This window comes from Electrophorus electricus, chromosome 5, assembly GCF_041902795.1.
Source record: "Electrophorus electricus isolate QZ-2024a chromosome 5, ASM4190279v1, whole genome shotgun sequence".
Classification (NCBI taxonomy): domain Eukaryota; kingdom Metazoa; phylum Chordata; class Actinopteri; order Gymnotiformes; family Gymnotidae; genus Electrophorus; species Electrophorus electricus.
Genome location: NC_137501.1, coordinates 15,944,560 through 16,016,648, shown reverse-complemented (window position 1 = coordinate 16,016,648; position 72,089 = coordinate 15,944,560). Strand labels below are relative to the sequence as shown.

At 39.3% G+C, this 72,089-nt stretch overlaps 1 protein-coding gene across 1 annotated transcript; it reads right to left on the bottom strand.

The window, feature by feature from the left end:
• Positions 1 to 33,190: 33,190 nt before the first annotated feature.
• On the bottom strand, positions 33,191 to 68,354 carry LOC145657958 (eukaryotic translation initiation factor 4 gamma 3-like). The gene is made up of 12 exons (XM_081714838.1): positions 68,295 to 68,354; positions 68,044 to 68,094; positions 67,843 to 67,926; positions 57,167 to 57,263; positions 36,740 to 36,864; positions 36,527 to 36,646; positions 36,249 to 36,401; positions 35,219 to 35,416; positions 34,889 to 35,035; positions 34,494 to 34,730; positions 33,466 to 33,570; positions 33,191 to 33,373 (listed from the first exon to the last, which is right to left on the bottom strand). Exons 1-12 carry the CDS (start codon positions 68,352 to 68,354, stop codon positions 33,191 to 33,193), a joined length of 1,560 nt encoding a protein of 519 aa, XP_081570964.1.
• Positions 68,355 to 72,089: the final 3,735 nt, after the last annotated feature.

Genomic DNA, 72,089 nt, shown 5'->3' with positions numbered 1-72,089 from the left:
CTCTAAGGTCATCTTAAATGGAGTGTAGTGGGCTTAAATGGTTTCAAAGCGACTAATGGTGAAAAAAGACAATGTGTTCATTTTTAAATAAAAGATATATTTACATGCATGGAGCCTAAATATTACGTGGACTAAGAATCATATTATTATTTTGCCCACATACAGAAATATTAATTTATTCTAATTCAAGGATTGCTTGTTGCCTATGGTTGGCATGCTTTTTGTAGTGCTGTATCATTTAAACCCACCTTTTAAAGAATCAAATTTTTGAAAATATTCAGATGTCCAGAAACTAGATGTCTGCTTATTTGTTAATATGTTAATGTAATTAGAAAACTGTGTACATACGTGGTAATGTTTAAATATAGGTGTATCTGCCAGTGAAGTTTATGCTTTGACCTTTAGATTAGCTGTAATGCTGAGACAGGCAGGGCAAGACACAAGCGTGTTGTCGAACTTTGTTTATTAGGAGGAGCAGAAACATTATCCAAGAGCAGGTTACCAGAATACATGATAAACAAAAAACAAAGTGAGGCTAACCAGGAAGAAGAAAACATAGAGGTAAAAGTAAGATAACACAGATATTAAGAACACGGGAACGGAGAACAATATGGAAAACGAACAGGCAGAGAAAGAATACATATGGTAGAACTCCAGTGTAGTGATGGGATGTTAGATACTGAGGCATCAAAGCTCACTATTGCAAAGCACATTGATTCAACACTGTATTGAAGATTGTATCAAAGTTACTATTAGCATATGACTAATGAGGTCTAAGCATCAAACGTCGTCTAAACACTGGATGAAGTGGCACTGTTTCACAGGTCTGGCACTGTCCTATAACTTGCAGGCTATAAGAGACTGTAAAATCTCCAGACATCTTTTTCCCACAAAATTTGAAATATGGAAAATATGGAAGCAAATCTTTCCATATGAGGATAAATAACATAAATTGATCAAGTACCATTTCTTAATACACAAAAATTAAAGCATTAAAATCTCATTTGACATAATATAAATGCAGTTACCAAAAAGTGGCTGAAAATAAGCAGGAAACTGGGCGTGTTATAAAAACTTATATACATTTACATACACTTATATATTCATTTATGTGTGTTTTGGAAAGTTTCCAAGATGTCATTTTGTGCCAGCATTGTTTAGGTTTTATTGAGACTCCTGTGTCAGGTAATCAACATATTACAGTCCATGGTAATTGGTAAATTCGGGTGAAATATTTATATTAATCTGAAATTAACTGCCCTGCCACTGTGTGTGTGTTTGTGTGTGTGTGTGTGTGTGTGTGTGTGTGTGTGTGTGTGTGTGTGTGTTTTGTTTTCTCAGTGTTGACAGGCTGCTGCTGAGGCTGCTCCACTGCTACAGTGTCTCTGACCTCCAGCAGGGGGCAGCAGCAGCAGATCTGCTCTCTGCTCTGCAGCACACTGGACTTCTCCTGCAGCTCTGCTCTGGACCTGACAGCAAACACACAGACACACACTCTGACTCTGAGCACCGAGGACTGCACAGTCGTCTCCATGGTCATCCAGAGAGCTCACACATACATACCTACATACACACACACACACACACACACACACACACACACACACACACACACACAGCTCACTCTGCATGACTGTGAGATAGAGGAGGCTGGAGTGGAGTTACTCTTCCCCATTTTACACACAGTCACCCTGCAGTAAGCCACTGACAAACAATTTAACACAATATCCAGCATGTGACTGAATGTAGAAGCTGTGTGTGTTCATTGGAAAGCATTGTATGTTCTTTGAAAGGCTCTATATAAATGTAACTTTGCTCATTCAGTCATATCTTGTGTTCTGTCAAGGACATTTTTTTGAAAAAAAAACAGCAAAAAGCCTGACTTTCTTGGTGATTTTATTTCTCTTACTGGCTGCCTGGTTCACTGATCACTGCCTGTCCTTGGCAGGATGGATATTGTGTGTCTCTGAAAATGTATTAATATTATTAGTATGTGCCTAACGCTCCTCTCTATTCCAAAGCTGACCCGATTTCCATAATTCTCGTATTGCATAAGACCACTGACCACCCTCCTAGCGTTCATGTCTCCACGGTTTCCCTGTCTAGTGTCTTTATTTTGATTTACTCCCTTGTTGTGGTTCCATTCCTTCGTTTCGTTTTCTGCACCCCTCATAATTTGCACTTGTGTCTGGTTTAATGCTCATGTGACCATGTTTTTAAGCCCTGTTTTAGTTTAGTCTTGTTGCTATTTATTGTTAAGTCCAGCTGCTGTTTGTTAATCGAGGCTTCCGTGCATGTGAATATAAGCCTGAATGTTTATCCTCGCCCCAATGTTATAGCCTGCATCCCTGGTTTGTCTTCGTGCACTTTTCTTTACTTTAGTTTATCATGAATTCTCGGACTTTCCATGTTAATAATTTGACCCTGGACTTTGGATTTGCCCCTAATAAATCTCACTCTTTTCCACACAATGCGTCCGCCTCCTTACCGCTCATCGTTACACTTCCCCAACCTGCTATATTTACATTAAAACTCCGTCAACAGCAGTCTTTAGCGTTGAGGTTTTTTTTAATCTGCGTAAAATTACATAATTTCTGCTGTTTCAGAAGTGAAGGATTTGCGTGCTCTAAATTTTCATCATGCCAATGCACAGAGGTTTTGGTATGGAGATTTTATCCCGATCTATAGGAGCAGGTGTGATGGACTATAAAGTTGACGAGAAAGAAACCATCCGTTTCGCCGCCGTTCATGTCCATAGATGCTGCTATTACCAAAACTAGTACTGCGCTGATTCTTAGAGGACAGTTGATTTGACCGGATGTCGCAGCAGTACGGCCGACTACTCCTGATCATAACGTATTCATGACAACTCAGCCCTTTTTACGACTGAGGTGCTCACACGACAACGCGTGATCTTGCACCTTTTATGTGTTTTAAGAAAAACGCTCAGTGTTTTAAAGTGCAGCAGCGAATTTTCCTCTAACGCGTTACTAAGCTCTGTGAGCAGAGTAATTTCTCCCATTGTGTTGAAATGAACAGGTGTCTGTTAAACTCATTCATGAGCGTATTTTAACGCGCGTTCAATATCGTCCGAGCTGTAATCTTTTGAATTCTGTAACCATGCGGCGTCATACGTATAACATTCTAGTCGCGTGGTGTGATAGCAACTGCTAGTCAGAATAAACAAGACAAACAGTAGTAGAAACATTTAAAAAAAGATACGATTACAAAAGTGAGATGCATTTTTGGCAGAACAGCGTTCATCCTTTTGAAGTTAGTTGCAGCAATTCTCCCACTTTAGAGCCGACCTACATTGTAAGACATCCTCCTGTTGAGCTGGATATCAGTGTGTTAAGCAGGTTTCTGTTTTGTAGGAGGACGGTAAGCAGCTGGAAGATTCCACCGTGTCAGCGCATCGTAGAGTGAGTTATCAACACAGCTGGCGACTGTTACAACTAACACACCACTTTAAATTTTGATATGAGCCCTTTTTAGATAGAGATTGCCTTTTAGGGATTAGAATGAGGCTCTGCAACATCTCAGATTGAAAAAGAAAGAAAGAACGCAGAGAAGAACAGAATAGCTATAACTATATATATATATATATATATATATATATATATATATATATATATATATATATATATATATATATATATATATATAATCTTTGTCGGCTGAAGATCTCTAGGGACCGAATACACATTGCTGGGTCATATGTCTCTGTATGTTCCAAATGGGAATCCATAAGGTGGAGGAGGAGTTGAGCAAAGAGACCCTGGGTGAATGTCGGAGAAAGACATTGGAGGACAACCGACGGAAGGCTGCACGTGTAGGGCGGTGTCTTGGAGGTCTAGACCTCGAGCTAGCAGTGCGAGAACTGCAGAGGGAGAATGTGGAGATCAAAGCTGAACTGAGAAGGCTGAGAGCACAGCTTGAGAAAGTAGGAAAAGAGAAACACTTAGTTACACTGCAGTGCACATCCAATGAAGCAATGTTCTGCTATACACAGCAGATGGTTTTAGATTGAAATAAGCAACTATAATTAAAGTCCAGGTAAATAGTGAGCATAAATGTGTTAGGGCATATCAACAAATGGATTGCCTATGGCACTACAATATCACTTACATTATATTTTTGATAGTATATCAAAGTGTGTGCACATGCATGTATTTAATAGTGATGCTAAATTAAATGCTTTTTCACAGTTGGAAAGCCCAAGGCCCAGTTTCCCCCTGGAGTCTCCCAAACCACGAGACAACAGGTTTCCCTCACTCTCCCTCAGACAGCCTACCAGATTTGCACCTGGTGAGCCCCACTGGTTCCAAGAAGCCCCATCATCCAGACCCTACAGGCCTTGCCGTCCACTACTGCCTCACTCAGATGTGAGGCCAGCACCAAATGCACAGGAGAAACAGTTCAAGGAGAAAAAGACACATGGGAAGAAGAAACTGAAACGTCATCAAAAAGACATAGAGCAGACATCGAAAGAAGCGAATGGAGCCTCGGAAGCAAGAACATGTGAGAAGAAGAGATTTCGAATTAGGATTGTATGGAAAGGATTTAAAGGAATTAAGTCTTTCTTTCAAAAATAGCTGTATGGTATAGAATTTCATGTCCTTTCCATATTAACATAACTTTACTCCTTTACTGCATGCAATAAGCCTGCCAAAATAATTTTCCAGGCATTTTTCATAGATATTTAATTGATTTATAATATGAATGTCTAACTTCTCATTTCAAAATGTGCTTATTAGTTCATGTCTGTTTTATAATGTAAATAAAGATATTTTCTTAAATAGGTGCAAAGTCTGGCATCATCTTAATAGGTACAGTTGCATCATTTAAGTCCATTTAAGTTCCAAGTAAGATCATGTCATGATTTATTGACAAAATATTAAAAATGTATAGTTTTGGAAGGATTAACAGCTCAACATTTATTCAGTAAGAGGTTCAGGAGTAGAAAAAATGTTAAGAAGCCCCCTAGTCCCCCAGTCCCAGAGTCACATGCGAGGTTTAACCATCAAATATTAAAACCCTGAGAAATGTTCAGTCTGAGATCTGAGTGAATAGTTTAAGGAAGATATTTGTCCAACCGTCCATGTTCTGTCACAAAAATGGGGTTGCGGTCTGGACCTCCTTGACACCAAGAATCGTACAACCGTTTCCCTTTGTAGATGATGAATCTGCCCAACAACATTCCCAGTGATGTGGACGGTTATCTGTTCCCTCCCAATTCCACCTGTAGTCTGCTACATAATCTTACAGGATTTGTCATGGAACAGTGACAAATCCTGTCTCATCTACATTGTAGATATTCTGGGGTTTTGTTGTGAAATCTGTGAGATAAGCATATCAAAGCAGTGGGTGAATATTCCAGTATCAGCTGAGGTCCTCACTGTAGCCACAGGAAACTGTTCTGATTTGTGAATGGTCTGCTCAGGATGATCTCACATAAAACAATAAAATCATTTTCTCCCATTGGGGAAAGGGCTCTCAATTCCACTAGCCAGATTATAATCCAGAACAAGATGTAAAACATCTGTTTCAGTAAAGCTCCAACCCCAGTCACACATGACCTGCCAGGATTGTAAGAACACATGGACACATTAGCCTAAGCCATTTTATGATCACATCGTAACTTCATATTTGTCATTCATTTATTCCATCAAACAGCATTTATTTTGCATATCATAATTTCTTACTTGCAGCCAGTACAGTGAAAACTGATGCAAGTTTGTACTTGAAGGAACTCCTCATTAAAACACTCTAAGGTCATCTTAAATGGAGTGTAGTGGGCTTAAATGGTTTCAAAGCGACTAATGGTGAAAAAAGACAATGTGTTCATTTTTAAATAAAAGATATATTTACATGCATGGAGCCTAAATATTACGTGGACTAAGAATCATATTATTATTTTGCCCACATACAGAAATATTAATTTATTCTAATTCAAGGATTGCTTGTTGCCTATGGTTGGCATGCTTTTTGTAGTGCTGTATCATTTAAACCCACCTTTTAAAGAATCAAATTTTTGAAAATATTCAGATGTCCAGAAACTAGATGTCTGCTTATTTGTTAATATGTTAATGTAATTAGAAAACTGTGTACATACGTGGTAATGTTTAAATATAGGTGTATCTGCCAGTGAAGTTTATGCTTTGACCTTTAGATTAGCTGTAATGCTGAGACAGGCAGGGCAAGACACAAGCGTGTTGTCGAACTTTGTTTATTAGGAGGAGCAGAAACATTATCCAAGAGCAGGTTACCAGAATACATGATAAACAAAAAACAAAGTGAGGCTAACCAGGAAGAAGAAAACATAGAGGTAAAAGTAAGATAACACAGATATTAAGAACACGGGAACGGAGAACAATATGGAAAACGAACAGGCAGAGAAAGAATACATATGGTAGAACTCCAGTGTAGTGATGGGATGTTAGATACTGAGGCATCAAAGCTCACTATTGCAAAGCACATTGATTCAACACTGTATTGAAGATTGTATCAAAGTTACTATTAGCATATGACTAATGAGGTCTAAGCATCAAACGTCGTCTAAACACTGGATGAAGTGGCACTGTTTCACAGGTCTGGCACTGTCCTATAACTTGCAGGCTATAAGAGACTGTAAAATCTCCAGACATCTTTTTCCCACAAAATTTGAAATATGGAAAATATGGAAGCAAATCTTTCCATATGAGGATAAATAACATAAATTGATCAAGTACCATTTCTTAATACACAAAAATTAAAGCATTAAAATCTCATTTGACATAATATAAATGCAGTTACCAAAAAGTGGCTGAAAATAAGCAGGAAACTGGGCGTGTTATAAAAACTTATATACATTTACATACACTTATATATTCATTTATGTGTGTTTTGGAAAGTTTCCAAGATGTCATTTTGTGCCAGCATTGTTTAGGTTTTATTGAGACTCCTGTGTCAGGTAATCAACATATTACAGTCCATGGTAATTGGTAAATTCGGGTGAAATATTTATATTAATCTGAAATTAACTGCCCTGCCACTGTGTGTGTGTTTGTGTGTGTGTGTGTGTGTGTGTGTGTGTGTGTGTGTGTGTGTGTGTGTTTTGTTTTCTCAGTGTTGACAGGCTGCTGCTGAGGCTGCTCCACTGCTACAGTGTCTCTGACCTCCAGCAGGGGGCAGCAGCAGCAGATCTGCTCTCTGCTCTGCAGCACACTGGACTTCTCCTGCAGCTCTGCTCTGGACCTGACAGCAAACACACAGACACACACTCTGACTCTGAGCACCGAGGACTGCACAGTCGTCTCCATGGTCATCCAGAGAGCTCACACATACATACCTACATACACACACACACACACACACACACACACACACACACACACACACACACACACACAGCTCACTCTGCATGACTGTGAGATAGAGGAGGCTGGAGTGGAGTTACTCTTCCCCATTTTACACACAGTCACCCTGCAGTAAGCCACTGACAAACAATTTAACACAATATCCAGCATGTGACTGAATGTAGAAGCTGTGTGTGTTCATTGGAAAGCATTGTATGTTCTTTGAAAGGCTCTATATAAATGTAACTTTGCTCATTCAGTCATATCTTGTGTTCTGTCAAGGACATTTTTTTGAAAAAAAAACAGCAAAAAGCCTGACTTTCTTGGTGATTTTATTTCTCTTACTGGCTGCCTGGTTCACTGATCACTGCCTGTCCTTGGCAGGATGGATATTGTGTGTCTCTGAAAATGTATTAATATTATTAGTATGTGCCTAACGCTCCTCTCTATTCCAAAGCTGACCCGATTTCCATAATTCTCGTATTGCATAAGACCACTGACCACCCTCCTAGCGTTCATGTCTCCACGGTTTCCCTGTCTAGTGTCTTTATTTTGATTTACTCCCTTGTTGTGGTTCCATTCCTTCGTTTCGTTTTCTGCACCCCTCATAATTTGCACTTGTGTCTGGTTTAATGCTCATGTGACCATGTTTTTAAGCCCTGTTTTAGTTTAGTCTTGTTGCTATTTATTGTAAGTCCAGCTGCTGTTTGTTAATCGAGGCTTCCGTGCATGTGAATATAAGCCTGAATGTTTATCCTCGCCCCAATGTTATAGCCTGCATCCCTGGTTTGTCTTCGTGCACTTTTCTTTACTTTAGTTTATCATGAATTCTCGGACTTTCCATGTTAATAATTTGACCCTGGACTTTGGATTTGCCCCTAATAAATCTCACTCTTTTCCACACAATGCGTCCGCCTCCTTACCGCTCATCGTTACACTTCCCCAACCTGCTATATTTACATTAAAACTCCGTCAACAGCAGTCTTTAGCGTTGAGGTTTTTTTTAATCTGCGTAAAATTACATAATTTCTGCTGTTTCAGAAGTGAAGGATTTGCGTGCTCTAAATTTTCATCATGCCAATGCACAGAGGTTTTGGTATGGAGATTTTATCCCGATCTATAGGAGCAGGTGTGATGGACTATAAAGTTGACGAGAAAGAAACCATCCGTTTCGCCGCCGTTCATGTCCATAGATGCTGCTATTACCAAAACTAGTACTGCGCTGATTCTTAGAGGACAGTTGATTTGACCGGATGTCGCAGCAGTACGGCCGACTACTCCTGATCATAACGTATTCATGACAACTCAGCCCTTTTTACGACTGAGGTGCTCACACGACAACGCGTGATCTTGCACCTTTTATGTGTTTTAAGAAAAACGCTCAGTGTTTTAAAGTGCAGCAGCGAATTTTCCTCTAACGCGTTACTAAGCTCTGTGAGCAGAGTAATTTCTCCCATTGTGTTGAAATGAACAGGTGTCTGTTAAACTCATTCATGAGCGTATTTTAACGCGCGTTCAATATCGTCCGAGCTGTAATCTTTTGAATTCTGTAACCATGCGGCGTCATACGTATAACATTCTAGTCGCGTGGTGTGATAGCAACTGCTAGTCAAAATAAACAAGACAAACAGTAGTAGAAACATTTAAAAAAAGATACGATTACAAAAGTGAGATGCATTTTTGGCAGAACAGCGTTCATCCTTTTGAAGTTAGTTGCAGCAATTCTCCCACTTTAGAGCCGACCTACATTGTAAGACATCCTCCTGTTGAGCTGGATATCAGTGTGTTAAGCAGGTTTCTGTTTTGTAGGAGGACGGTAAGCAGCTGGAAGATTCCACCGTGTCAGCGCATCGTAGAGTGAGTTATCAACACAGCTGGCGACTGTTACAACTAACACACCACTTTAAATTTTGATATGAGCCCTTTTTAGATAGAGATTGCCTTTTAGGGATTAGAATGAGGCTCTGCAACATCTCAGATTGAAAAAGAAAGAAAGAACGCAGAGAAGAACAGAATAACTATAACTATATATATATATATATATATATATATATATATATATATATATATATATATATATATATATATATATATATATATATAATCTTTGTCGGCTGAAGATCTCTAGGGACCGAATACACATTGCTGGGTCATATGTCTCTGTATGTTCCAAATGGGAATCCATAAGGTGGAGGAGGAGTTGAGCAAAGAGACCCTGGGTGAATGTCGGAGAAAGACATTGGAGGACAACCGACGGAAGGCTGCACGTGTAGGGCGGTGTCTTGGAGGTCTAGACCTCGAGCTAGCAGTGCGAGAACTGCAGAGGGAGAATGTGGAGATCAAAGCTGAACTGAGAAGGCTGAGAGCACAGCTTGAGAAAGTAGGAAAAGAGAAACACTTAGTTACACTGCAGTGCACATCCAATGAAGCAATGTTCTGCTATACACAGCAGATGGTTTTAGATTGAAATAAGCAACTATAATTAAAGTCCAGGTAAATAGTGAGCATAAATGTGTTAGGGCATATCAACAAATGGATTGCCTATGGCACTACAATATCACTTACATTATATTTTTGATAGTATATCAAAGTGTGTGCACATGCATGTATTTAATAGTGATGCTAAATTAAATGCTTTTTCACAGTTGGAAAGCCCAAGGCCCAGTTTCCCCCTGGAGTCTCCCAAACCACGAGACAACAGGTTTCCCTCACTCTCCCTCAGACAGCCTACCAGATTTGCACCTGGTGAGCCCCACTGGTTCCAAGAAGCCCCATCATCCAGACCCTACAGGCCTTGCCGTCCACTACTGCCTCACTCAGATGTGAGGCCAGCACCAAATGCACAGGAGAAACAGTTCAAGGAGAAAAAGACACATGGGAAGAAGAAACTGAAACGTCATCAAAAAGACATAGAGCAGACATCGAAAGAAGCGAATGGAGCCTCGGAAGCAAGAACATGTGAGAAGAAGAGATTTCGAATTAGGATTGTATGGAAAGGATTTAAAGGAATTAAGTCTTTCTTTCAAAAATAGCTGTATGGTATAGAATTTCATGTCCTTTCCATATTAACATAACTTTACTCCTTTACTGCATGCAATAAGCCTGCCAAAATAATTTTCCAGGCATTTTTCATAGATATTTAATTGATTTATAATATGAATGTCTAACTTCTCATTTCAAAATGTGCTTATTAGTTCATGTCTGTTTTATAATGTAAATAAAGATATTTTCTTAAATAGGTGCAAAGTCTGGCATCATCTTAATAGGTACAGTTGCATCATTTAAGTCCATTTAAGTTCCAAGTAAGATCATGTCATGATTTATTGACAAAATATTAAAAATGTATAGTTTTGGAAGGATTAACAGCTCAACATTTATTCAGTAAGAGGTTCAGGAGTAGAAAAAATGTTAAGAAGCCCCCTAGTCCCCCAGTCCCAGAGTCACATGCGAGGTTTAACCATCAAATATTAAAACCCTGAGAAATGTTCAGTCTGAGATCTGAGTGAATAGTTTAAGGAAGATATTTGTCCAACCGTCCATGTTCTGTCACAAAAATGGGGTTGCGGTCTGGACCTCCTTGACACCAAGAATCGTACAACCGTTTCCCTTTGTAGATGATGAATCTGCCCAACAACATTCCCAGTGATGTGGACGGTTATCTGTTCCCTCCCAATTCCACCTGTAGTCTGCTACATAATCTTACAGGATTTGTCATGGAACAGTGACAAATCCTGTCTCATCTACATTGTAGATATTCTGGGGTTTTGTTGTGAAATCTGTGAGATAAGCATATCAAAGCAGTGGGTGAATATTCCAGTATCAGCTGAGGTCCTCACTGTAGCCACAGGAAACTGTTCTGATTTGTGAATGGTCTGCTCAGGATGATCTCACATAAAACAATAAAATCATTTTCTCCCATTGGGGAAAGGGCTCTCAATTCCACTAGCCAGATTATAATCCAGAACAAGATGTAAAACATCTGTTTCAGTAAAGCTCCAACCCCAGTCACACATGACCTGCCAGGATTGTAAGAACACATGGACACATTAGCCTAAGCCATTTTATGATCACATCGTAACTTCATATTTGTCATTCATTTATTCCATCAAACAGCATTTATTTTGCATATCATAATTTCTTACTTGCAGCCAGTACAGTGAAAACTGATGCAAGTTTGTACTTGAAGGAACTCCTCATTAAAACACTCTAAGGTCATCTTAAATGGAGTGTAGTGGGCTTAAATGGTTTCAAAGCGACTAATGGTGAAAAAAGACAATGTGTTCATTTTTAAATAAAAGATATATTTACATGCATGGAGCCTAAATATTACGTGGACTAAGAATCATATTATTATTTTGCCCACATACAGAAATATTAATTTATTCTAATTCAAGGATTGCTTGTTGCCTATGGTTGGCATGCTTTTTGTAGTGCTGTATCATTTAAACCCACCTTTTAAAGAATCAAATTTTTGAAAATATTCAGATGTCCAGAAACTAGATGTCTGCTTATTTGTTAATATGTTAATGTAATTAGAAAACTGTGTACATACGTGGTAATGTTTAAATATAGGTGTATCTGCCAGTGAAGTTTATGCTTTGACCTTTAGATTAGCTGTAATGCTGAGACAGGCAGGGCAAGACACAAGCGTGTTGTCGAACTTTGTTTATTAGGAGGAGCAGAAACATTATCCAAGAGCAGGTTACCAGAATACATGATAAACAAAAAACAAAGTGAGGCTAACCAGGAAGAAGAAAACATAGAGGTAAAAGTAAGATAACACAGATATTAAGAACACGGGAACGGAGAACAATATGGAAAACGAACAGGCAGAGAAAGAATACATATGGTAGAACTCCAGTGTAGTGATGGGATGTTAGATACTGAGGCATCAAAGCTCACTATTGCAAAGCACATTGATTCAACACTGTATTGAAGATTGTATCAAAGTTACTATTAGCATATGACTAATGAGGTCTAAGCATCAAACGTCGTCTAAACACTGGATGAAGTGGCACTGTTTCACAGGTCTGGCACTGTCCTATAACTTGCAGGCTATAAGAGACTGTAAAATCTCCAGACATCTTTTTCCCACAAAATTTGAAATATGGAAAATATGGAAGCAAATCTTTCCATATGAGGATAAATAACATAAATTGATCAAGTACCATTTCTTAATACACAAAAATTAAAGCATTAAAATCTCATTTGACATAATATAAATGCAGTTACCAAAAAGTGGCTGAAAATAAGCAGGAAACTGGGCGTGTTATAAAAACTTATATACATTTACATACACTTATATATTCATTTATGTGTGTTTTGGAAAGTTTCCAAGATGTCATTTTGTGCCAGCATTGTTTAGGTTTTATTGAGACTCCTGTGTCAGGTAATCAACATATTACAGTCCATGGTAATTGGTAAATTCGGGTGAAATATTTATATTAATCTGAAATTAACTGCCCTGCCACTGTGTGTGTGTTTGTGTGTGTGTGTGTGTGTGTGTGTGTGTGTGTGTGTGTGTGTGTGTGTGTGTGTTTTGTTTTCTCAGTGTTGACAGGCTGCTGCTGAGGCTGCTCCACTGCTACAGTGTCTCTGACCTCCAGCAGGGGGCAGCAGCAGCAGATCTGCTCTCTGCTCTGCAGCACACTGGACTTCTCCTGCAGCTCTGCTCTGGACCTGACAGCAAACACACAGACACACACTCTGACTCTGAGCACCGAGGACTGCACAGTCGTCTCCATGGTCATCCAGAGAGCTCACACATACATACCTACACACACACACACACACACACACACACACACACACACACACACACACACACAGCTCACTCTGCATGACTGTGAGATAGAGGAGGCTGGAGTGGAGTTACTCTTCCCCATTTTACACACAGTCACCCTGCAGTAAGCCACTGACAAACAATTTAACACAATATCCAGCATGTGACTGAATGTAGAAGCTGTGTGTGTTCATTGGAAAGCATTGTATGTTCTTTGAAAGGCTCTATATAAATGTAACTTTGCTCATTCAGTCATATCTTGTGTTCTGTCAAGGACATTTTTTTGAAAAAAAACAGCAAAAAGCCTGACTTTCTTGGTGATTTTATTTCTCTTACTGGCTGCCTGGTTCACTGATCACTGCCTGTCCTTGGCAGGATGGATATTGTGTGTCTCTGAAAATGTATTAATATTATTAGTATGTGCCTAACGCTCCTCTCTGTTCCAAAGCTGACCCGATTTCCATAATTCTCGTATTGCATAAGACCACTGACCACCCTCCTAGCGTTCATGTCTCCACGGTTTCCCTGTCTAGTGTCTTTATTTTGATTTACTCCCTTGTTGTGGTTCCATTCCTTCGTTTCGTTTTCTGCACCCCTCATAATTTGCACTTGTGTCTGGTTTAATGCTCATGTGACCATGTTTTTAAGCCCTGTTTTAGTTTAGTCTTGTTGCTATTTATTGTAAGTCCAGCTGCTGTTTGTTAATCGAGGCTTCCGTGCATGTGAATATAAGCCTGAATGTTTATCCTCGCCCCAATGTTATAGCCTGCATCCCTGGTTTGTCTTCGTGCACTTTTCTTTACTTTAGTTTATCATGAATTCTCGGACTTTCCATGTTAATAATTTGACCCTGGACTTTGGATTTGCCCCTAATAAATCTCACTCTTTTCCACACAATGCGTCCGCCTCCTTACCGCTCATCGTTACACTTCCCCAACCTGCTATATTTACATTAAAACTCCGTCAACAGCAGTCTTTAGCGTTGAGGTTTTTTTTAATCTGCGTAAAATTACATAATTTCTGCTGTTTCAGAAGTGAAGGATTTGCGTGCTCTAAATTTTCATCATGCCAATGCACAGAGGTTTTGGTATGGAGATTTTATCCCGATCTATAGGAGCAGGTGTGATGGACTATAAAGTTGACGAGAAAGAAACCATCCGTTTCGCCGCCGTTCATGTCCATAGATGCTGCTATTACCAAAACTAGTACTGCGCTGATTCTTAGAGGACAGTTGATTTGACCGGATGTCGCAGCAGTACGGCCGACTACTCCTGATCATAACGTATTCATGACAACTCAGCCCTTTTTACGACTGAGGTGCTCACACGACAACGCGTGATCTTGCACCTTTTATGTGTTTTAAGAAAAACGCTCAGTGTTTTAAAGTGCAGCAGCGAATTTTCCTCTAACGCGTTACTAAGCTCTGTGAGCAGAGTAATTTCTCCCATTGTGTTGAAATGAACAGGTGTCTGTTAAACTCATTCATGAGCGTATTTTAACGCGCGTTCAATATCGTCCGAGCTGTAATCTTTTGAATTCTGTAACCATGCGGCGTCATACGTATAACATTCTAGTCGCGTGGTGTGATAGCAACTGCTAGTCAGAATAAACAAGACAAACAGTAGTAGATACATTTAAAAAAAGATACGATTACAAAAGTGAGATGCATTTTTGGCAGAACAGCGTTCATCCTTTTGAAGTTAGTTGCAGCAATTCTCCCACTTTAGAGCCGACCTACATTGTAAGACATCCTCCTGTTGAGCTGGATATCAGTGTGTTAAGCAGGTTTCTGTTTTGTAGGAGGACGGTAAGCAGCTGGAAGATTCCACCGTGTCAGCGCATCGTAGAGTGAGTTATCAACACAGCTGGCGACTGTTACAACTAACACACCACTTTAAATTTTGATATGAGCCCTTTTTAGATAGAGATTGCCTTTTAGGGATTAGAATGAGGCTCTGCAACATCTCAGATTGAAAAAGAAAGAAAGAACGCAGAGAAGAACAGAATAACTATAACTATATATATATATATATATATATATATATATATATATATATATATATATATATATATATATATATATATATAATCTTTGTCGGCTGAAGATCTCTAGGGACCGAATACACATTGCTGGGTCATATGTCTCTGTATGTTCCAAATGGGAATCCATAAGGTGGAGGAGGAGTTGAGCAAAGAGACCCTGGGTGAATGTCGGAGAAAGACATTGGAGGACAACCGACGGAAGGCTGCACGTGTAGGGCGGTGTCTTGGAGGTCTAGACCTCGAGCTAGCAGTGCGAGAACTGCAGAGGGAGAATGTGGAGATCAAAGCTGAACTGAGAAGGCTGAGAGCACAGCTTGAGAAAGTAGGAAAAGAGAAACACTTAGTTACACTGCAGTGCACATCCAATGAAGCAATGTTCTGCTATACACAGCAGATGGTTTTAGATTGAAATAAGCAACTATAATTAAAGTCCAGGTAAATAGTGAGCATAAATGTGTTAGGGCATATCAACAAATGGATTGCCTATGGCACTACAATATCACTTACATTATATTTTTGATAGTATATCAAAGTGTGTGCACATGCATGTATTTAATAGTGATGCTAAATTAAATGCTTTTTCACAGTTGGAAAGCCCAAGGCCCAGTTTCCCCCTGGAGTCTCCCAAACCACGAGACAACAGGTTTCCCTCACTCTCCCTCAGACAGCCTACCAGATTTGCACCTGGTGAGCCCCACTGGTTCCAAGAAGCCCCATCATCCAGACCCTACAGGCCTTGCCGTCCACTACTGCCTCACTCAGATGTGAGGCCAGCACCAAATGCACAGGAGAAACAGTTCAAGGAGAAAAAGACACATGGGAAGAAGAAACTGAAACGTCATCAAAAAGACATAGAGCAGACATCGAAAGAAGCGAATGGAGCCTCGGAAGCAAGAACATGTGAGAAGAAGAGATTTCGAATTAGGATTGTATGGAAAGGATTTAAAGGAATTAAGTCTTTCTTTCAAAAATAGCTGTATGGTATAGAATTTCATGTCCTTTCCATATTAACATAACTTTACTCCTTTACTGCATGCAATAAGCCTGCCAAAATAATTTTCCAGGCATTTTTCATAGATATTTAATTGATTTATAATATGAATGTCTAACTTCTCATTTCAAAATGTGCTTATTAGTTCATGTCTGTTTTATAATGTAAATAAAGATATTTTCTTAAATAGGTGCAAAGTCTGGCATCATCTTAATAGGTACAGTTGCATCATTTAAGTCCATTTAAGTTCCAAGTAAGATCATGTCATGATTTATTGACAAAATATTAAAAATGTATAGTTTTGGAAGGATTAACAGCTCAACATTTATTCAGTAAGAGGTTCAGGAGTAGAAAAAATGTTAAGAAGCCCCCTAGTCCCCCAGTCCCAGAGTCACATGCGAGGTTTAACCATCAAATATTAAAACCCTGAGAAATGTTCAGTCTGAGATCTGAGTGAATAGTTTAAGGAAGATATTTGTCCAACCGTCCATGTTCTGTCACAAAAATGGGGTTGCGGTCTGGACCTCCTTGACACCAAGAATCGTACAACCGTTTCCCTTTGTAGATGATGAATCTGCCCAACAACATTCCCAGTGATGTGGACGGTTATCTGTTCCCTCCCAATTCCACCTGTAGTCTGCTACATAATCTTACAGGATTTGTCATGGAACAGTGACAAATCCTGTCTCATCTACATTGTAGATATTCTGGGGTTTTGTTGTGAAATCTGTGAGATAAGCATATCAAAGCAGTGGGTGAATATTCCAGTATCAGCTGAGGTCCTCACTGTAGCCACAGGAAACTGTTCTGATTTGTGAATGGTCTGCTCAGGATGATCTCACATAAAACAATAAAATCATTTTCTCCCATTGGGGAAAGGGCTCTCAATTCCACTAGCCAGATTATAATCCAGAACAAGATGTAAAACATCTGTTTCAGTAAAGCTCCAACCCCAGTCACACATGACCTGCCAGGATTGTAAGAACACATGGACACATTAGCCTAAGCCATTTTATGATCACATCGTAACTTCATATTTGTCATTCATTTATTCCATCAAACAGCATTTATTTTGCATATCATAATTTCTTACTTGCAGCCAGTACAGTGAAAACTGATGCAAGTTTGTACTTGAAGGAACTCCTCATTAAAACACTCTAAGGTCATCTTAAATGGAGTGTAGTGGGCTTAAATGGTTTCAAAGCGACTAATGGTGAAAAAAGACAATGTGTTCATTTTTAAATAAAAGATATATTTACATGCATGGAGCCTAAATATTACGTGGACTAAGAATCATATTATTATTTTGCCCACATACAGAAATATTAATTTATTCTAATTCAAGGATTGCTTGTTGCCTATGGTTGGCATGCTTTTTGTAGTGCTGTATCATTTAAACCCACCTTTTAAAGAATCAAATTTTTGAAAATATTCAGATGTCCAGAAACTAGATGTCTGCTTATTTGTTAATATGTTAATGTAATTAGAAAACTGTGTACATACGTGGTAATGTTTAAATATAGGTGTATCTGCCAGTGAAGTTTATGCTTTGACCTTTAGATTAGCTGTAATGCTGAGACAGGCAGGGCAAGACACAAGCGTGTTGTCGAACTTTGTTTATTAGGAGGAGCAGAAACATTATCCAAGAGCAGGTTACCAGAATACATGATAAACAAAAAACAAAGTGAGGCTAACCAGGAAGAAGAAAACATAGAGGTAAAAGTAAGATAACACAGATATTAAGAACACGGGAACGGAGAACAATATGGAAAACGAACAGGCAGAGAAAGAATACATATGGTAGAACTCCAGTGTAGTGATGGGATGTTAGATACTGAGGCATCAAAGCTCACTATTGCAAAGCACATTGATTCAACACTGTATTGAAGATTGTATCAAAGTTACTATTAGCATATGACTAATGAGGTCTAAGCATCAAACGTCGTCTAAACACTGGATGAAGTGGCACTGTTTCACAGGTCTGGCACTGTCCTATAACTTGCAGGCTATAAGAGACTGTAAAATCTCCAGACATCTTTTTCCCACAAAATTTGAAATATGGAAAATATGGAAGCAAATCTTTCCATATGAGGATAAATAACATAAATTGATCAAGTACCATTTCTTAATACACAAAAATTAAAGCATTAAAATCGCATTTGACATAATATAAATGCAGTTACCAAAAAGTGGCTGAAAATAAGCAGGAAACTGGGCGTGTTATAAAAACTTATATACATTTACATACACTTATATATTCATTTATGTGTGTTTTGGAAAGTTTCCAAGATGTCATTTTGTGCCAGCATTGTTTAGGTTTTATTGAGACTCCTGTGTCAGGTAATCAACATATTACAGTCCATGGTAATTGGTAAATTCGGGTGAAATATTTATATTAATCTGAAATTAACTGCCCTGCCACTGTGTGTGTGTTTGTGTGTGTGTGTGTGTGTGTGTGTGTGTGTGTGTGTGTGTGTGTGTGTGTGTGTGTGTGTTTTGTTTTCTCAGTGTTGACAGGCTGCTGCTGAGGCTGCTCCACTGCTACAGTGTCTCTGACCTCCAGCAGGGGGCAGCAGCAGCAGATCTGCTCTCTGCTCTGCAGCACACTGGACTTCTCCTGCAGCTCTGCTCTGGACCTGACAGCAAACACACAGACACACACTCTGACTCTGAGCACCGAGGACTGCACAGTCGTCTCCATGGTCATCCAGAGAGCTCACACATACATACCTACACACACACACACACACACACACACACACACACACACACACACACAGCTCACTCTGCATGACTGTGAGATAGAGGAGGCTGGAGTGGAGTTACTCTTCCCCATTTTACACACAGTCACCCTGCAGTAAGCCACTGACAAACAATTTAACACAATATCCAGCATGTGACTGAATGTAGAAGCTGTGTGTGTTCATTGGAAAGCATTGTATGTTCTTTGAAAGGCTCTATATAAATGTAACTTTGCTCATTCAGTCATATCTTGTGTTCTGTCAAGGACATTTTTTTGAAAAAAAACAGCAAAAAGCCTGACTTTCTTGGTGATTTTATTTCTCTTACTGGCTGCCTGGTTCACTGATCACTGCCTGTCCTTGGCAGGATGGATATTGTGTGTCTCTGAAAATGTATTAATATTATTAGTATGTGCCTAACGCTCCTCTCTATTCCAAAGCTGACCCGATTTCCATAATTCTCGTATTGCATAAGACCACTGACCACCCTCCTAGCGTTCATGTCTCCACGGTTTCCCTGTCTAGTGTCTTTATTTTGATTTACTCCCTTGTTGTGGTTCCATTTCTTCGTTTCGTTTTCTGCACCCCTCATAATTTGCACTTGTGTCTGGTTTAATGCTCATGTGACCATGTTTTTAAGCCCTGTTTTAGTTTAGTCTTGTTGCTATTTATTGTAAGTCCAGCTGCTGTTTGTTAATCGAGGCTTCCGTGCATGTGAATATAAGCCTGAATGTTTATCCTCGCCCCAATGTTATAGCCTGCATCCCTGGTTTGTCTTCGTGCACTTTTCTTTACTTTAGTTTATCATGAATTCTCGGACTTTCCATGTTAATAATTTGACCCTGGACTTTGGATTTGCCCCTAATAAATCTCACTCTTTTCCACACAATGCGTCCGCCTCCTTACCGCTCATCGTTACACTTCCCCAACCTGCTATATTTACATTAAAACTCCGTCAACAGCAGTCTTTAGCGTTGAGGTTTTTTTTAATCTGCGTAAAATTACATAATTTCTGCTGTTTCAGAAGTGAAGGATTTGCGTGCTCTAAATTTTCATCATGCCAATGCACAGAGGTTTTGGTATGGAGATTTTATCCCGATCTATAGGAGCAGGTGTGATGGACTATAAAGTTGACGAGAAAGAAACCATCCGTTTCGCCGCCGTTCATGTCCATAGATGCTGCTATTACCAAAACTAGTACTGCGCTGATTCTTAGAGGACAGTTGATTTGACCGGATGTCGCAGCAGTACGGCCGACTACTCCTGATCATAACGTATTCATGACAACTCAGCCCTTTTTACGACTGAGGTGCTCACACGACAACGCGTGATCTTGCACCTTTTATGTGTTTTAAGAAAAACGCTCAGTGTTTTAAAGTGCAGCAGCGAATTTTCCTCTAACGCGTTACTAAGCTCTGTGAGCAGAGTAATTTCTCCCATTGTGTTGAAATGAACAGGTGTCTGTTAAACTCATTCATGAGCGTATTTTAACGCGCGTTCAATATCGTCCGAGCTGTAATCTTTTGAATTCTGTAACCATGCGGCGTCATACGTATAACATTCTAGTCGCGTGGTGTGATAGCAACTGCTAGTCAGAATAAACAAGACAAACAGTAGTAGATACATTTAAAAAAAGATACGATTACAAAAGTGAGATGCATTTTTGGCAGAACAGCGTTCATCCTTTTGAAGTTAGTTGCAGCAATTCTCCCACTTTAGAGCCGACCTACATTGTAAGACATCCTCCTGTTGAGCTGGATATCAGTGTGTTAAGCAGGTTTCTGTTTTGTAGGAGGACGGTAAGCAGCTGGAAGATTCCACCGTGTCAGCGCATCGTAGAGTGAGTTATCAACACAGCTGGCGACTGTTACAACTAACACACCACTTTAAATTTTGATATGAGCCCTTTTTAGATAGAGATTGCCTTTTAGGGATTAGAATGAGGCTCTGCAACATCTCAGATTGAAAAAGAAAGAAAGAACGCAGAGAAGAACAGAATAACTATAACTATATATATATATATATATATATATATATATATATATATATATATATATATATATATATATATATATATATATATATATATATATATAATCTTTGTCGGCTGAAGATCTCTAGGGACCGAATACACATTGCTGGGTCATATGTCTCTGTATGTTCCAAATGGGAATCCATAAGGTGGAGGAGGAGTTGAGCAAAGAGACCCTGGGTGAATGTCGGAGAAAGACATTGGAGGACAACCGACGGAAGGCTGCACGTGTAGGGCGGTGTCTTGGAGGTCTAGACCTCGAGCTAGCAGTGCGAGAACTGCAGAGGGAGAATGTGGAGATCAAAGCTGAACTGAGAAGGCTGAGAGCACAGCTTGAGAAAGTAGGAAAAGAGAAACACTTAGTTACACTGCAGTGCACATCCAATGAAGCAATGTTCTGCTATACACAGCAGATGGTTTTAGATTGAAATAAGCAACTATAATTAAAGTCCAGGTAAATAGTGAGCATAAATGTGTTAGGGCATATCAACAAATGGATTGCCTATGGCACTACAATATCACTTACATTATATTTTTGATAGTATATCAAAGTGTGTGCACATGCATGTATTTAATAGTGATGCTAAATTAAATGCTTTTTCACAGTTGGAAAGCCCAAGGCCCAGTTTCCCCCTGGAGTCTCCCAAACCACGAGACAACAGGTTTCCCTCACTCTCCCTCAGACAGCCTACCAGATTTGCACCTGGTGAGCCCCACTGGTTCCAAGAAGCCCCATCATCCAGACCCTACAGGCCTTGCCGTCCACTACTGCCTCACTCAGATGTGAGGCCAGCACCAAATGCACAGGAGAAACAGTTCAAGGAGAAAAAGACACATGGGAAGAAGAAACTGAAACGTCATCAAAAAGACATAGAGCAGACATCGAAAGAAGCGAATGGAGCCTCGGAAGCAAGAACATGTGAGAAGAAAAGATTTCGAATTAGGATTGTATGGAAAGGATTTAAAGGAATTAAGTCTTTCTTTCAAAAATAGCTGTATGGTATAGAATTTCATGTCCTTTCCATATTAACATAACTTTACTCCTTTACTGCATGCAATAAGCCTGCCAAAATAATTTTCCAGGCATTTTTCATAGATATTTAATTGATTTATAATATGAATGTCTAACTTCTCATTTCAAAATGTGCTTATTAGTTCATGTCTGTTTTATAATGTAAATAAAGATATTTTCTTAAATAGGTGCAAAGTCTGGCATCATCTTAATAGGTACAGTTGCATCATTTAAGTCCATTTAAGTTCCAAGTAAGATCATGTCATGATTTATTGACAAAATATTAAAAATGTATAGTTTTGGAAGGATTAACAGCTCAACATTTATTCAGTAAGAGGTTCAGGAGTAGAAAAAATGTTAAGAAGCCCCCTAGTCCCCCAGTCCCAGAGTCACATGCGAGGTTTAACCATCAAATATTAAAACCCTGAGAAATGTTCAGTCTGAGATCTGAGTGAATAGTTTAAGGAAGATATTTGTCCAACCGTCCATGTTCTGTCACAAAAATGGGGTTGCGGTCTGGACCTCCTTGACACCAAGAATCGTACAACCGTTTCCCTTTGTAGATGATGAATCTGCCCAACAACATTCCCAGTGATGTGGACGGTTATCTGTTCCCTCCCAATTCCACCTGTAGTCTGCTACATAATCTTACAGGATTTGTCATGGAACAGTGACAAATCCTGTCTCATCTACATTGTAGATATTCTGGGGTTTTGTTGTGAAATCTGTGAGATAAGCATATCAAAGCAGTGGGTGAATATTCCAGTATCAGCTGAGGTCCTCACTGTAGCCACAGGAAACTGTTCTGATTTGTGAATGGTCTGCTCAGGATGATCTCACATAAAACAATAAAATCATTTTCTCCCATTGGGGAAAGGGCTCTCAATTCCACTAGCCAGATTATAATCCAGAACAAGATGTAAAACATCTGTTTCAGTAAAGCTCCAACCCCAGTCACACATGACCTGCCAGGATTGTAAGAACACATGGACACATTAGCCTAAGCCATTTTATGATCACATCGTAACTTCATATTTGTCATTCATTTATTCCATCAAACAGCATTTATTTTGCATATCATAATTTCTTACTTGCAGCCAGTACAGTGAAAACTGATGCAAGTTTGTACTTGAAGGAACTCCTCATTAAAACACTCTAAGGTCATCTTAAATGGAGTGTAGTGGGCTTAAATGGTTTCAAAGCGACTAATGGTGAAAAAAGACAATGTGTTCATTTTTAAATAAAAGATATATTTACATGCATGGAGCCTAAATATTACGTGGACTAAGAATCATATTATTATTTTGCCCACATACAGAAATATTAATTTATTCTAATTCAAGGATTGCTTGTTGCCTATGGTTGGCATGCTTTTTGTAGTGCTGTATCATTTAAACCCACCTTTTAAAGAATCAAATTTTTGAAAATATTCAGATGTCCAGAAACTAGATGTCTGCTTATTTGTTAATATGTTAATGTAATTAGAAAACTGTGTACATACGTGGTAATGTTTAAATATAGGTGTATCTGCCAGTGAAGTTTATGCTTTGACCTTTAGATTAGCTGTAATGCTGAGACAGGCAGGGCAAGACACAAGCGTGTTGTCGAACTTTGTTTATTAGGAGGAGCAGAAACATTATCCAAGAGCAGGTTACCAGAATACATGATAAACAAAAAACAAAGTGAGGCTAACCAGGAAGAAGAAAACATAGAGGTAAAAGTAAGATAACACAGATATTAAGAACACGGGAACGGAGAACAATATGGAAAACGAACAGGCAGAGAAAGAATACATATGGTAGAACTCCAGTGTAGTGATGGGATGTTAGATACTGAGGCATCAAAGCTCACTATTGCAAAGCACATTGATTCAACACTGTATTGAAGATTGTATCAAAGTTACTATTAGCATATGACTAATGAGGTCTAAGCATCAAACGTCGTCTAAACACTGGATGAAGTGGCACTGTTTCACAGGTCTGGCACTGTCCTATAACTTGCAGGCTATAAGAGACTGTAAAATCTCCAGACATCTTTTTCCCACAAAATTTGAAATATGGAAAATATGGAAGCAAATCTTTCCATATGAGGATAAATAACATAAATTGATCAAGTACCATTTCTTAATACACAAAAATTAAAGCATTAAAATCTCATTTGACATAATATAAATGCAGTTACCAAAAAGTGGCTGAAAATAAGCAGGAAACTGGGCGTGTTATAAAAACTTATATACATTTACATACACTTATATATTCATTTATGTGTGTTTTGGAAAGTTTCCAAGATGTCATTTTGTGCCAGCATTGTTTAGGTTTTATTGAGACTCCTGTGTCAGGTAATCAACATATTACAGTCCATGGTAATTGGTAAATTCGGGTGAAATATTTATATTAATCTGAAATTAACTGCCCTGCCACTGTGTGTGTGTTTGTGTGTGTGTGTGTGTGTGTGTGTGTGTGTGTGTGTGTGTGTGTGTGTGTGTGTGTGTGTGTGTGTGTGTGTTTTGTTTTCTCAGTGTTGACAGGCTGCTGCTGAGGCTGCTCCACTGCTACAGTGTCTCTGACCTCCAGCAGGGGGCAGCAGCAGCAGATCTGCTCTCTGCTCTGCAGCACACTGGACTTCTCCTGCAGCTCTGCTCTGGACCTGACAGCAAACACACAGACACACACTCTGACTCTGAGCACCGAGGACTGCACAGTCGTCTCCATGGTCATCCAGAGAGCTCACACATACATACCTACACACACACACACACACACACACACACACACACACACACACAGCTCACTCTGCATGACTGTGAGATAGAGGAGGCTGGAGTGGAGTTACTCTTCCCCATTTTACACACAGTCACCCTGCAGTAAGCCACTGACAAACAATTTAACACAATATCCAGCATGTGACTGAATGTAGAAGCTGTGTGTGTTCATTGGAAAGCATTGTATGTTCTTTGAAAGGCTCTATATAAATGTAACTTTGCTCATTCAGTCATATCTTGTGTTCTGTCAAGGACATTTTTTTGAAAAAAAACAGCAAAAAGCCTGACTTTCTTGGTGATTTTATTTCTCTTACTGGCTGCCTGGTTCACTGATCACTGCCTGTCCTTGGCAGGATGGATATTGTGTGTCTCTGAAAATGTATTAATATTATTAGTATGTGCCTAACGCTCCTCTCTATTCCAAAGCTGACCCGATTTCCATAATTCTCGTATTGCATAAGACCACTGACCACCCTCCTAGCGTTCATGTCTCCACGGTTTCCCTGTCTAGTGTCTTTATTTTGATTTACTCCCTTGTTGTGGTTCCATTCCTTCGTTTCGTTTTCTGCACCCCTCATAATTTGCACTTGTGTCTGGTTTAATGCTCATGTGACCATGTTTTTAAGCCCTGTTTTAGTTTAGTCTTGTTGCTATTTATTGTAAGTCCAGCTGCTGTTTGTTAATCGAGGCTTCCGTGCATGTGAATATAAGCCTGAATGTTTATCCTCGCCCCAATGTTATAGCCTGCATCCCTGGTTTGTCTTCGTGCACTTTTCTTTACTTTAGTTTATCATGAATTCTCGGACTTTCCATGTTAATAATTTGACCCTGGACTTTGGATTTGCCCCTAATAAATCTCACTCTTTTCCACACAATGCGTCCGCCTCCTTACCGCTCATCGTTACACTTCCCCAACCTGCTATATTTACATTAAAACTCCGTCAACAGCAGTCTTTAGCGTTGAGGTTTTTTTTAATCTGCGTAAAATTACATAATTTCTGCTGTTTCAGAAGTGAAGGATTTGCGTGCTCTAAATTTTCATCATGCCAATGCACAGAGGTTTTGGTATGGAGATTTTATCCCGATCTATAGGAGCAGGTGTGATGGACTATAAAGTTGACGAGAAAGAAACCATCCGTTTCGCCGCCGTTCATGTCCATAGATGCTGCTATTACCAAAACTAGTACTGCGCTGATTCTTAGAGGACAGTTGATTTGACCGGATGTCGCAGCAGTACGGCCGACTACTCCTGATCATAACGTATTCATGACAACTCAGCCCTTTTTACGACTGAGGTGCTCACACGACAACGCGTGATCTTGCACCTTTTATGTGTTTTAAGAAAAACGCTCAGTGTTTTAAAGTGCAGCAGCGAATTTTCCTCTAACGCGTTACTAAGCTCTGTGAGCAGAGTAATTTCTCCCATTGTGTTGAAATGAACAGGTGTCTGTTAAACTCATTCATGAGCGTATTTTAACGCGCGTTCAATATCGTCCGAGCTGTAATCTTTTGAATTCTGTAACCATGCGGCGTCATACGTATAACATTCTAGTCGCGTGGTGTGATAGCAACTGCTAGTCAGAATAAACAAGACAAACAGTAGTAGATACATTTAAAAAAAGATACGATTACAAAAGTGAGATGCATTTTTGGCAGAACAGCGTTCATCCTTTTGAAGTTAGTTGCAGCAATTCTCCCACTTTAGAGCCGACCTACATTGTAAGACATCCTCCTGTTGAGCTGGATATCAGTGTGTTAAGCAGGTTTCTGTTTTGTAGGAGGACGGTAAGCAGCTGGAAGATTCCACCGTGTCAGCGCATCGTAGAGTGAGTTATCAACACAGCTGGCGACTGTTACAACTAACACACCACTTTAAATTTTGATATGAGCCCTTTTTAGATAGAGATTGCCTTTTAGGGATTAGAATGAGGCTCTGCAACATCTCAGATTGAAAAAGAAAGAAAGAACGCAGAGAAGAACAGAATAACTATAACTATATATATATATATATATATATATATATATATATATATATATATATATATATATATATATATATAATCTTTGTCGGCTGAAGATCTCTAGGGACCGAATACACATTGCTGGGTCATATGTCTCTGTATGTTCCAAATGGGAATCCATAAGGTGGAGGAGGAGTTGAGCAAAGAGACCCTGGGTGAATGTCGGAGAAAGACATTGGAGGACAACCGACGGAAGGCTGCACGTGTAGGGCGGTGTCTTGGAGGTCTAGACCTCGAGCTAGCAGTGCGAGAACTGCAGAGGGAGAATGTGGAGATCAAAGCTGAACTGAGAAGGCTGAGAGCACAGCTTGAGAAAGTAGGAAAAGAGAAACACTTAGTTACACTGCAGTGCACATCCAATGAAGCAATGTTCTGCTATACACAGCAGATGGTTTTAGATTGAAATAAGCAACTATAATTAAAGTCCAGGTAAATAGTGAGCATAAATGTGTTAGGGCATATCAACAAATGGATTGCCTATGGCACTACAATATCACTTACATTATATTTTTGATAGTATATCAAAGTGTGTGCACATGCATGTATTTAATAGTGATGCTAAATTAAATGCTTTTTCACAGTTGGAAAGCCCAAGGCCCAGTTTCCCCCTGGAGTCTCCCAAACCACGAGACAACAGGTTTCCCTCACTCTCCCTCAGACAGCCTACCAGATTTGCACCTGGTGAGCCCCACTGGTTCCAAGAAGCCCCATCATCCAGACCCTACAGGCCTTGCCGTCCACTACTGCCTCACTCAGATGTGAGGCCAGCACCAAATGCACAGGAGAAACAGTTCAAGGAGAAAAAGACACATGGGAAGAAGAAACTGAAACGTCATCAAAAAGACATAGAGCAGACATCGAAAGAAGCGAATGGAGCCTCGGAAGCAAGAACATGTGAGAAGAAGAGATTTCGAATTAGGATTGTATGGAAAGGATTTAAAGGAATTAAGTCTTTCTTTCAAAAATAGCTGTATGGTATAGAATTTCATGTCCTTTCCATATTAACATAACTTTACTCCTTTACTGCATGCAATAAGCCTGCCAAAATAATTTTCCAGGCATTTTTCATAGATATTTAATTGATTTATAATATGAATGTCTAACTTCTCATTTCAAAATGTGCTTATTAGTTCATGTCTGTTTTATAATGTAAATAAAGATATTTTCTTAAATAGGTGCAAAGTCTGGCATCATCTTAATAGGTACAGTTGCATCATTTAAGTCCATTTAAGTTCCAAGTAAGATCATGTCATGATTTATTGACAAAATATTAAAAATGTATAGTTTTGGAAGGATTAACAGCTCAACATTTATTCAGTAAGAGGTTCAGGAGTAGAAAAAATGTTAAGAAGCCCCCTAGTCCCCCAGTCCCAGAGTCACATGCGAGGTTTAACCATCAAATATTAAAACCCTGAGAAATGTTCAGTCTGAGATCTGAGTGAATAGTTTAAGGAAGATATTTGTCCAACCGTCCATGTTCTGTCACAAAAATGGGGTTGCGGTCTGGACCTCCTTGACACCAAGAATCGTACAACCGTTTCCCTTTGTAGATGATGAATCTGCCCAACAACATTCCCAGTGATGTGGACGGTTATCTGTTCCCTCCCAATTCCACCTGTAGTCTGCTACATAATCTTACAGGATTTGTCATGGAACAGTGACAAATCCTGTCTCATCTACATTGTAGATATTCTGGGGTTTTGTTGTGAAATCTGTGAGATAAGCATATCAAAGCAGTGGGTGAATATTCCAGTATCAGCTGAGGTCCTCACTGTAGCCACAGGAAACTGTTCTGATTTGTGAATGGTCTGCTCAGGATGATCTCACATAAAACAATAAAATCATTTTCTCCCATTGGGGAAAGGGCTCTCAATTCCACTAGCCAGATTATAATCCAGAACAAGATGTAAAACATCTGTTTCAGTAAAGCTCCAACCCCAGTCACACATGACCTGCCAGGATTGTAAGAACACATGGACACATTAGCCTAAGCCATTTTATGATCACATCGTAACTTCATATTTGTCATTCATTTATTCCATCAAACAGCATTTATTTTGCATATCATAATTTCTTACTTGCAGCCAGTACAGTGAAAACTGATGCAAGTTTGTACTTGAAGGAACTCTTCATTAAAACACTCTAAGGTCATCTTAAATGGAGTGTAGTGGGCTTAAATGGTTTCAAAGCGACTAATGGTGAAAAAAGACAATGTGTTCATTTTTAAATAAAAGATATATTTACATGCATGGAGCCTAAATATTACGTGGACTAAGAATCATATTATTATTTTGCCCACATACAGAAATATTAATTTATTCTAATTCAAGGATTGCTTGTTGCCTATGGTTGGCATGCTTTTTGTAGTGCTGTATCATTTAAACCCACCTTTTAAAGAATCAAATTTTTGAAAATATTCAGATGTCCAGAAACTAGATGTCTGCTTATTTGTTAATATGTTAATGTAATTAGAAAACTGTGTACATACGTGGTAATGTTTAAATATAGGTGTATCTGCCAGTGAAGTTTATGCTTTGACCTTTAGATTAGCTGTAATGCTGAGACAGGCAGGGCAAGACACAAGCGTGTTGTCGAACTTTGTTTATTAGGAGGAGCAGAAACATTATCCAAGAGCAGGTTACCAGAATACATGATAAACAAAAAACAAAGTGAGGCTAACCAGGAAGAAGAAAACATAGAGGTAAAAGTAAGATAACACAGATATTAAGAACACGGGAACGGAGAACAATATGGAAAACGAACAGGCAGAGAAAGAATACATATGGTAGAACTCCAGTGTAGTGATGGGATGTTAGATACTGAGGCATCAAAGCTCACTATTGCAAAGCACATTGATTCAACACTGTATTGAAGATTGTATCAAAGTTACTATTAGCATATGACTAATGAGGTCTAAGCATCAAACGTCGTCTAAACACTGGATGAAGTGGCACTGTTTCACAGGTCTGGCACTGTCCTATAACTTGCAGGCTATAAGAGACTGTAAAATCTCCAGACATCTTTTTCCCACAAAATTTGAAATATGGAAAATATGGAAGCAAATCTTTCCATATGAGGATAAATAACATAAATTGATCAAGTACCATTTCTTAATACACAAAAATTAAAGCATTAAAATCGCATTTGACATAATATAAATGCAGTTACCAAAAAGTGGCTGAAAATAAGCAGGAAACTGGGCGTGTTATAAAAACTTATATACATTTACATACACTTATATATTCATTTATGTGTGTTTTGGAAAGTTTCCAAGATGTCATTTTGTGCCAGCATTGTTTAGGTTTTATTGAGACTCCTGTGTCAGGTAATCAACATATTACAGTCCATGGTAATTGGTAAATTCGGGTGAAATATTTATATTAATCTGAAATTAACTGCCCTGCCACTGTGTGTGTGTTTGTGTGTGTGTGTGTGTGTGTGTGTGTGTGTGTGTGTGTGTGTGTTTTGTTTTCTCAGTGTTGACAGGCTGCTGCTGAGGCTGCTCCACTGCTACAGTGTCTCTGACCTCCAGCAGGGGGCAGCAGCAGCAGATCTGCTCTCTGCTCTGCAGCACACTGGACTTCTCCTGCAGCTCTGCTCTGGACCTGACAGCAAACACACAGACACACACTCTGACTCTGAGCACCGAGGACTGCACAGTCGTCTCCATGGTCATCCAGAGAGCTCACACATACATACCTACATACACACACACACACACACACACACACACACACACACACACACACACACACACACACACACAGCTCACTCTGCATGACTGTGAGATAGAGGAGGCTGGAGTGGAGTTACTCTTCCCCATTTTACACACAGTCACCCTGCAGTAAGCCACTGACAAACAATTTAACACAATATCCAGCATGTGACTGAATGTAGAAGCTGTGTGTGTTCATTGGAAAGCATTGTATGTTCTTTGAAAGGCTCTATATAAATGTAACTTTGCTCATTCAGTCATATCTTGTGTTCTGTCAAGGACATTTTTTTGAAAAAAAAAACAGCAAAAAGCCTGACTTTCTTGGTGATTTTATTTCTCTTACTGGCTGCCTGGTTCACTGATCACTGCCTGTCCTTGGCAGGATGGATATTGTGTGTCTCTGAAAATGTATTAATATTATTAGTATGTGCCTAACGCTCCTCTCTATTCCAAAGCTGACCCGATTTCCATAATTCTCGTATTGCATAAGACATTTATTTCCATTATATGTTTTAGCAATCAGGTGGTCATTTTTCTTTTCAACAGTTATTGGCGGGATCCAATAGATCCAAAGTCAAACGAGTACGCACATCATGTGTTGAACCCATCCATAGTATTTTTCTGCTTATCTAATATGCCAATATTTGCTCGTAACCATCCCACCAAGTCCTAAGAACACCCAAACCTAAATGCTTAGTAACTACAGTAAAGCTTGTGTCACTGTCTTAATTTATATTCTGCATTAGTTCATCAAATGGTTATTTAATGAGAGTGAGTCTGTATTTTGTATTTGAAAAAAAATAAAACTGTCAGCATTAAGCAGGTTTGTTGTCTGGTTTGAAGGCTGTGGTTGTGCTATTTTTTTGGCCTTTCTGGTCAACTAGTTTCTGTACCCAGTCATTCCATCAAGGGAGGTGTGTTGCTATTGAAATGTCTAATTTCCTTCATCTAGGGAATTCATGACATACATTAGAATTACATTTATTATAGCTGCAGTTGGCAATTAAGGGGTCCAATCATTTTATCACATCTGCACAACTTGGTTGCTGATGACATCCCATATTAAGTTCACCAGCCTTTGTGGTTGGTTTTGAGGTTTTGTTTCCAGGAATGTTGTATTTTGAAACCAATCTCTCAATTTTCTCTGCTGAATTGCTTTATATAAATATTATTTTTTCTGATTCGACATGACTAAGAAATATAGTTCCCCCAGAAGGTCAGTTCACCCCAAATGTACTTGCATTCACAGTATGTTCATATACACCATTGAAGTTTGGTGATAATCTAACACTCTATGGCTAAGTTTTAGCCTATTAATAAAAATCCTGCTCTTGGGGATTGATAATTAAAGACACATATTTTTGATAATTATTTACAAGAAGATCTGCATTTTTTACATTGAAAGGGTATCTCTAGATCAAAAGGTCACTGATTTGTTTGAAAGGTGCATTTGCCCAACTAATTTAGGTATCAAAAATCAGGCTAAAAAAAGGTTTACGAAACGTATTGAACTTTTTTATGGAATAGTCACAAAGTATTGCACTGTATAAACTGCATTTCTCATGCACAATTGGTACACAATGGGATTAACTCATTTTTCTTTTTTTAAATACCTTTTCATATGTCAGAGGGGCTGTTGGCAAAAATGTCCTATAATTGCCATGCTAGCTCAAAGTCCATAAATCAATACTCATGTCAAGTTTCATAAGAATTACTCAAAGAAGTCTTAATTTTTTTTCAGCTGTTTTGAATGAATCAGTACACCTTGGAAGGATTGATAGGTATGTAAGTGCCATATACCATACAAATATCAACATGTTTCAGTCTCATCAACATTTTGATACCAAATTTGGGAAGATTGGAGAAAGGTCCTACGACTAGTGCGTTACAGTTCATCAGCAACATAAAAAGTAGTAGGATATTTAAATTTAAAGTTATTTCTACAAGAATCAACGTTATAGAAGTCCACTGAAGCCAGTTCTATGATTAGCCCATTACCTGAAAAACATTAGCCAATGTTTGAGTCATCCTTAGGAATCCTTCAGCTTGCTTACAGAAGCAGTATGCAAAATTTCATCTTGATCAGAAGAGCAGTCATTGAGAAACAGTTATTTGCATATTATAATGCCCCATATTGACAAAACTGCTGCATTTGGTAAACTACCTCAAAGTCAATACTGGTATAAGTATTTTCAATTTCATGAAATCTGAACATGTCGTTCAGGAGTGACAGCTAGTTAAAGTTAAAGTTAAAGCCTGACCTTTGTACTACTAATTTGTACTACTAATATTAGACTGGAATAGGACAGCTGTATTTTTTATGTCAGGTTTTTGTTTAAATAATTATTGAGATTCAGACTCTTGCAAATATTTTGACACCAATTTCACTCAGATTGTGTGAAAATCCTAGGACTGGTTTGAAATTAGCAAAAAAATAAAAAAACAAACAAACAAAAAAGTGAAATCTAATGGGCAGAGCCTATCTGAATTCAGGAGAAGCCAAGGAAGAATAAAATAAAAAATAAATAATATTATTTCTATATTCACCTCTGTCTTTTCTTTTGAACATCTGCAAATGTTAAATATAGTTTTGTCTGCAGTTCATAAAGGAAAAAGCAAAAATACATTAGAGTCAGAACTTTTGTTTCTTTGTCACACAGTTTTATTATTTTTTTGAATTCTTGTATTGTCTTTTAGCACACATTGGCAAATGTGTCCATCCTCCTGTCGATTGTCCTTGGACTTGTCCTCGGCCTCACACAGCCAGGTGAAAAAGGCTGTCACGGAATTGAGGGCCACACCTTTGCCTCTTGTTGTGCTTGGACAGCAGCTGCTGGTGCACCTTCCTCTGCTCCTCCTGCTCCTCAAGTTTGGCCTCCTTATGAATCTGCTCAATGGTCTTGGGCCCGTGGTCAGCTCGCCGCGACACCCAGTTATTCTAGAAAAGCAAAATCAGCAGATGCATACTTTTGCATCACCATGCGCTGGAATGGCAAACACAAACACACAAACACAGGCAGAGTCTCTAACCAGTCGCAGGTCGATGACGTCCTGGAGCAGGAACCGAATGCGTGAGGAACCCCTCCTCTCCTTTACTGTCTTTTCTATATATTTAAAGTAATGATCCATTTTTGGCTGAGAGAGAGAGAGAGAGAGAGAGAGTGTAAGAGAAACGTCGACAAATTTCAGATATTCTTCACCTTTCGATTCGATCAGGTGTGCTCTCAGCTGAACTCATGTCGCAAGACGTTTATGACTCTTATGTAAACCCTGCTGCCTTGCACGTTGGTCAGTGCTGTAAAGCAGTTCACTGCCACTGTGGGTGTAGCTGTGCTCTCATCAGCTGCACTTGGCTTTGGGGAATCCAGGGTGCAGCAGCAGGAGGTGGCAAACGTGGAGGAGGCTGTGAGAGCAAAACTTTCTAACAGCTGACCAGTCCTGAATAAAAGCCTTTCATTTTGTCAGCTGCAGTAGGAGCAGAGCTAACAACCACACTAACAACTTCACTAAACAACATGAACTTGGACACTTTTAAAATCATTGCCAAGGCCTAATAATACACTGATATCAGCACAGCATGCTAGTCGCACTATAGATGATGATCCTAATTAGTTGGCTACCCTGTAGTCAGAGTGCAGGCTTTTATAAACTTTTATAAACAACATTTCAACATGCTTGTTTTTTGGTTAAAAACGTGCATGGAGAAAAAAAAATACAATAAAAAAGACCAGGAAACTTGAACACAAATAACTGTCACACTAGTTGGTGACTGAACTGTCAACATCACAACTGCCATTCCTACTAGGGACAAAATTGACAGTCATTATACAATATCCAAAACTTCTTCATCCAGTTTCGATGTGTAAAGTACTTGTTGTGAAAAACGCAACACAGACCAAATCTGGACAAAATCCGCACAGCCGCTGCACTGCACACTAGCACTCATCTACACATGCGCCGTAAACCTTTACATGACATATTAAAGATAAACCGATGCAAGTGCTGAGCATCTGCTGAGAATATTAAATCAACCCAGACCAGGCCCGCGGCCTGCTTACCCTGGCCTTCTCCAAGTCCAGGTCTTTGCCGATGGCTGTGAGGAGGTGGCACAGACGCTCCAGGCTCTCCTCGCTGTGGTTCATGAACAGCTTGACCACACAGTCGTGCATGATGGCCTCTGACAGCATGTGCAGCTTGAACAGCTCCCCGATGAACTTGATGTTACCGATGGACCTCCTGTGGGCCTTGTCCTTCGCCTCCTCCAGATCCTCCTCCAGCCTCTCCCGCTCGCTGGCCTTGCGAGGAGTAACCAGAACAAAGACAAAAGCAAGAAACAGCGCGTTTGGACCCGATAACGACCAGGCCGCCTCCCAGCACTGCTGCCGATTTCAGTCCCCTTTCTCCTGATCTGTGGGTTGGTGAGTCGGGTAAACTAGACAGGAGTGCTGCTTACTGAAGTGGCCGCTTCCAGCTGGTGCCGCAGCTTCTCCAAAACATCATCGTTGACCTTGTCCTTCTCAAACTCCTTCTGACAGCGGTTCAGCAGCAGCTTTTGGAAACCCACAGTGCTGGTGGGCTTGTCTGCCATGGGCACTTTTAACTACACAGGAAAGACATGTAGGAGAAACACTTGGGTATAAGACAGTGTTGAGAGTTCTGTTACTAAATAGAAGCTGATTAAAGCTCCATGTCAGTTTAGAGTGGTTCAAACAGAGTTCACTTCTGTGTGGCATTTGCCTTTGTATGGAACTTCAGCAGCAATGTATGGGAACATGTTACTCACCATAGCCAGGCAGCTGCACATATTGCCATAGACCATAGAGAAGCTGGGCTCATCGATGGCTTTTTCAAAAACCAGATCAACCACGCCTTTGAGGCGCTCCTCTGTGTCGATGGTGAGGTCCATCACCTGCTTCATCAGCTGGTTAAACATCTGCGGTGTCAGTTTGTTCAGGATACTGCGCACCTTCTGGAAAAGCTCCTGGAGAGGAAAACAGACTACCGACTAAGCTTTCCATTACAAAGATCCCAATCTTTTGTTAAATTCAGCAGTTCTTCCACATAATGACTAACTCCTCACTTTCACCAAATATTTACTCTGCCATTTGGAACTTCCTCATGAACAAAAATCACTCAACTTTGCTATATAGACCGATAAAGGCATCATACATCAATCACACTTTCCGAGAAGTGTAGCACTGGCAGCAAACAGTTTATCAAATCTTATCAACTAAAACCCCTCATGTGCTCCAAATTCAAATTAAAAGAAAACCCATTAGAACCAGCTACAAGAATTTTAGATTTAATCAATATATAACTCCTACAAACAAAAAAAATATATACATAATAACCAAATCTGATCCAATAATAACCCTACCGACCAGACAATGCAATGAAGATCTGTCAATCTCTCCAAATGCTGAATTGCACACAAATTTGCAAGAATATTTTTAACACAACCACTGGGTGTTAACCTATAATATATACAAGATCATCCACAGAATACACTACAATATCTACAATACTCTCTCACCAAAATCAACACCACAATCAACACAAGGAACAACAAGCACACAAGATCTGGTCCTCAGTATCATCACACCCCCTGTTTACACTAGAAACCAATGTCCCCCTGCATAGCTACATTCGTGCACACTCCCCGCACACCCACCCAATTAAACAACGACTCTATAATTTAAATATCCAATTCTTGAAGAGCATATCGCAAAAAAAATTAAGTAGCTTTCAAGATCACCATAACAGGCTGTGACTCTGAAATCTGAAAACAGGGCACAGCGGAGTGAGGTGCTGACCTGAGTTTTCTGGGTCTCGGGGTTCTGGGTGTTCTCCCTTTTCCTGCCAGGTTTCCAGGCATTCTCAGCCTTCTTCAGCTGCACCTCGTCATTCACGGACACGTTGGTAATGATCTTGCGGGGAGGCAGCCGTCTCGGGCCTACACTGAGCAGCTGAAGCAACGAATGGGTGCTCTTTATTATGGGCGGTAACAATGTCACAAAGACCTCGGTCACATAAGATGACCAGGCGCTCATTCATTTGTGACAGAAGAGAAGGGATGAGCGGAGAGACCCACCGGTGCACCCCTGCCTCCAGGAATTGCCCTGCTGAAGTCTGCAGAGGCTGGGTTGAAGCCTGGGTCTCTGGCGATAATGCGAGGGCCCACCTGCTGCAGGGGCAGCTTGTTTTGTTTGATCTAGAAAACAACAGAGTCAAGTCGAAGTCCATCAGCCCCTCTCCATGGAATGGTTTTAAAGGTCCCCTAAGGCCAATGTTTTAGCAGGCTTACCTTGTCCAGTACCACATCAGAGATGGGAGGAAGCCCCTCTGGCTTCTGCATGCAGGCAGGCATGAACTGGAAGGCCAACAGGAAGTCTCTATCATACTGCCTCTTCCCATCCTTCAGCTCTGGCTCTGCATGCAGAGAGGGGTACAGTGAGCACCTGGAGAGAGGAATCACCTCTCTGTCAGGACACTGGGCCTGCCCCACAGGAGTGTCCTCTTTTGGCTTCTTCCAGGTGTTGGATAAACTAATAGCTGTAAATCATAACAAATCAGTCTGGTGTCTTTTTAGTGTCCTAACATAGCATGTCATGCATGTGGTTATTTACCTTGACTCAAGCTTTGCCTAAGATTGGACTGTAAAATGGGCTCCACTTTATCCTCCAGCAAGACCTCTGGCTCCTCGCCAGTCTCTTTCAGCTCTGCCCCAGTGGAGGCTCCACAGGCCTGGACTGCCTCTATAACAGCCTGGCCTGGGAGAGTGAGGCCTGAAGGAGCAGCAGTGCTGGAAGGCAACGAGGGCGTCAGCGTGCCTGAGGCAACCGCCTCTCCGGCTGCTGGACTTGCAGCCTTCGCCGGACAGTGGGCCTCCAGGGCCAGGCCGACATTGACATTCCCCTGCTCTGCTACCTGGCTGTTCAGCTGCTGGGATTTGAGGTAGAAAATGCGAGGATAATGAGGGTGTGGACATAAAAACTAGCAAAAGACGGAAAAGATGGAGAGAGAGAGAGATAGAGAGAGAGAGAGAAAGAGAGAGAGACAGAGAGAGAGAGAGATACTGCACACACATGCAGAAGAAGGGGAATGGCAATGAGGGTGGGGGGGTGAGCACAGCACAGCACAGCACAGCACAGCACAGCATAATTAGAGAAGTGAGTAGAGAAAGAGGCAAAGAAAAAGCACAAGAGGGCAAAAGATCCAGCCGCAAAGGCACAAAATGTGTGTGTGTGTGGAGGTGGGGGGGGGGGGGGGGGTGAAGACACAAAGACAGCAAGAGACAGCAGACAAGCATGGGGTGCTTAAATAAATGGGCAGGAGAAATAGAGAAAGAGAGGAAAGAGGAACACTGTTAACATTTAGGGAAAGAGGACACAAAGTAAGTGCAACAGCGCAGTAGTGAGTGTTCCCTTTACAGAGAGGCCTTTCCTCAGAGGAGCTGAGGTGCTCAGGGTTTGGCTGAATCCTTCTTACAGGGCCTTTACGTGGGCTGTCTGTGTAGAGGGAACACGAGGGAAGATCAGGAGGATTCGAGTGGCTGTGAGGGAGAACTAAGATGGAGGCAGACGAAAGAATAGGCACGGCAAGTCGGAACATCAAAACACATCTGAGAAGCCTTCTTAAATCAGAACAGCCACAATCACACAAGCTACTGCAACCAGTCAAATATGACGGAGGAGGGTCAACGGTGTGACCGAATCACTGAAGAAGGAAGAGAGAATGGCCGGAAATCAAACTACACCATCAGATTTTGTTGCTGATTGTATGATGCTTTTAATAAGACAAGACAATGAAAGCCAGCCAAACAACCAAACAATCAGCTCAGAGCTTATTATGAGGGAGGACTAGATGAGAGAGTACTTTGACCTGTGGAGTGGATCACGCGAAGCAGCGGCCTGCAGCCGATCAGGGGCTCGGGCTGTGGGACTGAATGGCTTACCTGTGGAGCAGTAGGGGTAGTGCAGGGACGTCCCACTGGTGGGCTTGTGTTCTGGCTAATGGCTACTCCTGACATGATCTCCTCTGTGATATCCTTGCCATCCTGGTTAGGGTCTCGGATACGGATCTTAGCGAACAGCAAGTTATTTGCATCTATTAAGTCAATCCACAATTAAATTAATTTCACCTCTGAGGCAGGGGGAATACTCACTGTTTTCTTTACTCTCTTAGTGGGTGGAGGCTGCTGAGCTGTATGCACTATTATGGATGGAGATTTGGTGTATATGGTCTGGCCAGGATAGTATGAAGGCCCTGCCACTAGTGGTGACCAAAAAAAAGCACTGGTTTCAGTTAGAGAGCAAACGAAAAACCAGTTTCAGCCAGCGGGAATACCCAGAAGAAAGGTCTCTTTATCGGTGAGAGCACGCATGTGGGTTTCCCAGGTGGGGGTAGAGAAAGGGAAGTCCAAACTCACCATATGCTAGTGGGCAGTCTGCAGGAAAGAGCCCAGGGTAGAATGTACTGGGTCCTGTGGGCTGGACGGAGTACTGCTGGGGATGTCCCACGTAAGGAAGGCCACTGTGGTGATACTGAGAATGAAACAGAACAGCAGAGGTAAAGGGCCTAGCACCAGACATGGCCATTCATATAGGACACTCCTAAAAGAGATATTCAAAGCAGTAAACAAACAAAAAATACAAAAACATTTAGTTTTTACACTGAAAAAAAACTAAACTAGAACTTCTCATTTCTGCTTCCAAGATAAAACATATTTTTATCTACACATTTTAGGAGCAGTTTATTTATTGCTGGCCAACCTGTTTATAGACAGATTTTCAACCCATTTGCTACACTGTGTACATATTTGCACAGGCGCTTTTCTCTGCTCTGGGTACCTGAGGCACGTAGTACTGGAGTACGTAGTACTGGCCGGTCTGGGATGAGGTGAAGGGCATGGGTGTCAGGAACATCATGATGGGCTGGCCGGACACGGGTCGAAAGGAAGCGCTGTTAATTGGAATGGCAGGCTGGGCTGTCTGCATCTGAGGGCTCTGGAAAAGCTGGGAGAGGAGAGGAGTGGAGAGTGAGGGTCACAGAGCAGCGTGGCGTATGCCGCAGCAGCCGGCTCAGACGCTCGGAGTGAAGACTTTAGTCAAGAGTTGAGTCGTGGACTCTACAGCAGTTGTACTGGGAATGTTGAGGAGATATATACATAAAAAAAAAAAAAAGTTTAAAATTTTCAAGGGATTTTGAATGTCCTATTATGCTAGGCATGCAAGATACAAAAAGAAAACCTTTCAAGAGTCTGTTTCACATGCATGGCACTAATACAAGGGTGAATGAACTAGCATGAAAAATTAAACAATTACAATGATGGATGCAGCTAATTAGCCATGATTGCAGGAGAGGGGATATATATGTAAAAAACAACTAATCTTGAATGTAAATTTGTACCGATAACCTGAGTCTATCAAAGCCAATGCTGACAAAATATGACATGAGCTAGAATTCAGAATGTGACAAAACCCCCATCCCAGTTGGCTTTGATGCTCAGAATGGGAACATAGTGAGGGAATTCCTTCTACATGAGAAACAGTAAAATGAGCCTAAGAGGTGATTCTCACATACTGTCTCCCACCGAGCTGTTGCCATCTTAACATTTTCTGGACATAAAATCCTCCCTCCAGCAGTTATGCAGGCAGGCAGAAATGAACCTTTGTATGGGCTCCTGGGTAATGGAGCAGCCATACCATGTCCAAAACAGATTATTAAAAAGCACTGGAGTCCAAAGGAAATAAAGAGAAACAGACTAAAAAAGACTAAACATAAAAGACTAAACATAGGTGCTGGCATCCTCCGAACTGGGGAGCAGAGTGGCGCGCAGGTGCACCACTGAGCTACTGGAATGTCTTTCAATGCATTTTTTGAAGACTGCAAAATTACCTGAATGGATCTCAATCCTCCCTTGAATATTGAAGCAGGAACGAGAGAGAAGCTAGTGGAAGAACGCACTAATGGGTGTGGAGGGTCAGAGAGACTTCAACACGCTCACATACACTGGCACACACAATTTAAACAAATCTTTAAACAAATTTAAACCAAACCAAGTTTTGTTTTTTTTTAAATGACGGAACACTGTTGTTACAGTGGAATTGTGAGGTCAGAGGCAGAGCAAATGTGTTCCACTAACCTTCCTGGCCCTTTAAGTGCACTACTGCAGATAGACTGAAAACAAATTTCACCTAAATAAAATCACACTGTAACACTGAAAACATAAACACAGACAAGCACTGAATGAGTGGTAAAGGGCATTAAAGCCTAAGTATTACATGGAGATCACCGCTCACATTTTCAATTCTTTCCTTTGACAAAACAACTCACATCAACAGCCAAGGCACTGCACTGGCTTTCTAAAAGGAGATGGCAGATGGCACTATCAATTAGCTTCACTCAAAAATGGGAGAAAACAAGGAATGCGGCATGTTATGCGCTCGTGCACATAGTTCGGTCACAGGTCTCTGCTATGGTCTTCCAACGTACACTGCCCTTGATATGAGGCAATATGGCCACCTACTGTAAGCTCAACCTTGGGTCACGATATCATGCAGAGCCTTCATAATACCCTATGCTTCTGTGCATGTGCTAGTCAGATTCAAGCTCAAATATCGTCTCTCTCAGCTAGCACAGCCCGGCCTCATCTGTCTACAAAACTTCCAAGAGGTCTCCGGTACACTAGACAAATGTTGCTGTTTTGTATTCACAGAGAACATTTATCCAAGTATGTGTACTGGTCAAAAAGTTGGGATGCGGCTGGGAGACAGGAATCCATCTGCCTCTGAGATTGATGTGTGAGTTGGGGAAGGGAGTGCAGTGGCTAGAACACTAAACTTGGCGAGGTTTTACCACAGGCACACAGAGGAGCATGCAGCATACAGTGGGAGGTGCTGCGCTGCGGCGGTGGACATTAGCTGCTGGTGGGCAGGATGAGAGAGCAAACTGGGGGTGGAGGAGGGTGGGGGGAGCCAGGCAGAGACTGTGGGGGCAGGATGCGTGCAGACGCATGTCACATGCTGCAGGAATCTGGACCATGTTGCTGACAAGTTCATTGAATGTTTTGAAGCCAACTACAGCACATGCATGTCTGTGTTGTATCTGGGCTTGGTGTAGTAGGGTCAAGGAAGACTTATTTTTAGCTGAAGACGTCTATCAATAGCAACACACTTAACTGCAGATAACCATATTTACTGCTAAACTTTGGCTGACATCTCAAGTGAGGCGCACTTCATACAGAATGAATACAAGAGTTAATTTACTGTCTTGTGCAATTCAATATAACAAGCTCATGGTTCATTGCAGGTGGAGCCACCGTCCTTGTTGATTGAAAACCTTAAGAAGCAGAAGCAACAGTCCTATTCCAAGCTAGAGAAAAAAGGCACAGGACTCTCACACAGCAGACTCTGAAATGGAAGATCTCTCACATTAAGGTATGGCTATGCAGCCTTGAATTTTTATCTCCAGACATTCTTGTGTGGTTCCTAGATTTTTCCCACATTCCAGTCCTTTTCTCAAGTACACTTTAAATAGAAAATAAAGTAATTAATTGAAGGGAATAGCCGGTGCCATCTTTATTCTGAGCTCAATGCTGCATACAGACGAGGTATTGTCCACAGAATGTCTAACAGTCTCAGGTGGGTTCAATCTTTATACATTTTCATCAAGTTACAAAACCATTTTTTATTAAAATTGTATCTTTAGGTGGTATCCTGGCCTCAATCCCGGACTTGCCACAGAGGCCATATTTGGTCATTCTCACATCCTGCTTACTTCCAAAGCCTAATTTGGTCTTTTACAATTCCTGCCATCATATTATTACATTAATAATTTCATTTTATTACCTCACTTGAGTACACCTCTGGCTGGATTTTGAACCACTTGGTTGTAATCCTAAATGAATCATGAATGATGCAATCAAAGGATCACTGCTTGAAGCCAAGCAAAAAAGTTTGATTTTTCACATTCACAGACATGAAGAGCCAGCAGGACGAACCAAGACTGATGTGAACTGTGTGGGAAAGTAGACTTTGCACATACTGTAGAACAAAACCGCTTTGATGAAGTTGTAAGCAAAGAGGTATTAAGAACATAAGCCTGTGTAAATCCTGATAAGCAATTGTAGTTCAGAAGTGTTTGAATATGTGTATTGTTTGTTTGTATTTTCACAGGCCAAAAACAAGTACTGATTAGCAAGATTTACTACCTCCCAGTACACCATTTCTTTTTACTGCCTGAGTAGATGTTGATGGAAGTCAAAAGGCCAACAGAAGCAACAGCCATCTGGTGGTTGCTTCCAGACTACCAGATCAGCTTGATATTCTCTATTGCCTCTCTCTGGCAGAAGACCCACCAGGTCATTCCACATTTGCATAGTTTTGGTGATGCTCTTTGCTTTGGCTTCAGTGTCACTTTGGTGGGCTTCTTTGGATGGGATGATTCCCCCGCTGAGAGTGTGCGGGCTGTTGTGGAGAGAGGATGTGTCTCCAGAGTCACATCCAGACCCACATATGGCCATCGCAACCAGAAAAGCACAGGTGAGGAAGGTAAGGCTTCTGAGAGCTACCAGCCAAGCAGGTGTGGACAGAAAAGAGGTGCTCTGTAGCAAAGAGAAAGGAAGCTGATTGCTTGGTATGTAAAAGGACAGAAACCTGGAAGCTGGTGTGGATAGTATGAAACCCACCAAAAATGAAAACAACAGCTTCATTTGGAAAAAAAAACAAAAAACCCAACAAAATGCAGCAAGAGAGAACAGGTCTTTGCTCATCTTAGATAAATCAGTGTTTGATATAATCAATGCTTAAAAAAGCAAGGTAGCCAGGAACAAAAAAGTAACCAAAAGTATTCAAGGTGAAATGTGCAGTGTATTGGCTCAGTCATTTCAACTGTTCCCCATTTTTTTTATATCAATTTTCATCTCTGACAAGGAAGATGTGGAGGGGAACCTGGGAGGCTGTTGGACAGGGTAATGAACTGGATTGCAGGCTCAAACACTGTATGCACTTGAAGGACAGTGTTCACTGCAGTTCTGTGTACGCCTTTTTTTCTATCGTGACTTTGTATCAACCGGGAAGGAGCAACTGTCATTCACACCCAACAGGAATGCAGCTAGTTGTGACCTTGAGAATTCTTGGCTATGGAATCGCCAAAAAGTATCTTAAGCACTTTAGCACCATTCTAAGACAACCATTGACAATAATTACTCACCTTAATGAATGCTTTGTCCGCATCTTGGCTGCATCTGAGCTGGTGGTTGAAAAGCAGGGCCCGCAGCTGTCGGTTCTGGTGCTGGATGTCATACTGCTCAGCGGTCTGACAGGCACGCACAACTCGTAGGTCTGTTCAAGGTGGTGCTTGTACACCTCAATTTCCATCGTAATTGTCCTATACAACCATTAAAAATTTGACAGAAGTTAAAAAACAGCAGAACGGTTTGTTACAACTGGAAAAAAATAAATAAGAAAAGATTGTTTGTTGTACATGAAAGTCAGTCAGCCATGAGGATAAGCCCTCTTGTCCAAAGTTCTGATCAGCAGTTATGACCTCCTAACACTGCAAGAAAAAAGAAAACAAATGCATCAAAGTTGGCGTTATACTCAGTAAGAACTCAGTAGACTAAGAAACTGCAAAATACTCAGAGAACTCTGTGCATGAGTCAGTGGCTCAATAGTCCAACTAAAATCAGCCAGGACCACAGTTTAGTTGGGCTAAACATGAGTCAACTAAATCCTTAGTCAGAGAATGATATTCTGTCTTTGCTGCTTACATGATCAGCTTCTTTCAAATAGCCATGTAAACTTAGTCAACTTAGTTATTTAGGAATAATATCAAACTACATGTGGGCCATCAGATCCTGTTTGCCCTTGAAGACCCACTCACAATCTCTGCCCAAGTCAGAGACTATTTAGAGCTATTATCTTAATTCCAGCACTGGACATGCATTACCTTGCACAGTTTCACAGCTCTGGCACTGCAATCAACAATGCATACGTCTTAACTAAGAAGGCAACAGTTCAAATGGAAAACCTACTTCCTCTCTGGGAGTGAAGGAAGCCAGCTGCTTGATCTTCAGTGTCTGGTTGAGTCTTGGATGCATCAAGCACAGGGACACCAGCTGATACCCCATGGTTGAGGTGCTCCATATATTGTGCAAGGATCGGTTCGTTATAATCACCATTCTGCATTTTTTTAACAGCAGCAACAGCATAAAATGGTTCAGTTAAGGGTGCATCATTGGAAGACTTTCACTAAAATATGTCCTCACCATGTCTCAAATACAGCAATACCTCTTAGAAGCCATTGTACTGCACACAGAATGGACAGTCCCAGCAGTTTCTGTTCCCATATGGAACCTCAGTGTTTTGATTACAGAAAAAGCAATTCACAATGACATGAACTGGTTTCTTCCTATTGAATAGGGAGTTTATATATATAACTGAATTTGATCAAACTGTAGCAATGATTGTGAGCAAGGATCTTTCATTTTACAGCCTAAAAATGAAAGTGACAAATAAATGTATGTGACAAATAAACCAAACTTGAAACTTTATATAAATAGCTTCCTGTTAAATATACACAGTTAATCAGTCATTAAAAACTACATTCTATTAATTAAGAATGTTTATGAAAGTTAATTTAATCTAACTAACAATAAATGAACAGTCGAATATTGTAGTTCAAACAGTCCGATAGCTGTAGTAATGGCTTACCTCATTTTGCTTATTTAGAGAGAACGATAAATTTGAAAACCCACAGGTTTGTGAATTTGGGTCTCTAAATCATACAAAAGTAGGTTTTCTATTTCTGAACAGTTAGCTAGCTAACAAACTACCAGCACCTAAACGATCAAAGTTGAAAGATGAACAATGAAATGGTTCCACAAGGAATGGTTTATAGCCCGAGTTAGACACTCGCTGACCTCAACTATTAGCTAGCTAACCAGCTTATCGCTGTGATAAAGCGATACAATTTTTAACAATGAGGACATGAATAAAGTATCCTTTACAATTTTCACAATATTGTTAACGTAACTGTAATATCTGAAAACGGACCACACAGGAAGGTCTAAAAATGAACAACTGCAAACACCCCGTTCCTTATCTTACCTCGTTAGGTAGCTAAAATAGCTAACCTAGGTTAGACCCTTTAACCATTTAAAGGTCTGAACTGTCAAACTGCGTTTCCGTTAGGCAGATAGTTTGACGCCGTTTGGTGAAACTTATGCAGCCATATAAATGATTTGATCGCCGATACCTTTAGACATCATGGAATAAAAGAGGCTTATTTTAGCTGATGTGTGTGTGGAGTTGTTTGGGGGCAGCTATGCGCTGGAAGCTAAGCGTTGCTTCAGTGGCTTCTAGCATGGACTAGCTACGATCATAATTCTGCTACAAAATGTATAAATGAGGAAATATACAATTATTTACATTATTACAGCATTTACAGTATTAAAAGCGTGATTTAATGGGATGAATAGTTAACTAGCTAACGTTAGCTATCCTAGCTTGATGGCTATCTTTGCTCACTAACGGTTACTGCATCTTAGGGCCAACTTTATGCTGCACTTCGCCCCCTAGCGGGCCCGCGGGAGAATCCACACTGGCATACTCAAATAAATCACTTTATAACATCCAATATTCTTAAAGTACAGTACATTTTTCGAGATAACATTTCTTAGGAATAAAACAATTACCTGCTTACTGATTTTCAGATGTCTACATGCAGCCTAATTTGGTCTTTTACACTTCCTTCCATCATGTTATTACATAAATAATTTCATTTTGTTACCTCAGTGTCAGGAATTCTGTCACTGAGCCACAGTTCTATGAAAACTAAAGCACAACAGTCTCTACACTCGCGTTGGGTGCTATGCTAGAGTTGACCTGTTGACCAGGGAACAGACATTGGAGAGCAGGATGGACAGTACAGCTGGTCTGCTAGGGTTAGCTTTTTTTTTTTTTTTTTTTTTTTTTTTTCTCCAGTGGTAGCTCAGTGGTTAAGGTATCAGAAGGCTGCTGCTTCAAGCCCCCCCACTGCCAACTTACCACTGCTGGGCCCCTGAGTAAGGCTCTTAACCCTCAATTGCTCAAGTTGTACTCAGTCATAATTGTAAGTTGCTTTGGATAAAAATGTGTCAGCTAAATGCCATAAATATAAATCCAGCATGAACTCATGCCCTCTATGGTTTGTTTTTATTCAGCAGTGACTCCTGTCTCTAGGGTTTCTGTGACCTTGAGTATGAGAGAAACATTTTATTTGTGTATATATATATATATATATATATATATATTACATCTATTGTTATTATTATTATTGTTAGATACTGGAGCCTTTCTGTCTTCAGGCATCCAACAAAAGGTCTCTGCCTATCAGCCATGACATGGCGGCTTGACCGCGAGCTGGTCGCCTGAGGTCTTCCACTCCTTCTTCTTGTCTCCTTTACCCCTCCCTTTCTCTTTCTTTCTCTCCCTGTCTCTCTTTAAGCACAGGAGTACCTCATGGCGGGTACGGGAACAGCTCGTGGGTCGTTCATGCCAAGAACATCTAATTTTTAATAACCTTGTCTCTTTCCTTTCTACACAGACCCTTAGAACATGCCTCACTTTTCCCCGTCATTCTGTAGATTTAGATAGTAGATATAGGACACATATATACTCTGTGCTTTCCTCAATAAAGTTGAACTCTCTTCATTCACTACCTTGGTGTCAGTGTCTCTTGACTTCCCCAGATCCAGCTACAGAGGACAGAGGGCAGAGGGTAACTTGGAGGAGATCGAAACTGAAGGACTTGTCACTTTGAACCAGTTCCTAACAAGAAGTACAAAATACATAAAGTCTACCTTAAACATTGATAAGTGCAATAAACAATAAGTACTAGAGTACTACTAGACCAGCAAGTAGTAAGTTGCAGTAGTTTAGCTTTGAGATCACAAGAGACCACACAAGCACCCGGGTAGCTTCCTGCGAAAGAAAGGGCCGAATCCTTCGTATGTTACAAAGGGGAAATCTGAAACATGAGTTGAGAATGACAACTGGTTGTCCAAAGTTATGATCGTGATACCAGGGAGTTCTCAAAGGGAACTGTGAGGTCCTGATAAGGGCTGGGAGTACCCGGGATGTACAGAAGGTTGCATGTTAGCTAGGACAGCTAGCTGGCTCATTCGCTTTCTATCCATCTTAAAACTGCCAAAGTCTCGAAGTAAACATCACTAGTGAGTTATTCTACACATCTGGCATTAGCAGAGTGTTACAATAATAACAGTTCACCGCAGCAGTAAAGCGATAAACACTTGTCTTATGTAGCTGACAAGCTCGCAAAATACACCAAGCCCGTTGTCATAGCAACCAGCACTTAGCTTGCTCGGACTAGCCTAGCTAAGATAGCCTTAATGGGCTAACAAAGACTCATTTCTACGCCAGGCGCACATACTACAAATGCATATTAGCTACATAACTGTTCAAATAAATGCGTGTATTACCATGCTATTCATTAATTTTCCTGTATGTGCACAACTGTAGACCGGGGGTTCTTTAACGTAATCCTCTTCGCCATTAGCTTAGCTAGCTAATAAAGCTAAGCTAGTTAGCCAGCCTAGCTAACTAACTGATATGTTTCAATGTGGAGACGCAGTAAGAGTGTCCCTAATAATTTGAGTTTGTTTTCAGTCGGTACGTACACTCAAACGGTGTCATACAGTTATTGAATAAATCAGCAGAAGCTGTTATTAAAATAATTTTCTGCGTCCTTTCGAGGTCTTACCTTGACATTGGTGAAGCTTAGCAGTGGTAACCTACATACGATTAGCATTAAAGAAATTAAATACAAAAAAAAAACATATTTCTACGGTCACCCGAGAAGCCCATGTCTTTGTGAAATTTATTCTATGAGAATAATTTAATATTACTTGCTTTGGAAAAAGCAAACACTTCATGCTAAACTTAAAGTGTGCACGGCACAGTAATTGCTGTAGAAGACACATACATGTATTTTCACAATACACAGGCTGTTTATGTCTGTTCAGTACATATGGTTATATTACACCTTGGTTATGTGTAATATGGATATAAATGTTAAAATGGTCTATTACAGAACACGACACCTGTTGCGTTTTATATTGGTAAATCTCTGATATGACCACTGTAACATAAAGTTGCGGTTATAAATACGTGAAACATTTTTGATCGACTGAAATGTAGCTGTATGTACATGCAATATATTTGTGATTATGTAAATTAAACAGCTATTCTTATTCTTATGGCTAGCTAAATAAATTGCAATTTCGTCGTCTTCATGGCATGGTGTTTATTCATTCTTCGGCATACAAAATGACGCCTTTTCACGTTTGGAACTACAAATATGGCGGCCTTTTTTCTTTAGCGTTTTAATGACGTAAAAGTAGAGTCTCACCGTAAAGTCGGGCAGGAGGAGCTGGACTCATTTATTTCTTCGTATCTTTCCCCATCTAGCGGTCAATAACGGGTAGTCTTGAATTGATTTCTATCGCGTAATATTTTGGATATAAATGTTTAAATTTCCTGTTGCAGGACAGACAAAGTATAGTCAACCAGTTCTAACCTTTTGATAAAAACTTGAACTTCAAAGTAGGTGAATCTATTTCCTTAAACCAATCAGATCACAGTTCATTTACATAACATCAATGCTTTGAGTGCTTTAGATATGAGAACATCACAGTGATCTTTCTGCTCACACATCAGTCAGTCTATAATTCTGTATTATGTGTTTCTATAGCTTCCAACTTTCATGAGTTCCTTGAATCTGTGGAGAAAAGTGCAGACCAATGTAGTTTCTTATTTGTGAACATTTATACATTTATTGTAATTTATTTATCATTTAAATGTTTTATTACTTTTAATTTATAGACATAAGGACACAGAAAACAGTTCATATACTGAATGAATTGTTACAAGGTAATATTTTCTAGACTGTGTTTACCATATGTTTTTATTTCTAAACGTTATTGCAGTGTGTTAATCTGTCACACCGAGGCAGAAGGGGTGAATCTGATATACCCCTCTTCCATTGTCAACTATTCAGAGTCCTCCAGGGGAGCTCATACAACTAAAGAAACACATACAGAGGTCATTGGAGGTTCTAAGTTACATCTAAAGTGGTCTAGTTGTGACGTTGCGAGGATAAGCAGGATGCGGGGACGAGGCACGATGAAACGCACTTTTATTTTTGCAAACATGCAAAACATACAACAAAGCTCAAACACTATGCACATCTCAAACACCAACACACGTACTATGACACACGAGACATATATACACCCAAGCTGATTACACATAACAGAGAACAGGCGAACGACACGAGAGGGTGTGGCAACACAGACGAACACACACACACCAAGATCTTTGAGGAGGGGGCGGGGCCACAACATGACACTACCCTGTAGGGCACCATCTCCATGGAAGTATATTTTTAAAAGCATGTTTGATAACCATATTTATACTGGAACGATTTAATCAAATGTGTTGTGTTTTTTGTTCTTCTCTAAGACCTTTCGGACGCCGATATTCAGATTTGAGTCTGAGCAAGTTGAGAAAGCCACTGTGAGGGTTTCTGGGTGCTCTGGAGGAACACCCAGAAGTTGTACACCTGCACCATGCCTGAGACCCCTCTGCCCCTGACACAACTGCCCAGGAATGTGGGCATGTACCTAGACTATGAGGATGGACAGCTGTCTTTCTATTACATACTAACATATCTACATATTTATCGGAAACCTCTGGGAGAAGAAGCTGTATCCCCTCTTTGCGCTGCTGGACAGACACACTTATGACACTGTACTCATCAAAAGCAGCACCAGAGATGCACTGAGTCATATCCCGCTACACACCTCTCAGGCCAGCTTGTTTGCACATTTTGTCATAAAACTTAAGATGTCAGTTGTTGCTGTTATATATAAAATTACCAAATTAAAAAATAAATAAATCAAAAAGTACTTGTGGCTAGATGAACACAGTCAATCACATAAACAAGATATAATGTCAGTAATGTTTGCGGCAGGTGTTTCAAATGTGCCCAGACTCATATTCAAAAATATCCATGTTTCAACAGTTTGAAGGTGGCCATGACACTAACAGTCTGGTGGAAATTCCACAAGATATCAAACTCCACACTCACACAAACTAGTCATTCTCCCATTTGGAACAATCCAGGCTTTACCATGAACAAAAATATTAAACTTTACATCTTGGATAGAAAAGGGCATTACACACCTTAAACATATTTATCATAAGCCTTCTTTCATGTCACGCCCACAACTAGCCCCAAAATATGCTATAGAAAGCACCCAGTTCCTATAATACCATCAGCTAAGATCACCTATGTGTTCAAAAATCAATTCCGATACCTACATCCATATCAGAATTTATAAACAAACATTCTTAATACAAAAAACCTAATCTAAGATATACAAAATAATAGTGAAATCAAATCTCACAGTTACCCTCCCATCGAGACAATGGGAGGAAGATTTATTACCAGCCCCCGACGCCGCAGTTTGGATTAAAATGTGTAATAATCATTACCACATGACAGCAACACTAACCTACAATGCATTCTGTACAAAATAATACAGAGTACATTATACTACACATTGGATCTTTAAAATTGGTTTCACAAACTCAGCAATCTGTACATACTTTACTCAAAACACAGCTGACGATTACATTCACACCACTCGGCAGAGCACACCTATCAAGCAATTTTGGCAAGTCATCATCACCAACATATCCCATGCTTTAAATAACCATATCCATCCAACACCATCTTTATGTCTCCTAGGAGACATATCATCAACCAATATGACAGGATACTATGTATAACATTATTATATTGATATAATAAAAACATTATTGCAAAAAAACAACAAACAAAAAAAACATACTCATGAACTGGAAAACAAAAAATAATGTTAGTGTCACCCAATAGAAAAATCTATTGATAGACTATATATCAATAGAATAATTCTCAGAATTAATCAATAACAGAACCAATAATCTAGACTGGACACCTTTGATAAAATCCATACAGAGCGAATCCATAAACGATAAATATCACACTCTAATACGTGTACATATACAATCCAACATACATGTATTCACACATAACTACACACACACATATATATATATATATATATATATACATACATACATACACATACACGCACACACACACAAATCATTCCTGTAATGGTGCAGATGGCGAATACTTAAAAATATTCTATAAACATTTTGCGTTTGTCTGTTCATCTGTCTGTCTTATTTTTAATAATAAAGCTCTAAAGGTCCTCTGATGGGGGGTAATAAATTAATATATTTATTTCTCCAGATTTCTATCTCTGAGAGAAAAAAAAATGTCCTTATACAAATTGCACCTCGTTGTGGACCTCGGCTAGGTTTACATTCCAGGTGATTATTTTAGAATTCAAGGGGAGGAGCTGCAGGAGTTGGAGGAATTAATTAGGAAAAAAGAAGTTATCAGAGCAATAGAGGAATTAAACATACGCAAGACTCCAGGAGCCAATGGTTTACCTGCTAAATTTCATAACGTGTGCGTTAGTGAAATTGCTGATCTTCTAGCTGATGTTTTTAATGAAGCATTAGATGGGGGGCAATTGCATGATTCATTTTATCATAGTGTGATATATAAAAAAGGAGATCCTTGTAAGTTGGATAATTGGAGACAGGTCAGCCTATTGAACTTGGAGTACAAAATTTGTGCAAAAATAATTGTTAATAGGATGTCAGAAATATTGAATGATATCATAGAGGAAGATACATGTGGGATAGTTTAGGAGTAATAAGGAGTTTGGTTACTGAAGGATTATATGTCTGCATTATATGTCTTGCTGCATTATATGTCATCGCTATTAGCCCACTATTATATAAAATTAAAAATGATCAGCAATTACAAGGTGTTCAAATGTTAGTTATGGAAAGATGGAAAATATCTGCGTACGCAGATGATGTGACGGTTTATGTCAAGAATCAAAATGAGTTTCATATAGTTAAGAGACACTTCGAAAAGTATGAAGTTGTGGCTGAAGCGAAATTAAATGAAAGTAAAAGTGAAGGGGTATGGATAGGAGCTGGACAACCTGTACCAATAAATGTAGAAATAAAAACTGAAATTAAAATATTAGGTTTGATGGTAGTAAATGGTAGATTTAGCGAATGGAATTGGGAGAAGAAGGAGTGTGAAATTAAACTAGAATTGGGAAAATGGAGGGTGTCAAACTATAAGACTAGAAAACAGGAGGTTAAGACCTTTGTTTTGTCAAAATTGTTGTTTTTGACTACGGTTTTCCCTCCGAATGAGAAATGTATTAAGAGGTTGAATAAAATGTGTGTTCGTTTTATTTGGGGAAATAACAGAGAAGTGACAGAACGGGAAATTATGTACAAGTCGAAAGATAAAGGCGGATTAGGGGGAGTTGAGTTAACTCGGAAATTAGAAAATGCCTTTTGCAAAATTGTAACGAAAGCTATATTTCGGAAAGCAATTTGGGTAGGAGATGTAAATCAGTGGAAAGAAAAGAGGCAAGTCAAGGAAACATGCTCCTTATTTTAAATTAGTATATGGAGATTTTTTGTTTAAATATAGGCATCTTAATATTGATTGGAATAAGTCCCCAAATAAAATGATAGGTAAAACAATACAAGACCGTGATTTTGGGGGAATGTCAATTATAAGGGTCTGACAGTGACAGAATGTGAAACCTGTGTTAAAAATGTGTGAAACCTCGGAAAATGTTCGAGATACTGCATGGCTTATATCTGTTGGAAGACTGCCTGTACGATGTATTGTCAAATGGAGTTGTTTTGTTACAACAAAGGAATGTCCGATGTATAATTGCATAGCCGATGAAACGATAGAACATTTATTACTGCAGTGCACAAGGACTATTGAAATTTGGGAGAAAATGAAAGGTATTGGGTTTAAATGGGATCGTAACAGGAAAAGTATTAGGTATGGAGTGTTTAATAAGAATTTGACTGAGAATGTGAAGGACAAATGTGACAAATTCGAAGATTTGGAAAACACGATGTAAGATGATTATTGAGCAATGTATAATACCTGCAGAAATAGTTTTTAAACAGATTGTGTGTGAGTTAAAAAGGTTAAAGACGTTTGATATGAGAGGAAAAATTCCCTGGACTCTTTTGGACATATAAATGGATGATGTATACCTAATTTACAGATGTAAATTGTGTTGTTAATTATTAATGTATAGAGTGAAAGTAGTCTGTGTCCTCTGGTAGATATTGTTTGTGAGGTTTTTGTGATGGAGTGTTTGTATTGAATTGAATTGAATTTTCTTAATAAAGTCAATTTAAAAATGGAGAAAGGTGGTCCTAGAAACATTATTTATTTACGTGAGCTTCGAACGAGAGGGAGGGATACATAACTCCAAGATCTTTAACCGTTAGATAAGATGTGATTGGGAGACCATTGAGGTTCATTGAGTAATTAGAGAGTGGGGACCTAGCTGACTCTGGGCCTAATAGAAACACCTCTGAATGTCTCTGAATGTTAGAAATTAATTAAAAATACTAATGTAAATGTATTTACGACACATGCATTTAGGACATGTAAGTTTTTCAATCACAACAAAATATGTTGTTGTATTTTTTGCATTATGCTTACTACAGAATTAACAGTCAAAAGTTCAGTGACTTTGCATGCAGAGTTGTAACTCTGCTTATTACTAGAACTGTGGCTAGAATCAAAATCAGTGTCACTCCTAAATCCCCAATCAGCTAGTCGTGAAGTTAACATTCAAATAGAAAATAAAAATGCAGACTTCAGAATTAGTTAAATAGCTGAGGGAATAGAATAAATTATCCGTTGCTACCCCTGTCTTTTATCATCCCTCCATTCCTCCATCCCATGCCATCTTCCTCTATTATTTGCTTTTCTATTTTGTTCTGGTATCTCCTTATCTCTTTTTAAAAAAACATTGGCCAAAAGCAGCTACATCATTACCTGGTTTGGGAACTGCACCACCTTTGACCGCAAGACCCTCCAAAGAATAGTGAGAACAGCTGAGAAGATCATTGAGGTCTCTCTTCCCTCCATCACGAACATCTACCTAACACGCTGCATCCGGAAAGCCACCAACATTGTGAAAGACCCCACAAACCCCTCACATGAACTGTTCACCCTTTTGCCATCTGGAAGAAGGTACCGCAGCATCCAGTCCCGCACCTCCAGACTGTGCAACAGCTTCTTCCCAGAAGCCATTAGACTCCTGAACTCTGGCTAACTCCAATTCCAATTCAGATTCCAAAATGGGCACTTTTATACATGCTTATAGACAGTCACTCACACTCACACACACACACACACACACACACACACACACGTACATACATACATACATACATATATACATATCTATACACACACTCACACATTGTTTTTCATTGGACTAGTGCTGAAGTCAAACGTCACACAGATAAACTATGCACTCCTGTTGCAGTCTTGCACATTATCCTACTTGCTGCTAGAGTACTGTACTAAACCAGCACTGTACTCTGAACTGTTCTGGCTGCTACCGGTGACTGCTATGTTCACTGTAGCATATCACTGATTGCTATGCACAACTCGCTTTACATATGCCCAGTACTGTGTACTGTACTAAATTGCACTGTCTACTCATTTTCTATTTTTTATTTGTCCTGTCCTGTGTTTATTATTGTTTATTTAATGTTTATTTAATGACATTTTGCACTATATTGGACTGTTTGCACTTGTGTAGCATGTTGTCTGTTGCACTGTTGTTTTCAGGTTGCACCATGGTCCTGGAGGAACATTGTCTCGTTTTTGTTGTGTACTTGTATATAGCTGAAATGACAATAAAACCTCTTGAAATTGAACTTGAACTTAAAGTCCCACCAGACAGGCCAAGCCCTACAGCCTTGTACTGGGCCGCAGGATCAAGCAGCGCCTGTGGGAAGCGCTCTTCTGTCCGACTCTGCGAGAGGAAGTGAAGCCTGATGGACAGTTCGACGTGACTGAGAGCTTCTCTACTCCAACTTTCAACAGCTTCGTGCCGCACTTTGAAGTGGACATGAGTGGAGAACCCATGCCTGAACAGCCTAAGAAGAAAAGCCGAAGACACTGACTTTATTATTATTATTGTGATTGTTATTGTCATCCTTGTTTGTATTACTACTATTATTCTTCTTATTATTGTGTTTGCTGTTATTAACTATTTATATTCTATATGTAGAGTTTCTGTATTGTTTAAAATTTGTTTAAGCTTTTCTTAATTTTAAATTTAGTCAATCAGTCTGTCCCTTGTAAAATAATTGTGTAATAGTTCATGAGATGTCATTGTAATAACATTTTAAAATTATTTTGCATTATAATAAATTTACTGTAAATAACAATAACTTTAAATGTTTAAGGTGTGGCATCTTAAATAAAATGATAGAACTGTACATCTTTTTTCTAACGTTACAATTTGAGTCTTAATTTACATCTCTTATCAGTGGAAGATGCACTTGCTCACACCTTTCCTTTAGATTCCTTTTGTACACACTACAGACTGTGACCATGAGATGCTTGAATGAAAATTGAATATTCACCCTTGTGTATGAGTGCCGAATGTTAGCTAATGCATCATGATGAGCCTATCCTTGTTGAGTTATTTACTGAGATCATTCTCATAGCAAGTTCATTACACCTTGTGTACTTGTTGTAGTGCAGTGAGCAGTTTCAATCTTATTTACAATCTTAGTTATCAAAGACTCATTCCACCCAACCACAATACATCAGAGAGCTGTTTTGCATGTCAGTGCATCTTCACCTTGAACCACAAAGTTAAATAGCTTTTAGGCCTGGTTCAGGCTTCAGTTCTTACTTCACAGTATTCTCACTGCTGATCTGAGTATAGAATTCATTTTGTGAAAATAAATGTTTTCCCTCAGAATAGGGAGACATATCTAGAGTTGTGGGGCACAGCAGAACCACTTCAAACTGGCTGTGTTTGAGTGCTGTCATATAGCAGATTAGGTCTAGTGGAGCTCATTTGATGGTGCAGATAAGAAATTTGGGTAACATTACTGAAGGGCACTGTTCAGAGTGCTAGATGACTCCCACATAAGCCCTTAATGACAATTGACATAAACATACTTGAACATTTATAAATGCTTATGCCAACAAGCATCAGCTGATATCTTTGATATCAAGTTAACCTAACTAAATCTAGTGGCACATTTTTGGTAAGATTAGGAGATGTAATAACACTAGGTGGGGAGAAATTACATCACACATTATAACAACTGACTTTGCATTTATGTGTTTGTTTGTTTGTTTTAACTAAAATTAAATTACATTTTAACAAAATGTTTAATTACCAAAATCTTTTATTCTTTAATCCTTTAATGAACCATCATGTTCTTCAGGTCAGTGAAGACCTGCCAAAAATACTGCGGGTCATTGTTAATCTGCAGCATCTTGCCACTCATGCGGTTAGCAATGTCCAGGGATCGGGCCCAGAAGGCCCCTTTGTTTTCCTCCACCAGGAAAGCTTTGGCTGGGTAGCTGATCTCCTCACACATGTAGGAGCAAGACACGTACAAGCATGTGAGCAGCACGGCCTGCAGCTCCTCCTTGGCGGCCACCTCAGCTGAAATGATGTCACGGCACAGCATGAAGAGAAAGACCACGGTGCCTGGAATGAGGAAACTTTGCTTCTGCCATTCTGTCAGTGTCACGTAGCGGACCACAATGCGCAGCCCTCCGGAGCCCAATGCAGCCCAATGCGCGGACCCTCCGGAGAACGTCTGAGGGGTACACAAGAGTTTAATTCTTATAAATTTTTTCAAGGGCAATTATGGAAACAACCCTCCTTTTTTTCCATATTGTTCTTTGTAGTTTCCACCATTATGCTCAAATTACACATGACATTATAAAAGCTAGTCACCTATGAACCTATGGAAAGTCGATCAGCCCCCGTTTAAAAATGATAAGCTTTTACTGTCACGGTAATAACATCACGCACACGCACACATAATGCTTCGACTGTCATGCACTTTAAATATCTTCTGAACGTTATGGAGTGTGAGCATAGTTACCAGTTCCCTTCGTGCAAAAGGGTTGTCTTAGGTTACTGTAAAGACTAATGCGTATTTGGAATCCTTTCTTTTGCTGAGATGTTACTTGCTCACATGATACTCAAAAATGAGCACAATCATTGAAATACGGATATCATTGCATACAGGGGTGCCTAGCCAGTCATGAATAACGGAATATAAAAGGCTGAACAATCTACTATAAGCAATTGCATATTTCATTAGGTTTTTTTTTTAATAAGCTGTAGTAATTTTAGGAGCTCAGGCAGGGGAATATTTATATTCCCCTAAAAAGTTGAGGGTGGAATTACCTGTCAATAAACAAAGTACAGAATAGAAAAGCAAAACTATTCTGTTGCATCGTCTTTGAAATGACTCTGCAAGGAAAATGTTGATATGAATAAATGCTTGCATTCCTTTCTGATACAAGTCAAAAAATATCTTTAAAGTGGCTCAAACATAAGAACTATGTGCATTCCTTCACAAACATATACAAACCAATGAAAAAATCTCCCCTAATATGTGTATATACACAAGTGTCTGTGGGAGCCCCAAAGCTATATTATGCATTCGAATAACAAAATATATATCACAGTCCCTACAAAAAATGAAAGTAAAAAAGCAAACAAACAACAAAAAGGGGAAAATCATAAATGAAAATATCCCAAAAATAATTTACTAATGTCATGTTTGTAAGCAGCCGTGCTTTCCTGTTTCCTAAAATGGTGACATATTTTAGGTACTCAGGCCACTGGAAACAAAAATATACACAGCAGTTCTTCCACACATTTAGAGGAACCTGATTTTTTTGTTAGATAAATATGTCGGTTATGACCGTTAAAAAGACCTGAACCAAAAAAATGTTTGGATTTTTATTCGCTGTCACCTTTCATCACGGGCAACATAAAAATTCACACTACTGCAATATCGCTAACATGTTACTGGCATAGGAATAAGACAACTGAGCACAGAGAGAAACCCAGTGTTATGATTACAGTTGACATTGGAACTAGCTAGATAGCTCATATTAAGACACTTCTTTGGAGAACACGTGCTAAAGTGTTTTCCCCACAATCTATATGCATAATTTATTTGCCAACTGTGACCAGAGAGAGAACATACCTTACTCACAGCCTAAGACATGCATGGATTTTGATGAGGACCGCATATGCCTGGGATCAATTCAAACACGTCATGACGATGATATAAAACCTGATGAAACAAGCTTGACAAGCAGCAGTTCCGTTTTTCCGTGAAAGTATCAAGCACAGATGAAGACGTTTCTATGGTTATCTCAGTTTTATAAATATTAGTCTATAGAGTTGGGCTTAGTACGTGAATAAAAGATGGAATTAAACATGCATAAATTACGGTGTCCTGGAAAACCCATCGTGCTGCAAATACACAAAGCATATTCATCAAAGTGGTAACACACTTTAGAAATGCGGTGCAAATTCAGAAAATGCATACAACTTCAGGAACAAATCCTGTCACAACACAACGGTAGTGCTGTTTCCGGAGGACACGGAAAGGGGTGGACTTCTATGAGATTAGCGTGAAGTCTATTGGAAGTAGTGACAACTGAGTAAAAAGGGTTGTTTTTTTTCCAGTTACCACGGTGTTATCAAGGATAGGTATGTGATATAGAATGGAAGACTGACCTATTCATGCTCTGCATTCTTGCATATTTTATATTTTATAACATGCCTTAACATGGGATGGAAATCCCATTTAACACAATATGCACTGTTTTACAGTCAGAGTGAAATAAGTAACATTCTCCTTTTAATATATATATTTTAAATGTTAAAATTCTTAACTATATCAGTGTTTTAGTTAGCTGCAAAAATGCCCCCATATTGAAATTTGTATTTCTAATGTCACAAGAACACTTTACTGACCTATCTCTGCCTATTCAGCCTATAGAGGTTTAGCACACCCACTTAAATTGCCTTTCTCAGGCATTTCAGCTCTGAGTACCTTTTGAATGAAGCACAATACAGGGCAGCCAATCATAAAGGAGCTCATTTATCTTACATCCGTCTTAAAGGTGCAGTAGCAACAGGTGCCTGTTGAATTCCAAGTGATATATATATAGAGGTTGGAAATTGGTTGTGTAAAAAAAAAAAAAACAGGCTGAAAACGAGTCATTTCTGCTCTGTGAATTGGGAGAAAGGGAGTGTGTGGAAGCCCAACCCCCGTCATATAGGTTTGCTTCTAACAGTACCATTACCATCACCCACTCTGGTGCACTAGTTTGAGTGTATTAGAACTAGTAGCAATGCTGAAGCATTACATGTATCTATAACAAATATTCTGACCATGATGAAGTGATAGGTTGGTTAAGGCAAACTGTGTATGCAATACATGTTGCTTAGGTCACTTGCTCTAATTGTACACAACTCTAAATCTACACAACTGTACATTAGTTAAAGTCTACACAGTGTCAGTCATGTGAAGTACAACTGAGAGTTCCCCTGTTGTATTCTTCCAATGCACATTTTCACAATCAAGTTCTGCGTAAGTGGGGGCAAAATAATATGAGCTTCACATCAAAGAACATTTTAAACAAATGGACTGATGACTATATGGCTTACCCAGTATAGCGAGAGTTCTATATACACTCCAATTAAAACTGACATTCTATACTTGACCTGGTATTTACCGTTTCATCTATATTCTAATGTTAAAGAGCATAAAGCTAAAACACCAATACAATGTCATTGTCTAGTCCATTATGAACTGCCAGTTATATGTATGCTAGACATGTTTATAACAAAAGTGCTGAGAGTTTAACATTAAAGGACCCCAGTAGAACTAGACTACCTATTTGGTTAGGGCTGAAATTAAATCCAGCAGGAGCTTAGATTGTAGGTACATTTTGCAACTCTGCTACTACAACAGCACTTTGTCAGTGTCTTAAGACTGCATATTTACATGCAATGGGTCATAATGTAGTTACGAATATTCCAGATATTCAACAGAATGTTTAAGAACTGCACATCCTGATGAACAAAATGCAGAACAAAAACACACAATTCAAAAATACTCACCATTACTCACACAATACTCACCATTCAAAAACAGACACCTGTGCCAAAGTAGTGAAACACATAAGAATATTGATTGTGTAAAATGTAAAGAGGAAGTCGCACCGTTAAAAGTCCCCTGAGTTATTGTGAGTTCCACAGCGGTGTGGTAGTCTATAAGCCTATAAAGGGAAGGAAACAGTGAGGTGCACAGACTAAAGAGGCATCTTAATGATAGCGTGCTTTTTGAAATGAAGAAAAACTGAGACTTATGTCTGAAATTTTTTAGGCCACTGCCTAGCCACTAAACACTTGCAAACAACTGTACCCTGTTTTAGCTGAATTTAAAAGAGCAACTTCAAAAATATATATTCTTAAATTAGAAGAGTTCAGATATCTGTTCCTCTACCAGCAGTGGTCATCATTTTTGTTTTTAAACCCGCTCATTAGGGGTATAATACTACGAGTGCTGTACCTCAATAAGAATACTTCAGACTGTATCTTGAAACCATAATATTGAGATTACATTAGATAGTAGGCTGATGTTCTTACATGACTTTGCACTTCAGTTAAAAAAAATAAAAATACAAAGAGAATCTACATGCCAAGCCATATCCCTCAACGATGAATGAGGGAGAATGGGCAGACAAAGTTACAATGTTCCATATGTATGAAAATTGTACATTATAAATTTTGAGATCGGTGCCCTGTAAATAATATCATTGGACAAAAAGAATAAGATTTAGCATTATCTAATTCAAATCTAGAGCTGAGGAATAGTGCTATATTACGCACAGTGATTCTTGTAGTTGGTCTGATGCTTCTTTATAGTGAAGTGCCTGGTGCTTCTATGTAGAACCTGAATAAAGGAAAACATAGACCAAGACTTTATTAAGACTAAAACAATGAAACAGCATATTGGCCATCTCTTGGGTCCCTTGCAATTCTCACTAGGCTGGATGTCATGACATAGATGTAAAATCTAATAATACTAAGAACTTAAAGGATTCATTTAAATTAAAATAAAAAACTTAAAAATTACATGCTAGTACACCTGCTTCATTATGACTAGTGGAGATGAGAAAAGGAAAAGCACAGTTCATGTTGTGGTTAGTAAACTTCCTGTGCCTAAAACAAAAATAAATCCAAAGAAGCAGTGCAATCACTTACACAGATCTTCAGGAAAAAGAAGATACCCCCCCCCCCCTTTACATTTGTAAGGATATTTTAATGCACATATTGCAACAACCGACATTCAAGTTGCTGATTTTTTGATGATCTCATCTGTTTTTATGAAGGAAAACATAGGAAGATACAGTAATCAGCAACAGAAAAACATCTGCCTAAAAGTGAGTTTATATCTGTTCTTCTAACTTCATGACAGACTGCATTTAATATATTTAAATACAAATGAAAACTACAAAGCACTGCAACCTTTAAGTCTGCTTTGCTGAGAACTTACCCATCTATGGTGTCTGCTTTATAAAAACTGACCAGAACCATTTCTTGGTCTCAACATGCAAATGCAGTGATTTCCCTGATGCATGAGTGTGGAGTACTTTCTCTGTACAAGCGTACTGCCCCTGCAAGGTCTGGTGAAGTCTTTCATACAGTAAAAGAATATTGTAAAAGGATATTGATGAACCATGTAAATGTATTTATTTCTCTTATATTTATTTTTATTAGTGAAAGAAAGAAGGTGCACTAACCAGTGGAGGCTGCTAAAAAAATGTACTGCGTATGACTGTTGTCATTTTCTGCAATCATTCCAATACAACCTAACACATACTACTAGGGGTCTGTGAAAGAGCCAATCATTATTTAATTTGCATTAAAAATCAACAGAATAATAAAAGACAATTATCTCTAGTTGCAGCTCTAATTTGTTCTGATAGAAGGGACAGTATGCATAATTAGAAAAATATTTGAATCTTTTGTTTACTGCAAAAGATGGCTTGCATTTTAAAAGTTAATGCAATGGCCTTTTATTATCTAGCTATACATTGGGTATCAAAAATTACACATTACAACTGCTTAAACTTCATAACTGAAAAGCGAGCTCAACGTAGCTCAGTTCGCCAGAACCGCCACTAAAACACACAGCTGGTTAGCTAGCTAGCTAACGTTCACAAGCTACTAGCTAAACAAGATAGCGAGCTAACAATTACCGAACGCTCGCCACTTCAATTCACTAGAACCACTAAACCACCAGGTTAGCTAGAGAACTAAGTTAACGTTAGCTAAACGTTAACTAGCACTATCTATTAGTCACTATCTTAACTAATTCATTGGTACTATAAATGAAAAACTAACACAAAATACACAGTACACAACTTGACTAGCTAGCTACGCGGCCACCTCAGGAAGCTCCACAGTAAAGGGCAGTTCACCAAAGTTCTCTTGGGTGGATCAATGAAGCGCCATTAGGCTTCAGATTCAGGACGCTGATTGGCTACATTTATGCTGCTCTGCGCGTGTCTGGTGTCAGCAAGTGACCAATTGTAAGTAGCAAGTGAAAGTGCACAAAGTTTCACACAATGTTTAGCATGACTAACGACTAAACATTAAAAAATAAAATGAAATAAAAATTATATATATATATATATATATATATATATATATATATATATATATATATATATATATATATATATAAAAGCTGTATACGATCAATATTCAATTTTTATGTTAACTGTGTGTGTTAATATTAGGCTAGTAATATCCTGTGGTTTAGTCTACTATCTAGCAGGCTTTCGAATCCTCTTAAATGATCATTTAAGATGGGACGAGGCACGATGAAACAGTTTTATTTCTCTTACTAACACGCAACACATACGACAACCTCACAACTCAAACACCAACAACACGCACTACAACACAGGAGACATATATACACACAAGATGATTACACCTAACACAGAACAGGTGAACGACACGAGAGGGCGTGGCCACAGAGACGAACACACACGAAAACATTTGAGGAGGGGGCGGGGCCGTGACGTGCCAACAGGTTACTACTGGGATAACTCTAAAGGTAAAGTGAAATGATCTATCTGTATATTGATGCTTTAATCAGTCCAGTGGAAACTGGTTTTGTGTACATTTAAATAAGATAAACATTCAATTTGCCAGTGTTTTATTTCCAGGACATATTGTAGCTATGTATACGTTTGAAATTTTGACTCATTCTGCAGGGCCTTATGATTGGTTTAATGCTATTCTAGAATGTTTACCAGCATTCAGCAGAATATTGGTAACAGCAACCAACTGTAAACAAAACATCAGGCAATTTTCAACAAGATATCAATCGTGGTTTCAGAACTTTGCTACAAAAACATTCTTCTAAAACCATCTTCAGAAATGGTAATGTTTTTCTTAGGATACAGAACTTTTGATGTAGGTTAATGATTTAAAGTGTGACAGCATGAAAAAATTTTAAAATGTTCTTTGGTTCATGAGCCTAAGAAGTGATGTTTAATCTGTTGTCTCAGAACAATAGGAAACGTACCTCTACAGGTCCATGTGGCCTCCGAAGGGACATAATACCTTCAGAGCGACTGAGGGATTACTTGGTGGGGGGAGTTTTAGCATCAACATGTAAAGGTACTGAGAATGTAGGCACAGAGTTCTCAGTACAGGTGCTTAGCTCCAGACTGGACCACACTTACAGCTGCACCTCCAAGTCCATGAAAACTCCTCAGATGAGGGTGGGCCCTAAGCCTGTCTCTGAGACGCTTGTGTCTGACTGCAACAGTGGGCAGCTAAGCAAGGACGAACCCCTGCTGATCCACGGTCACAGAGAGCAGGACTACCAGAAAATTTACAACTCTGTGGTGGAGCCTATGCTCAGAAGTTCCTCCGGTCAGGCCAAGCCCTACAGCCTGGAACTGGGCCGCAGGATCAAGCAGCGCCTGTGGGAGGCGCTCCACTGTCCGACTCTGCACGAGGAAGTGAAGCCTGATGGACAGTTCCACGTGACTGAAAGCTTCTCCACTCCAGTTTTCAACAGCTTCGTGCCGCACTTTGAAGTGGACATAAGTGAAGAACCCATGCCTGAACAGCCTAAGAAGAAAAGGCGAAGATACTGACTTTATTATTATTATTGTGATTGTTATTGTCATCCTTGTTTGTATTTTTACTATTATTCTTATTATTCTTGTTCTATCAATATCTATATTATTGTTGTTGTGATTATTATTATTATTGTGATTATTATTATTATTGTGATTGTTGTTATTAACTTTTTATATTCTATATGTAGAGTTTCTGTATTGTTTAAAATTTGTTTAAGCTTTTCTTAATTTTAAATTTAGTCATTTAGTCTGTCCCTTGTTAAATAATTGTGTAATAGTTCATGACATGTCATTGTAATAATATTTTTTAATTATTTTGCATTATAATAAATTTATTGTAAATAACAATAACTTTACATGTTTAAGGTGTGGCATTTTAAATAAATTGTTAGAACTGTACATCTTTTTTCTAATGTTACAATTCGAGTCTTAATTTACATCTCTTATCAGTGGAGGATGTACTTGCTCACACCTTTACTTTAGATTCCTTTTGTACACACTTCAGACTGTGACCTCGAGGTTCTTGAATGAATGTTGAACATTCACACTTGTGTATGAGTGCTGACTGTTAGCTAATGCATCATGATGAGCCTATCCTTTTTGAGTTACTTACTGAGATCATTCTCATAGCAAGTTCATTACACCTTGTGTACTCGTTGTAGTGCGGTGAGCAGTTTCAATCTTAGTTACAATCTTAGTTATCAAAGACTCACTCCACCGACCAAAGCCTCTTCTCTTAGACAACATGACAAAACCATCGCAGCTTGAGAGCAAAAATCGAGCCTCTTAAGAGGTGTTATGTTCCACAGGCAGATTGACATCTTAATGCGGTTCACATGAACTCAATTTTCTTTGCATACATGTATATTGCACTTGTAATGTTTCTGATATTTCAGCCTTTCATTTCTCTCTTTACATGACAACACTGTAGACATTTCTTCCAAAAGCACTGAATGTTATTCTGAACAGTTATAGCTTTTCTCCATTCATGTACACAAAGTCCAGTATGTATCGAAATGTCATCAAAAGAGATATCTGTTGGTAGCTGAACATCTCCAACTTGTACAATGTGATGTTTCTTCTTTGTGTCAAATGAACTTAAATATTGAAACATCCAAAAAATACTGGTGTTTGGACCAATGGAAGTACTTTCATGTTACCTCTGATAGCTCATTTGGTACAGCAGAGAACTGCAGAAGTTAAGACTGTAATCCTTGGTCTGCCCGTTCAAATGCGGCTCGAAGGAAGTTTGTGTTTTCACCTAAAATCTTCCATTTTACATGAGCCAAAGAAGAGGACTTTCCAGGACCTGGAATCGAATCAGCCGCAGCGGTCAGACCGCTGAATCCTAGCCACAAGACCACCAGGAACAAAGCTGCATGTTTCTCCTGACACAAACATTTTTCAAAGTCTGCAGTCCTACTATACTGATGACATTTGGATGCATACTGGACTGGGTATGCATGAGAGGAAACGGGCCATTAAGCGAGTTATTCATCTTTCTTTTTGTTTTACAAAAAAGATGAAGTTTGTAAGTCAGGAATTTTTTTACCCTCTGGAATCACTCAAGAAAAGTGGGAATGCTAGTGTCACTAAAACATGGAAAGAGCCATTATTGGCATTTCTTGTACACACAGGGACAAATCTTCAGGCAGAAATAAAGGGGTTAGGTGCTGTTGGCATGATAACTTCAGAGTATCCTTCCTACTTTAAAAAATCAACACTTCTGAGCCTATCCTTTTTGAGTTGATTACTGAGATCATTCTCATAGCAAGTTCATTACACCTTGTGCACTTATTGTAGTGCGGTGAGCAGTTTCTATATTAGAGCAGACTTATTCAAGTCATAGAATCCATTTACACTTGAATGAAAGTTGAACATTAACACTCGTGCACGTGTGTCGACTATTAGCTAATGCATAAGGGAAGTCATTTCGGAACAAACCTGTGAGGCAACTGTCTTTCAGGCAAAGTGTCTGTATCCAGGCAAGGACATGTGCATGTTCAATTCCTTGCCCTGTACTTCATTATCTGCAGTTTACTGAGAAAGACCAGACAGCAGTTGAATACCTTTGGTTGTTGTCTGCTACCTCGTCTCTGTCTCTCTCTGTGTTCGTATGATAGGCACCACTGCATGCCACGCACCAGGCCGCCTTTCTTGTGAGGGTGTCTCTCATGACATCTATGGAGTGCATAATTGAAGACAAGGTAAAAGGATTCCCTTAGGATCTGAATACATTTGGTTTTTGTCTGGTACATCGTCTCTGTCTCTCTTTGTGTTAAATGGAGCCTGCTCAGATGATGGTGTTGACAGCTTCTAGGATTTTCACTAGATCCAAAGCAGTGTGAAACCAGTTTTTACATTTAAATGTTTTAACCTGGTTTTGTTCACAAAATAAGAAACAATACACATTATAAATGTTGGGTAGCTACATATTTATACTTCTTGTACAAACTAAGAAAATAATAGAACACTAATTTAGTTGTTTGACATATTGACACCTGAGCAAGACATGAGTGAGGGATAAAAAGGCAGCAGGATATTAGTCACACAAAGCACTGCCAAAAAGGTTTAAAAACACAGATGTGGGGAAGCCCATGAAGTCCACTATATGTCTTTGCTGTTACTGTAAAAAGGCCAGTTGAAATATGACCACAGACAGTTATGGACTGTAATTAATATGAAACTACATGATGATATTGGAGCTATATAACTTACTTCTTTAATATAGTATTCTCTAAAATAATGTAAATACATTGAATATATGAATAAAAGTGTAGTAAAATCATCCAGTGTTGTACTATATTATTTTCAAAGCAGGACCTTAGGTACTTATAGCCAAGGAACTGTGTCAAATCAATTTGCCCTATTACGATTGAACATTTACTATTACTATTACAATTGTAACATGAATAATGTGATACAAATAGAGCTAATGAAGTACAAACTCATATAACTCACAAGCAGCTGCTACATTGTTAAAAGTTATAAATGTCAATTAATTATTCATATTGTTGTTTGTGGGGAATTCAGTAGGTTGACTAATTCATGCAACTCTCAAAGTATCTGCATAACCTGAACCATACATTATGAACACATCCATTAAAATAAAGTTGAATTCATGGAAAGATTAGGCAAGGAATGAAAGGAAGAATTAAGTAGGTCCAGCAACTAAGGGAATCCTCTCACCTTGTCGTCAACTGCACACTTCTTAGGGGTCACAAGAGATGCTCTCACTGGAAAGCAGTCCTGGTGCGTAACATGTGGCGGTTCCTGCCATGCGAACACAGAGAGAGACAGAGACGAGGTACAAGAAAAAAAAAACAAATGTATTCAGCTGCTAACAGAATCCTCTCACTTGTCTTCAATCGTGTACTCCGCAGCTGTCACGAGAGATGTCTTCACTGGAAAGTTGTCCTGTTGTCTAGGCTCTGCCGTATCCTGCGGTACGAACACAAAGAGAGACGGGGACAAGGTATCAGAAAATAATCAAATGTATTCAGCTGCTAAGGGAATCCTCTCACCTAGTCTTCAATCATGCACCCTGGAGGTATCACAAGAGACATCCTCAATGGAAAAGCATCCTGGTGCATAGCATACAGTAGCCACATCTCATTGACAAGATGTCACAGCCCCTGGACCTGCCCCACGACTGTCCGCTTGCTTGTGTTCTTAACCCAGCCAACCAGGCTGAGAGTCATTTCCGCTCGGTGAACTGGGAGAAAGGGACAGTGTGTGGAAGCCCAACCCCCGTCATATAGGTTTGCTTCTAACAGTACCATTACCATCACCCACTCTGGTGCACAAGTTTGAGTGTATTAGAACTAGTAGCACTGCTGAAGCATTACATGTATCTATAGCAAATATCTATAGCAAATATTCTGACCATGATGAAGTGATAGGTTGGTTAAGGCAAACTGAGAATGCAATACATGTTGCTTAGGTCACTTGCTCTAATTGTACACAACTGTAAATCTACACAACTGTACATTAGTTAAAGTCTACACAGTGTCAGTGATGTGAAGTACAACTGAGAGTTCCCCTGTTGTATTCTTCCAACAGACATTTTCACAGTCAAGTTCTGCGTAAGTGGGGGAAAAATAATATGAGCTTCACATCAAAGAACATTTTAAACAAATGGACTGATGACTGTATGGCTTACCCAGTATTGCGAGAGTTCTATATACACTCCAATTAAGACTGACATTCTATACTTGATCTCGTATTTACCGTTTCATCTATATTCTAATGTTAAAGAGCATAAAGCTAAAACACCAATACAATGTCATTGTCTAGTCCATTATGAACTGCCAGTTATATGTATGCTAGACATGTTTATAACAAATGTGCTGAGAGTTTAACATTAAAGGACCCCAGTAGAACTAGACTACCTATTTGGTTAGGGTTGAAATTAAATCCAGCAGGAGCTTAGATTGTAGGTACATTTTGCAACTCTGCTACTACAACAGCACTTTGTCAGTGTCTTAAGACTGCATATTTACAAGCAATGGCTAATAATAGAGTTACGAATATTGCAAATATTCAACAGCATGTTTAAGAACTGCACATCCTGATGAACAAAATGCAGAGCAAAAACACACAATTCAAAATACTCACCATTACTCACACAATACTCACCATTCAAAAACAGACACCTGTGCCAAAGTAGGGAAACACATAATATTGATTGTGTAAAATTTAAAGAGTAAGTCGCACCGTTAAAAGTCCCCTGAGTTATTGTGAGTTCCACAGCGGTGTGGTAGTCTATAAGCCTATAAAGGGAAGGAAACAGTGAGGTGCACAGACTAAAGAGGCATCTTAATGATAGCGTGCTTTTTGAAATGAAGAAAAACTGAGACTTATGTCTGAAATTTTTTAGGCCACTGCCTAGCCACTAAACACTTGCAAACACCTGTACCCTGTTTTAGCTGAATTTAAAAGAGCAACTTCAAAAATATATATTCTTAAATTAGAAGAGTTCAGATATCTGTTCCTCTACCAGCAGTGGTCATCATTTTTGTCTTTAAACCCGCTCATTAGGGGTATAATACTACGAGTGCTGTACCTCAATAAGAATACTTCAGACTGTATCTTGAAACCATAATATTGAGATTCTTTATCGTGAAGTGCCTGGTGCTTCTATGTAGAACCTGAATAAAGGAAAACATAGACCAAGACTTTATTAAGACTACAACAATGAAACAGCACATTGGCCATCTCTTGGGTCCCTTGCAATTCTCACTAGGCTGGATGTCATGACATAGATGTAAAATCTAATAATACTAAGGAGAACTTAAAGGATTCATTTAAATTTAAATAAAAAACTTAAAAATTACATGCTAGAACACCTGCTTCATTATGACTAGTGGAGATGAGAAAAGGAAAAGCACAGTTCATGTTGTGGTTAGTAAACTTCCTGTGCCTAAAACAAAAATAAATCCAAAGAAGCAGTGCAATCACTTACACAGATCTTCAGGAAAAAGAAGATACCCCCCCCCCCCCTTTACATTTGTAAGGATATTTTAATGCACATATTGCAACAACCGACATTCAAGTTGCTGATTTTTTGATGATCTCATCTGTTTTTATGAAGGAAAACATAGGAAGATACAGTAATCAGCAACAGAAAAACATCTGCCTAAAAGTGAGTTTATATCTGTTCTTCTAACTTCATGACAGACTGAATTTAATATATTTAAATACAAATGAAAGCTACAAAGCACTGCAACCTTTAAGTCTGCTTTGCTGAGAACTTACCCATCTATGGTGTCTGCTTTATAAAAACTGACCAGAACCATTTCTTGGTCTCAACATGCAAATGCAGTGATTTCCCTGATGCATGAGTGTGGAGTACTTTCTCTGTACAAGCGTACTGCCCCTGCAAGGTCTGGTGAAGTCTTTCATACAGTAAAAGAATATTGTAAAAGGATATTGATGAACCATGTAAATGTATTTATTTCTCTTATATTTATTTTTATTAGTGAAAGAAAGAAGATGCACTAACCAGTGGAGGCTGCTAAAAAAATGTACTGCGTATGACTGTTGTCATTTTCTGCAATCATTCCAATACAACCTAACACATACTACTAGGGGTCTGTGAAAGAGCCAATCATTATTTAATTTGCATTAAAAATCAACAGAATAATAAAAGACAATTATCTCTAGTTGCAGCTCTAATTTGTTCTGATAGAAGGGACAGTATGCATAATTAGAAAAATATTTGAATCTTTTGTTTACTGCCAAAGATGGCTTGCATTTTAAAAGTTAATGCAATTGCCTATTATCTAGCTATACATTGGGTATCAAAAATTACACATTACAACTGCTTAAACTTCATAACTGAAAAGGGAGCTCAACGTAGCTCAGTTCGCCAGAACCGCCACTAAAACACACAGCTGGTTAGCTAGCTAGCTAACGTTCACAAGCTACTAGCTAAACAAGATAGCGAGCTAACAATTAGCGAACGCTCGCCACTTCAATTCACTAGAACCACTAATCTAAACCACCAGGTTAGCTAGAGAACTAAGTTAACGTTAGCTAAACGTTAACTAGCACTATCTATTAGTCACTATCTTAACTAATTCATTGGTACTATAAATGAAAAACTAACACAAAATACACAGTACACAACTTGACTAGCTAGCTACGCGGCCACCTCAGGAAGCTCCACAGTAAAGGGCAGTTCACCAAAGTTCTCTTGCGTGGATCAATGAAGCGCCATTAGGCTTCAGATTCAGGACGCTGATTGGCTATAATTTATGTTGCTGTGCGCGTGTCTGGTGTCAGCAAGTGACCAATTGTAAGTAGCAAGTGAAAGTGCACAAAGTTTCACACAATGTTTAGCATGACTAACGACTAAACATTAAAAAATAAAATGAAATAAAAATTTTATATATATATATATATATATATATATATATATATAAATAAAAGCTGTATACGATCAATATTCAATTTTTATGTTAACTGTGTGTGTTAATATTAGGCTAGTAATATCCTGTGGTTTAGTCTACTATCTAGCAGGCTTTCGAATCCTCTTAAATGATCATTTAAGATGGGACGAGGCACGATGAAACAGTTTTATTTCTCTTACTAACACGCAACACATACGACAACCTCACAACTCAAACACCAACAACACGCACTACAACACAGGAGACATATATACACACAAGATGATTACACCTAACACAGAACAGGTGAACGACACGAGAGGGCGTGGCCACAGAGACGAACACACACGAAAACATTTGAGGAGGGGGCGGGGCCGTGACGTGCCAACAGGTTACTACTGGGATAACTCTAAAGGTAAAGTGAAATGATCTATCTGTATATTGATGCTTTAATCAGTCCAGTGGAAACTGGTTTTGTGTACATTTAAATAAGATAAACATTCAATTTGCCAGTGTTTTATTTCCAGGACATATTGTAGCTAT

Coding starts and splice junctions, on each gene's coding strand:
- LOC145657958 (XM_081714838.1), bottom strand. CDS start 68,354: ATGACTCTCAGCCTGGTTGGCTGGGTTAAGAACACAAGCAAGCGGACA. Junction 57,264..67,842: donor AGTGTGCAGTTGACGACAAG/GTGAGAGGATTC, acceptor TGTACCCCTCAG/ACGTTCTCCGGAGGGTCCGC. Junction 33,571..34,493: donor TGGACTTGGAGAAGGCCAGG/GTAAGCAGGCCG, acceptor TCTCTCTCTCAG/CCAAAAATGGATCATTACTT.